The sequence below is a fragment of the Dryobates pubescens genome, chromosome 25 (assembly GCF_014839835.1).
Source record: "Dryobates pubescens isolate bDryPub1 chromosome 25, bDryPub1.pri, whole genome shotgun sequence".
Taxonomy (NCBI): domain Eukaryota; kingdom Metazoa; phylum Chordata; class Aves; order Piciformes; family Picidae; genus Dryobates; species Dryobates pubescens.
Window position 1 is genome coordinate 218,765 of NC_071636.1, and position 68,395 is coordinate 287,159.

The 68,395-nt window shown below is 52.8% G+C and overlaps 3 protein-coding genes across 9 annotated transcripts in view; all 3 read left to right on the forward strand.

The window, feature by feature from the left end:
- The first annotated feature begins 2,678 nt into the window (after positions 1-2,678).
- On the forward strand, positions 2,679-44,854 carry CABP1 (calcium binding protein 1). 7 transcript variants are annotated; one of them, XM_054173073.1, is made up of 8 exons: positions 2,679-2,744; positions 31,775-32,020; positions 36,230-36,406; positions 39,905-39,935; positions 40,602-40,745; positions 41,896-42,005; positions 42,405-42,552; positions 44,179-44,852. In XM_054173073.1, exons 2-8 carry the CDS (start codon positions 31,976-31,978, stop codon positions 44,202-44,204), a joined length of 681 nt encoding a protein of 226 aa, XP_054029048.1. In that variant the 5' UTR covers positions 2,679-2,744; positions 31,775-31,975; the 3' UTR covers positions 44,205-44,852. The 7 variants fall into 7 exon arrangements, with proteins under 7 accessions (XP_054029048.1, XP_054029045.1, XP_054029046.1 ...); XM_054173072.1 differs by lacking the exon at positions 2,679-2,744 and adding an exon at positions 20,003-20,116; XM_009910263.2 differs by lacking the exon at positions 2,679-2,744 and adding an exon at positions 31,012-31,151.
- A 5,076-nt stretch (positions 44,855-49,930) lies between these two features.
- MLEC (malectin) lies at positions 49,931-60,439 on the forward strand. Its single transcript, XM_054172895.1, has 5 exons — positions 49,931-50,135; positions 53,864-54,042; positions 55,376-55,552; positions 55,669-55,726; positions 56,678-60,439. Exons 1-5 carry the CDS (start codon positions 49,931-49,933, stop codon positions 56,905-56,907), a joined length of 849 nt encoding a protein of 282 aa, XP_054028870.1. The 3' UTR covers positions 56,908-60,439.
- Positions 60,440-63,856: 3,417 nt separating this feature from the next.
- ACADS (acyl-CoA dehydrogenase short chain) overlaps positions 63,857-68,395 on the forward strand; it is a 13,001-nt gene continuing 8,462 nt past the window's right edge. The window contains exons 1-4 of the mRNA XM_054172878.1: positions 63,857-64,077; positions 64,540-64,653; positions 65,112-65,223; positions 65,475-65,647. Coding sequence (XP_054028853.1) covers positions 63,876-64,077; positions 64,540-64,653; positions 65,112-65,223; positions 65,475-65,647 — 601 coding nt within the window. The 5' untranslated portion in view covers positions 63,857-63,875. The remainder of the gene's footprint in view (positions 64,078-64,539; positions 64,654-65,111; positions 65,224-65,474; positions 65,648-68,395) is intronic.

Here is a 68,395-nt window from a genome sequence, read left to right on the forward strand (position 1 = left end):
CGCAGCCCTGGCTTGCATAGCTCCTAGAGTGCAAGGCAGCTTGCTCTCCCTTCTGAAATCACTAATAAGCAGTAAGAATATTATATAAGCTGGCATCTTTTTTAAAACCATGATAATTTAAAATGCTGTTATAATGAGGATGAAGATGAGAGTTTGAGCTGGGGGAGGGAACAGACAAAGGTTTAAGCGGCTCTCCACCATGACGTTAGAGGGTCGCTTTGTCATACCCTAGTTTGGACAATAATGGATATGCTTTAGGCACATGAAGAGGCAAACAGAGAATTAATTCAAGCATACTAATCTTCTTCATCCTGAAATGTTATCTCTTGGCATAAATATGATCAGAGCTTTCCCACCCACTTATGTTGTGACCAGCAGGCCCTGTAGAAAAAGCCTGGAAAGCAACACACACTTGTGCTGTATCCTGGTGGCTACCAACTCCGTAGCAGGTTGGATACGGCTGGCAAGGATGTTCTGTTGCCGAGAATATCTCTGCGTGTGCCAGAGTGATGCTAGCTGAGTGCCGCTGCAGTGCTGTCCCACCACAGGAGATGTGGCCCCTTGGGTCATGGGTCCCAAGCCAAGTAGATCAGATGTGGTATTTTCCTGAGGAAAAGTTTGGTATCTGGATTGAGCAGCAGGGTCTGCTGGAGAGGAAAGCTGGGTGGAAGTGTGGTTTATAGATGTAACTAACAGGGCTGCTTTCTTTGGAACAGGCAAGATTTTAAAAGTCACTTGTCAAAATCGTTTTCCCTCTAAGGCTGCAGCAGCCCTCGGATGCGAGCGTGTTCCTGATGTTCCCCCTCACTCACATGCACGAACACGGGGAGGCAGGCAGGAGGAGGCAGCTGCTCTGACACGCTATGGGGTTTGCAGGAACACGATGGCAATTTAGCAGAATGATTAAAAGATTGCAAACATTTATTAATAGCTTTGCTGCTGCAGCAGCTCTGCTGCAGAAGCCTTGCTTCCTCAGGGATGCTCATACCTCCTGCCCGTTCCCTTCCAGAGCTAGAAACTGAGAAGTCAGGTTGACACTTGGCTTCAGTTTAAAGCCACAGCTATGCACGCTGCTGGAGACAGCTTAATCCCACTGCCAGGGGGCAAGCTGAGTGTGAGAAAGGAGCAAGGGAAGGCACACAGAGGAAAAAGGAAGCACGTTTTTCTTTTCAGCTATTTCTTGGCTTTGCTTATCTTCCCTGTGCTCCTCTGCCTCTCTCTCATTGCTCTTTACCTGTCCCTCCCTTGGGACAGAGCCACTTTTTGCTCAGTGAGTTTGCACTAGGCTCAGATGGGCATCCGCAGGGTTTTGATACTGTAGAACACAACCAGTGAAAGACAGGTATAAAGGCAGTAGTGGAGAGGATCTGCTGAAAGGTCTGCAAAGCAACTGATTCTCCTAACAAGCACAAGCAGCTCTCACGACTGTATTGTTGTCTCTTCAGATTTTTGGATCTTTAACACTGGGAAAAGTTGAAGGTTTGGTACCCAAAGAAAAAAAAAAAGGAATAAATCACCTTAAATTTCACTGCTGACCCTGATGAACAGGATGTAAGCACTGTGAATGAGAGGAGCAGTTCTGATGCCTGAGTGCACAGCATCTGAGGCATTTTTATCCCACAGACCAGATGATGGTGACTGACTGATAGAAGTTCTGAACAGGAGTGTTTATCCTTCACGTGGTGACCCCTTCCATATTCCTGTCTATAGTGCAATGATCAGTTTCAAGGGCTTATTTTGAGCTTGATCCTAAGAAAAACTGAAATGTCTGGACAGCCTAAAAGGAAGGAATTTTTTTCTGCTCAGCAATGCTGACAGCTATGAATGTTGTGTTCCTGCCCCCATCTGAAATCCTGCTTGTGACTGGGTGGGATGATAGTGCACCTCCACTGTGGCTCTTGCTGTACAGTGTGGCCAAGTCACTGGGTGTGCCACTGGGCATCAGCAGCTGACTGCCTGTGCTTGACTTGTTCCTTTCACCAGGAGAATTCTTCTTCTACTGATACACAATTTAATCATGCCACTTGGCAATTTAAGAACAATCCTATTGCATAATCACTGCATCTCTGCTTAATGCAGTAGAACAGGCAGAAGGGAAAGCAAAGTGGATCCAGTGTATCAGAATGGAGAGGAAAAAAAATGATGGTGGAAAAATGCAAGAAAGAAAATAGAGTTTCATTATGAGCCCTTCATTGTTCTTACCTGAACCTGCTTTGGGCTGCTCTGGCTTTTTTTGAGCTGCTTCCCCTATTCCTTGAAGTTTTCAGTTAAAATATTTCCTTTATCAGTTTTTGAGTGCAGTGTCCAATTTGGAGCTCAACTAGCATGAACTTTTGTCTGTTGCAAGGGGGTGATCCTGATGATAAATCTCTGATGACCTCTGCTCCTTTCTGTACACCGTGCTCTTCATGGGCTGACCTGAGAAACTGCACAGCCTGAGCCCACTGAAAGCTTCCTCTCCTGGGAAAATTAAAGAAAGCCTGCATAGATCTCTAGAGAGCTTGGCAGTCAGCCCCTAGGGCCCTGGAAAGGTCAGCTTCTCTGGGGAATCTCATTATGCTTCCAGTAATCCTGGTCTGAGACAACCCACCTGCAATTGCAAAGGATACCATGGGCGCCTTTGGGCTAACTGCTTCCTCGCTTGTTGTCTTTAGGAGCTGGTATTCCCTCTGCTCAGAGTAGCTGAAGAGTGCCAGAGATGAGCATGGAACAGACCTGGCTGTTGGAGAGGCACCTGGTCTCAGGTGAGAATGGATCTAGACAGGATCCTGAACTACTTCCAGAGAGACTTGCTGCCTCTCGTTTGGTGTTGCAAAGGGCAGGCCACGCCAGGCCCTAGCAGCTATGTGACTTCAGCAGCCCTGTTGAAGTTCTCCTCCTTTCCTGGCAGTAGCTATTTAATTTTCATTGGCTTCAGTGTGTTTAATTTCCATGCTTGCTGTGTGCCGTACCAAGAGGGTGCCTTACAGTCTCGAGGCAATTAGGACACCCCTCGGTGGAATTGTTTTCGTGCTGGGGGTTTTGTCATGTCCTGAAAGGCTGGTTTGGGATGTGTTGGTCTGTACAGACATTTAAAGCAAGGGATTGTATTTCCTCTGCTCCCATCAGATCCTCAGTCCTCACTACGGCTCTTGCCTCCAATGTACCTCTCTTTCTTTTTGCTAATTATTGTCTTCCTCAGCAGTATAAATACATGTTGTACTTCAGTGTGGGAGCCACCATCCTCTGTTGTGGAGCAGTCAGAATGCAGCCTTTGCGTCTGTGCTCCTTCCCCTCCTCAGGACACACACTCCCTCTGGTTATGCTGGCTGTGTCTCAGGGAAATATTGGAACTGTATCTTTGCAAATGAGCAGAGATTTTGCTTTCCTGTGTCTGGGGATATTTCTGTGTTCTGTATCTTGTACTGGCTACTGTGTCTGCATCCAAGCGGCAAGTAACAGGACTACAGCTGTGTTTAAAATAACCTGCACTGAGATTCAAGTACAGCAAAGGAGCGAAGTGTTAGGTTTGTCAATTGTTAAATACATTTATTAGTGAGACTAAAGATCCTACAGAGCTAAGAAATTAGTCAAGTCCCAGGAGTTGACCTATTCTATCCTTGTCCCACCATTAAAGGAAGATAAGGGTATGGTGTTGTTACCAAGGGACTGTCTTTTGCAACTTTCTTAGCCATGGAACAACACAGGAGCAAGGACAGTACTCAGATACAGCCCAGGTACTTCCCTGAGACACAGATAATCTGCAGCCGTGCAGCCATTGTAAAGCTGGGTTCCACACCTGGCCTAATAGCAGACAACAGGAATCTAGAATGCTGAGGCAGCACACAATGAGCTGACAGCATTCTGAAGCAGGCTGGGTTTAGAACTCTGTCAGAACAAAGTCGTTATCTTGTAACAGAGTGTACTTTGTTGATTTGATGTGAAATGAGACCCAGGGGGAAAATGACAAGGCAGCTCACGTAAAGCTCTGCCTCTGCCGAGACAGCCCCACGTCGCCTCTGCCACTAGCAACAGGCGTGCCAGGCCCTGCCGCCGCCCGGCCTCGCCACAGGGCCTGGAAGCCAGCAGCACACAGTGTGGAGCCAGGGCTCACCTGCAGAGCTGCAGTGGACACACAGCTGGGGAGCACTGCTCCTGTCTGCCCTGCTCCTGTCTGCCCTGCTCCTGTCTGCCCTGCTCCTGTCTGCACTGCTGAATGCTGGTAGACCGAGGGAGCAGTGCTCTGTTTGTGTGGATCTGCATAAATTAATCAAGTTTTCCAGGTCCTGCACACAAAGGTTTAGCTTCACCTGAACCATAAGCCAGCCTTGATTGCCTGTCCTATTGCCCACAGCTTGCTTTCTCACACATGCTTGGGCACAGCAACTGAGCTGAGTGTATGGAGAACGCATCAGAATCACTTTGATCACATTGTCATAAACTCTCCACTTGAGAGAAATGTACCTCTGGAAGATTTCTGCAATTCCTGTCTCCAGATCTTGCCTTTGTTGTTTGGGTTTGGTTTTTTTTGTAGCAGTAATACTGCCTTACAGACCTTGCTTGTGCTCTGTGGCATTGACTTTGTGTGTTCCTCCATACCTGATATTCTTTTCTCTCCTTTTAAGCCAGTGTTGGTTTAAGTTATTTCCCCCACTGTAAGTATTTAGTCCCAACCCCTCAAATCTCTGCCAGTCACAGCAGACTGTTGTGGTTATCTTGGCTAGGACTTGTGCTTTACTTACTTATATAGCTCCTAAAGTTCATTAAACATCTATCTTTTGTGTCTCAGTTTTCAGAAAGGACATGTTCCAGGAGAGCTCCATTTGCCTCTGAATAAAGGGCCACATGAACAGTGCAAATAATCACTTGAATTCCTTTACTTTGGGCACCTGAATTCCTATGCAAGTTCAGGAAATCACAAGAGGGAACACTCTGCCTCCCTGCAATAGAACTAAACAAGGTGCAGCTGACTGTCAGCTCTGTGCATTGTCTTGTTTAGAAGAGGACATGGGTCCTGGGTGAATTTCCTTCACAATGGAGTAAGCAAATCCAAGTCCAGCTGTTCTTGTTAAAATTCTCATCTTCCCTCACAGAAAATACAGAGGTGTGCCTGGTACCCCAGCTCACCTACTTGTTGCTGCGCCCATTCACTGCACAGGGCCACCAAATCTTGGTAAGAAGTTCTTGAGCACTGCAAGAGGCTCACTTTCAGAGAGCTGCTCCATCAGTTCCATACCAAACCAGTGAGGGGGTTTGGAGGCTCCAGTTGGGAATCTGGGTGTGGCATGGGTACTGCTGGGAACAGAAGGGGCCACTGTCAGTTCCTAAGCAGTCCTGGTGGGTTATCCGTCATTCTTCCTCACCAAGTGATGAAGCAGTGAGCAGAGCTAGTTTGTTTAGTGTCCCTGTCCCCCAAGGCCACTGCCCTTTGAGAGGGAACAGTGTGTGTCACCACTGCTGGCAGCCATGCTCCCACCCTGACGCAGTCAGTTTAGGGGGGCCATGGAGCTGGCAGAGATGACTCATTCCGCCTCAGTGGCTCATTGAGGAGCTGCAGGGAGAAGCTATTTATAACCAGACCTTTCAGGTTCAGTGCAGCAGCATCTTCAGCAGGAGGAGGGAGACAGGAGTGGGGATGGCACATCAAACTTCTGAGATACAGATTAACCCCCACCCCAGTGTTGTCCCTGGAGCCACAGAGCCACCAGCTGACTGCAGCCAGCCCTTTCTCCCAAGCCTTTTGCTCAGCTTTCTGAGTGCTCTGGTCCTGGAGTAAGACTGCTGCTAACTCATCAACTGCTCAAAGAGGAGAGAGACAACTGTGAATATCATCAGTGTAAGCAGAACAGCCTTGCTGCTGTGGCTGCTAAGCTGACTTGCTGATTCCTTCCGACCCATGGCCCTAGAATTATCACTCTATCTTTTCTTTGTCTCTCCCCATGTTTATCCCTGCCTTGCCTTTAAGATGAGCTCTTTTCCTGGGTATTTTCAAACAGTCTTTGTGCTGCCAGCAAATCCTGTTTAAACCTCCTGGGATTTCTCTTATATGTAAGCTAACACTATCATTTCTAAAACTGGAGCTGGTTTGCTGCTCTTGCTGGGGACTCATTTCATCCTGAGGTACTCTGTGTGTGAAACTGAGATAATGACACCCCCTGGGTTAAGCGCAGTGTGATCTGGGGCTGTGGAACACCACCGCCGAGAGTCTCTGAACGATAGGAGAGCTTATTACAGCACAAGAGAGGACAGCATGCCTCAAAGGAAATATTTACTATGAACACAGACCTCTTTGTGCCTGGGGAACTGGGGCCTTTCCCTGGAACATGGCAGCATATATGAAAATGACTTCACTTCTTCAGGTTGTCTGTTCTCTTCACTGGCTTTTGACTTCAAAGCCACATGGCACCAGGGATCCTGCTGCACGAATACCTTGGTCTTGTTCTACCCCTGCTCTGCTTTCAAACCAATTTGTGTGTGTGGAACTGGCAGCAGTTAGCTGGCTCCTTGCCTCCTGTCATTCTATTGCCTCTTCCCATAGATAAATGCTGGATAGTTGGATCTTCATCTTCTATTTTGCTTCTCTCTCCTTTCTCCCTACCCCTTTTTCACTAAGCAGATAGCTGGCTCTGCAGTAGAGGACTGTTGAAGAGCTTGCTGAGCATATTGCTAAGGCCTTTAGGTAGGTCTGTTGGTTTCTTGGGGTTTGGGCTGTGCCACAGAGCTGCACTGGCCTTTCTTACACTGGGATGTATGTATTATCTTCATAGAGAAGCTGCACTATAAATATTTCTTGCCTCCAGTTTTGGCAGCCAGCTAAAGGGGAGGTCTACCCTGCACAGACCAAACAGTGCTGTGATAATTTTGTATCCAAACCCAGTTATAAAACTGCAGAGATTTGTGAGTGTGAGTCTTACCTTAGACACTTCAGTTTATAATCTGGGCTGGAGGTGGCCTCTGCACAGCAGCCCTGGCTCTCCCTAGCTGCCAAAGGATTTTCCTGAATCTCTTTCCTTTTGGACAAACTAGAGCTCTGGTTCTTATGGCTGCAAATAAGCCTCTGAAACATTAACAAAATGTAGCTGGTGCAGACATATTTGTGTTGGTACTGAGAAAAAGAGACCACATTTCAGAGACTGGAGTGTCATACTTAGGTTTTGAGTGGTAAAGTAGGATGTGCAGGGATTAAAACTCTAATGTCAGCTTTGCTCCTTGGCTCCTTCTTCAGCAATTTTACACAGTGAATAAAATGTTCTTGGACCTGTTGGCTTATCCTTTCAGCAGCTGCCTTGCCTTGCCTTTGGCACCTCGAGCACCCCTGAGTACAGCTGGCTCCCCTGCATGCCTCACCATCTTCCCCTTGGCCCAGGCTTGTGGTATTCTTGAGCAGACCCCTAGAAGGGGATCCTGGAGATGGGCATTGCAGCCAGAGAGCACAGAGCCAGGTTTGGTTCCATCAACCCAGAACTGAGAGGGCCATGAGGAGAAACCAAGAGTATTAATACGTATCAGAGAGTGAAAGGATTTACCTCCCTGCATTTCCAATTGCTTGTTTTCTATCTGGGGAAAATCCCTTTTGACAGCCCAGGCAGTGAGCTTCTAATTCCTGTCTCCGGCTCATTTTTCACTTCAATCCCCCCGCGAAGGGATTTTAATGCTTGATGGATCCAAACAAAATTATTTCCGTTCCTGTGGCTTTGCAAAAGCCTCCAGGGTGTGTGTGTGCACAGGGAGGAGGGATGGGGCTTGCTTTCCTTACACTCCAGTAAGCCTCCTCTCCAAGGGAAATGTGCTTAATTTCTTCATTTAGGGCTTTCTTGCTGATGATTTCTTCCTATTCTGTCCTCCTGGCTCTTGGGTCACAGGAGGCCCAGAAGAGATTTGCTGTTCTGAGGGATACAGGATGCAGTGTTCCAGATCATTGTGCAAGTGGGAATTCTCAAATTATGACCAGACTGTGCTCCAGGAATAGCACTGGGTTATGGGTAACAACTGGGAGAAAACTTTCCTATTCCACACCTCTAGCTGGGAGTGAGACAACACCACAGGCTGAGAGCTGAGGTTGTCTGGGTAATCAGCAGACTTCAGCACTGATGTCTTGTTTGAACAAGTAGGGTGTACCGTTCACCCTACTGCTATTGTAATGGACAAGGATTGCTTCTTATTACCATCTGCAGGCTCCCCTGCCAGCAGACATCACTGCAGGGAGCTGTGCAAAGACTCTGCTTGCATAACGTTCAGTGATCAGTCAGGGTTTCAGCTGCTCAGCCACCATGTTTCTGCTGGGCTTCTTCCACACAGCTCCTGGGGCTGGGAGGCTGAACTGTTAAATGCTCAGTATCTCACACTTTTATCCAAGCCAAATTGTCACCCCAATTAGCAAAGGGATCGTTCCATGATGCCTGCCTCAAATATTTATAACCAGCCTGCCCAGGATCCTCAGAGCTCTCTGAAGTGTATGAAACCACTGCTGTTGGGGTGTGCTGAGCTCACTTGGCGATGCCATATCTAGACTAAGTTGTTAAAACGTACCATAACTACGACCAAGCAAGTTACTTGCTCAGGTGTGGAAAAAGTCCTGTCCCTGGAGCTGGAAATGTGCTGTGTGTTCCTGCACAAATGCCTGTCTTCTGGAACAGCCTCCTGTGTCCACGGGCTCCTGCGAGTGCTTGTTGAAAGCTGCTGATGGTAATCATAAATGTGTATTGTGTCATGCTTGTGATGACAGTGGACCCAGAGACTACAAGGTGTAGCTTTAGAGTTTGCTCTGTCTTATCTCTGTGTTATTTCAAACCCTCACTGCCTCTAACATCAGGTTTTCCCAGTAAAAGGAGTCTAACTGTCATGTTTTGTTTGTTACACATTGTCTGCAGGTGAGAAGCTCTGGTTTATTCATGTGGGATTCTAGTGTGTGGCATCAGAGTCTCTCAGCTTGCAGTATCAGTACTGGGAATGCATGAAGCAGGTGTAAGTTTTAGCTGTAAGTACAGGCATAGCACTGCAGGGATTTTTAGTTAATGTATTCTTGCTTGTAGGTGTCTGAGTTTTGCAACCTTCAGGTGTTCAAGAGGGGATTGGATGTGGCACTTGGTGCCATGGTCTAGTCATGAGGTCTGTGGTGACAGGTTGGATGATCTTTGAGGTCTCTCCCAAACTTGGTGATACTGTGACACTGTGAACCTTGTCAATAATCCTCCAGCTCTGGAGTCAGGGACAGTAAATGGAAGTGTTAGTGAACCTTGGAATGGCATTAAGAAAATCACACTAAGTCTGCTAGGTAGAAGAGGACACAGACTTATGACCCAGTGGCCACTGACTAGCCTGGAAGCTTCAGATAACTGTTAGAGCAAAGTATAGGCAAGTTTCCTTTCACACATCTTTTGACTGTAAAAAATAAGTAACTCTAATTGACATTTTCTGGAGGATCAATAAGAAACTGAACTAAATGTGACTGAAAAGGCACTTCTTAAATGTTTATCTTGTCTTTTTGCTGGGAAATGTGGGGATTTCACTGCAGAAGTAACCCATTCATTACCCTTGTGCTTTGTTAACACAAAAGAGAAGCTGTGAAATATTTGGAGAATCTGGTTTTTAAATACTCTGTTGTTTCAGTCAGTGCTCTGGGCTCCTTACCTGCTATTAATAATGGTTATTAATATTTTGGTTCAGTGTTTTCCTAAGTCACCAGTGCTCCTTTTGCCCAAGGCCTGAGTTGTGGATCCAGCTGGGTGGATGTTCTTGCAGCAGATCAAATTGTCTAATGTTTAATACATATTAGCATCTGGCTGAACAGTTTTAGAAACAGCATTGGCCATTGACTGATCACTTATTTTCATATTGGTTTCTACTGCATTGTTGGAGTGAGGATAATGGAGGCTGGAAGTGATCTATAGTGACAGAATAATGTCAGTAGCACCGAGAAAGCATCGTGTTGGGGTTTTTTCTTTCATTTGTTGTCTCTTCTACTTATCTGGGGACTCTGAGCCAGTAAGTCTGTCCTCAATGGCAAAGTCTTTGAGATGTGGCTGGTGTCTTTGAGGTGGAAAATCAGCATCAAGCTTCCCTTTGTACCAACCTTGCACCGTGTGCCGCTGTTTGCTCACACCTGCGGCTCGCCGTGCTGTTGGCATAGGGAGCAGCTCTCCTAGCCACCAGCTGGAGAGGTGCTTTAGTCTCCTATTTCCTCAGTCTCTATGTGGTAGTTTTCAACCCACCACACTCCAGAAGCCTTCAGTGGTGACAGACTTAGCAATGTCATCTCACTGTTTTACCCAGGTGTACCTTGCTCCCCGTTGTGCTTTGGGGTTTTTCACTGCAGATGAGGCTGCTTCTAGCACCATGCTCACTGCCCAGCTGAATGAAAGTTTCACTGCCTGTCAGGCTGGTAGCTGTTCACTTACCACTGAGCAGTGTGCAGAGATCCTGTCTGTATCATGCAAGCTCCCTTGCTGCTTCCAAAGTTTGTGAGGATAATCCATGACCTTTCTTGTGTCTTCTGTCATATGCCAAGTATGTCCTCAGTGCGCCCTGGCTGTCACAGTGTGTCTGTGATTCTAGGTAAATTCACCTTTGAGCTCAGCACGCTTTTATCCCAGATCTCTTGCATGCTGTATTTTGTGGGTTTGTTGTGGTTAGATCCGACTTGCACTTAATTCTGGACTGGATGCCTGCCCTAGGTTGGTTCTTTGACCTTTTGTGAGTCCTGGAAATTCTGAAGGGAAACCAATTCTCTAACAGAGGGACAGACCATAATTTGAATTTTCAGCAAAAATCTCAGGAGAGACTCTCCTTAGTAACCTTTGAAAAGGTAAGAACGGGCCAGGCACAGCCACTCTCCTCTTTTCATATTTGCTAAGCCCTCATCTTTACATCTCGTTAAGTGAAGTGCACTCTCTCAGCATGTCTATGGATTTCTAAAGGGTTTTCACTGCCACAATTGCCTGGAACCTCTTAAACGTTTCACATGCATCAAAATAGAGTGTTAGGGAAAATAAAGCTTCTGATTGTCTTCCTTTTTTTACTGGCACACATGGCTTTTAGATAAACATGGATTTCCAGCATGTACACACACAATTGAGTGTTTTCCCAATTGCCTTCTGTATTTCCAGACTTTCAGCTCCTGGTAGCCTCTTGGTAGCTGCTTCTTTTACATTCAAGTTACACTCGTTGGCATCTTTTTACTCCTGATACCATATGGCATTCCTTAATCCCTTTGCACCCAAACTGCTTAAAAAGTTATTCCTTATTAATGACACATTTCCAGCTGTCTCTGCTTAACAGACTGAATGCTTTTGCCACGTCGCTGTTCTGAGCCTGGGCAACCGAACTGCTCACAGTTACAGCTGCCAGGGGCATGGCTTGGGAGGGAACAGGCTCCAGGCAGGGTCCCTGCAGCAGAAGGCACACAGAATGGCACACTGGCAGAGGGGGGCAGTCCCCAGGTCTGTCCGAAAGGAGGCTGCCTCATAAGAGGGCTATTCAAAATGAGGTCAGTGCTACTTCCCTGATGACAGTGTACTACAAAATGCTGTTCTGTAGAGCAGAGTGAAACTCTCAGAGTAATTGTTCCCTTGGGAGTCACAGGGAAGTGGCCTGGGCTCTCAAAGGAAATACCCTTAGGGCACTTGCTTGAAGAGAGTGGTTTTGAACAAAAGAATCAATCACCAGAAAATAAATCTAATACTCCCCGGGTCGTTTACGTATCGCTGAGCCCTGTGAGCCTTCCTGCTATGTCCTCTTGGCCAGCGCTCGGGCGTAAGGAGCTGAGGTCGCCACTGAATGGCAAATGCACCGAGCCCGAGTGCTGTTCCCGCAGCTCTTCCCGGGAAAGCCGGCACCGCCGCAGGGCTGTAAGCGAGCAGGCGTTTTCCCCTTACAGGACACTCTGCTGACAAGCAGAAACTCTGCTGCACCTCGAGTGTCTTGTCTTCTGCCGCTGGGCATTGCAGTCTCTGCACGAGTAGGTGCTGCTGTTATTGTCAGTATAATTCATTGTTATTATTATGTGACACTGCGGATTTATTCCCCTCCCTCTGAGATGCTGTTTCTGCCAGAGCCTTCTCTGTCTTTGATCACCGCCAAAAGGATGGCTCTGACACTGTGTATTCCCCCAGCCCACTGCAAAGTCCTAATCCTTCTAATAGCTGGAGGGTTTCGGTTTAAGTCTTTTATTAATATTCCATCTTAATGGTAAAGCACTTCAGTGATATCCAAAAGCCTCTCTTACATAACAGCCTTATCCACACTTGAGTCCTTCAGAGCTGAGGTGTCAGGAAAAACCTCTGCTTGATCTGGCCGCTCTGCCATTCGTCCTCATGTTGTTGGTGCACAAACCCACTGCTGCCAGTGTCTGAGCTCAGGCACTCCACATTCTTAAACACTGGGTATTATTAGGAAGAGTGTGACCTGTACAGCCTGAAGTGATGAAGTTAGCAGAATCTCCAGAAGATATTCCAGGAGCCTTGCTTGTAGCTCTAAATCACCTGGGAAGTGAAAGCAGCAGCAGGAAATGTAGAGAAGGACCACATTTCATGGGACCCCAGTGTGCAGTAAGTAAAGAGCTGAGAGCACCTGGGAATGGGAACTAGTTCCCTCAGTGTGGTTATCCCAGAAAAGGAATAAAGGAGAGGCACTTTGGCTAATTAGTAATAAGCTTTTTTGAAGTATGTTATTAAAATTGTAATTAATTGCAAATTATCAATGCTCTCCCCCCTCCCTCTCCTCCCTCTGATCTGCTTCAGCTGTTCCAGCAAATTGCAGGCTTTAGTATACTGCAACTAACTTATTTGTGGACTTGCCAAATGACTTTATCCTTTATTGAAGGGTAATTTAGGTGGAATGTAACTACCAGAGAAGGATGAGCAGAGGGCTGGAGGTCCTCTGCTATGGGGACAGGCTGAGAGAGTTGGGGTTGTTCAGTCTGGAGAGGAGAAGGCTCTGAGGAGACCTTCTTGTGGCCTTCCAGTATTTGAAGGGGGCTACAGGAAAGCTGGGGAGGGACTTTTGAGGATGTCATGGAGGGATGGGACTGGGGGGTATGGAGCAAAACTAGAAGTGGATAGGTTCAGGTTGGATGTTAGGAAGAAGTTCTTCCACATGAGGGTGGTGAGAGCCTGGCACAGGTTGCCCAGGGAGGTGGTGGAAGTCTCACCCCTGGAGGTGTTTGCAGCCAGGCTGGAGGTGGCTGTGAGCAACCTGCTGTAGTGTGAGGTGTCCCTGCCCATGGCAGGGGGGTTGGAAGTGGCTGATCCTTGAGGTCCCTTCCAACCCTGACAGTTCTGTGATTCTCCCTAAAATGTATTTCTTGGGGAAAAAAAAAAACCACCACCAACCCCTCAGTGCCTTTGCCTAGTTTCCTGTGCCCTGACACTGGTAGCAGCATCTTGCCCCCTCTCCCTCTGCTGGCCTGCCAACTCTGCATGCTGGCCCAGGAGTTGTGGGCAGCTCTGCTACTGAAACAAGGTGTTCTTCCAACCAGCACCAGAACAAGAGCACACAGCCTCAAGCTGTGCCAGGGGAAGATTAGGCTGGAGGTGAGGAGAAAGTTCTTCACAGAGTTGTTAGCCATTGGAATGTGCTGCACAGGGAGGTGGTGGAGTTACCACTCCTGGAGGTGTTCAAGAGGGGATTGGATGTGGCACTTGGTGCCATGGTTTAGTAGTCATGAGGTCTTGGGTGACAGGTTGATGATCTTTGAGGTCTTTTCCAACCTCATTGATTCTATGATTCTATGATTCATCCACTGGCCACATCTTCCTCACCCTCTTCTCTTGTGTCATTACTAGGGCTATAATTTTTCATCTGAAGGGACTCATGGCTGCTAAAAGGAGCCTGGGCAGATTTTGCAGCTCATCCTGCATCCTTTCTGGTTACAAGCCAGATGTGCCAAACCCTGTATCTCCCTGGAGCTGTCTTCTACCAGAACTCTGATGGTTATCTCCCAGTATCACTGCTCATTAAACACAGTATTGAGAGAGAGCAGCTCTGTGGAGATAGAACAGCTGCCCTGGAGATAATAAGTGATTCACTCCAGCCCATCCCAAATGAGTCTCAGCTGCCTGAGGTTGTTCCACACTCTGCCCTGTTTGTTGTATAACCCAGTTTATGTTGTGTAACCGAGTTGTTTCGTGAGGGAAGCTCCTGTTAGAGTTGCTGGTGGTGAAAGGGTCAAAGGATAGAAAGCAGCAGCTACCTTTACTCTGATTTCCCAAGGGCACTAATAGTGGCAGAAAAAAATACCAGGGCTGATGTATCATAATTTTGATACACCTTAACACTTGTCCCGTTGGAAAGTGACCTTCTCCCCAAATAAACCCAAGAGGTTTTCTTTGCCAGGATACTGGCCTGAGATCAGGCTGCCAAGCAGTGAGCAAGCAATAGCAACTTGTGCAGCCTTGTCCCCAAACTACTTCCAACCCAGACTGAAAACATCTGGCCTTTGATGCTGCTCTCTTTCCCTCCCATCCCCTGAACTAATTCTGTAGGCAGTTGATATTTTTTTGTTCTTAATTTAACTTGCAAGTATCAAATGTTCCTAGTCAGGGGGGAGAAGGAAAAAAAAAAAAAAAACCAAACCAAAAAAGAAGGCTTTTCACCCCAAAAAGCAGGCTTTTCACCTGATAACCAAGGAGCCTCTTAAATGTAGTTGAAGAGTCCACCTGTCTGTGGAAGCAGCCATAATCCTGCAGTGCAGCTCATGCTGCAGAAACAGATCCACTCCATAATGCCTTTACTGCAGAACATCTGCACAGGCTGCTGAAGGGCTTTGCTCTTCTCTAGGAGAGCTCAGGCCATCTGAAAGGTGAAACTTATGAAATGATTTGATTTTCTTCTTCCAATATTCATTGCTGCTCTCGATGGAAGGTGGAGGCAGGCCAACCAAATGGGCATCCCTTTGCCATTTACTCTTTGGCACATTATCACTTTTATGCCTTGAGACTGTGTCAAGCAGAAAGAGGAGCCACTGCCACTGCTAGAACCACAGCAGCTTTGCTTCAGTGATTTTCAGAGTACTTTTTTCCTAGAACTCAGATCTCCACTTTAATGTGCTTCCTGCCTTGTGGTTCACCTCCAGCTGCACAGTGCCCTCTACACAGATGTGCCTGTGAAGTCGATTGCAGTTTGGCAACAGAGATGTCTGATACAGAAGAGGTGACATTTGCCAGCCCTGGGCACCAAAGCTGCAAAGCTGAGCCAGCCATATCAGCTTAATTAATTGCATCCCTCCTGTGTGAACTGGAGAGCTGGGACTCAAAAGGGGGGTCAGGTGAGGAGGCATTCCAGGAAAATGGCTTCTGTTTCATGTCTGGAGTAAGGAAGGCTGAGTCTCTTCTCAGGGCTCTGGCTGAAGCCAGGCCATGCAGGCTAGCTCAGTTTGCTCAGCCATACTTGTCCCATTGAGGAGCAGTTTCCCTCACAGCTTCTCTCATATTATTTGGTTTAATGAGCTAAGAAAGTGTTGGGGCATCATCCTGTGCCAAGTGTGGTCTCCTGTTCTGATATGCCAACAACATGGAGCTGTAGAGTCAAGCTGAGATCCCTGTCCTCACAGAGCATCACTCTGAAGAGATTTGTTGCTTCCCTTTGGAGACACCTTCCCTCTCCACTGCCAGCTCCATGGACACAGCCTGGCCCTCTGGCAAGCCCTGCATGTTTACATTCTGTTGTACAGGGAGCTTCACCTTTTCCCTGCACATTTGTTCTCCCTCTTACCACTCTGTCATCTTGCTTTTCTCCAGCTGTGTTTTCCCCACAGCTCATCTGTTTCTCTCGTGGACTGTTGGTTTTGTTCCACTACCCCTTATCCTCCTTTCCCACTCCTGCAGGCTCATGGCAGGCTGTCACTGCGGCCTTTCCCCCAGCAGTGCTATCTGACCATGGAAAGCACTGGCTTCAACCCATCTGCCAGTCTCATCCTGACAAATACAAAGGGAAGATCTCCCTTTGCAATCAGGATGCAAGCAGCCAGGGTGGATTTGAGCAGGGGGATTACAGCCAGAACAATAATGCCTTTGTAATGCTGTCGGGATTATTCCTCTCCCAGGGAGAAAAACTTGAAGAGCAGTACCAAGTCTTCAAGCAAACCAAAACTCCAGCTGTCAGTGCTTTTGCTTCCTCTGCAGGCAGACACATGCCTGTCCAAATACAATATGTCAGAAGACCAATCCTTGCATCTTTATGACTCCTGAAGCATGGCATGTTTCTGAAACCCTTTAAAAGCCACAGAAGATGGTAAGGAGAAAGGTCAGAAATGAGAGCCAGAAAGTTCATTTGCTTTTATGGGACAGATTCCTGATTAGTGTTCTGATTCTCAGCCCAGTCCAGCTTAGGTTCTACTGTGCTTTGGCAAATTGTTTGTGTGATGCCATACTTACCCTAGAAGCCTATGTTCTTGCAAAGCAGGTGAGAGAAATAATAAAGACTAAGAAATTAGTACCAAGAGAAAGGTTGCAAAGCATCATGGACACTCTGTGCTTTCCCATCAACAGCTTGCTGCAGGTGTGTTTTTTCTCATGGGCAGTGTTCATCCATTTCACTCTCAAAATCCTTTTCTAGGCCATGGTCTTTAACTGAGACTGAAATACAGGCTTTGGAGTTCAGGCTGGGCAGCCTCTGTTTGTCTGGGCAGTGTTCTCGGTTTGGTGATTTTTCTATACAAGTGAAAGCCACAAAGAATTGACTGAACCCTTCCCCCCAAATGCTCATGCTCTTTGACAGCACTTTTAAGGAAAGACAGGATTTTACACTTGCAGGCAGTGCTGCATTTGTGACTGCATGCTGGATTTGGATCCACCTCCCCCGCTGACCCCAGGCTCCTGGCTTGTTCCAGAATCCCCCTGCTCTAGGGAGGGAAGTGCAGCTCCCCTCCGGCTCGGCCTCTGGCTCCTGCACATGGCTGCTGTTAGCTGTGCTCTGCCTCTGGAAGCAGCAGATATGCACATTACATAACATAATCTTCATGTCTTGAGGATTCAGGCCTGGCCTCCTTTGTGCTGCCAGATGGAAGAGGAGCCAGGCTCCCTCTGGAGAGAGGTCCCTGCACATCTCACTGCTCAGCCCTGTTGGAATTACTGAGAGCTGTGTTGGCTCTCTCTGGAGCCAGGCACGGTGCTTCCTGGCACTTGGCTCCAGAATAGCTGCCTCTTTAGTATGCAGTGGATGCTGCAGAGCCACTGTGATCTAAGATTAATTTGTCTAGAAAAGGATATACACGAAGAACCTCCAGAATTACTTGTGAGGAGGATGTGCTCCAGATCCTGTGAGCAGCCGAGGCTTTTTCCCAGCTGAAACCCAAACAGGGCTGTTGCAGACAGTCAGGTTTCTGGTTTGTGCTCTTGCTCTGTCCCATTTCATAGTTTTTCCTGCTGCTGTTTTGTTGCTCAGTTCTGTAGCATGGCCCCTGCCTGCATTGTTACTGCCTCTGTTAGTCAAGCCGTTTCACACCCTGATCCCTGAAGTGCTCTTCAAAGCAATGAATCACACCTGCACTAGTGAGTTCCCTCCTCACTAATGAGGCATCTGCTCCAAATTCTGCAGCACTTGGCTGATGGTGGCAAGGAGCTACCTGTAGACAACAGTGTCACCACGGCCCTCAGGAACAGCTCAGAAGACCCTAAGGAAGGCAAGGGTAGCATTAGTCAGGCTAAGGAGGAATCTTATCTGTGAGCTTCCTCACAGCAATGCCTCCTCAGCACCAGCTGCAGCTCCATAAATGGCAGCTTCTCTAGAAGCAGTGTTCCATGCTGAGAGAAAGCACTTCCCCAGCACACACAGGGACTCAGAAATGGTCATTTCAGCCTGCGGCTACTTCTGAGCTTCCTGGTAAAGGACCCTGTGAAGCCACAGCTCCAGCAATGCAGCTGCAGCAGGGCAAGCCAGGGCTTGTGTTCATCCAGCACTGCTGATACCAGACAGGAGCAGCCTGTTCTGAAAACAGAAAAGAAAACCAAAAGGTACCTTGAAATGACACTGCAGGTGTGAGTGGGAAATTGTTGCTCAACAAACATCCCCACCACAAACCCCTTCAACAGCCTCTTTGTCACCATGACAGCTGTTGCCAGGCATGCAAAGCAAGGGGCAGGGGGACCAGCCTCTCCTCTCTGTCACCATGAGGAGGGACAAGGGGCACCTTGTGCAGGAGTTGCTCAGGGATGATGTACATCTGGTGCTGACAGCACAGCTGAGGGGACAGAGCACACCGAGCTGGGGCTGCAGTCTAATTGTCTTTCCACTCACCCCGTGTGGGTCCAGTGGTGGGGCAGAGCAGCACAGGCTGCCAGGGGCCCCAGGCTGCAGAGGAGCTGCACTGGGTTGTTGCAGAAGAGGCTATGTCATCACGTAGTAACTGCTGTGCATGTGCCAGCAAGAGCAGAGCTAGCATGAGTAAGCTTATTATGCGATAATCACACCTTCATCTTCTGGGTACATAAACTGCTGAGGTATCCAAGTCTGGCAGTGAGGCACAATCACTGTCTGAAGATGAGCAAGAAGGAGTCAGGTCCTTTCCTCATTGGGAACATATGTCTGATTTGACACCATTATCTTTTACTGTTTTGAAACAGAACATCATTATTGAACCACCTGTTGCCACTTAATTACCTGTGCTTGATTACAAAGACATAAAGCAATCTGCTTTTGAGGTACAAATTCCCTCATTTTAATGTCCCTAAGTGATGTGCCCTGGCAAAGCCTCTGTGACCATTTCAGAGGCTGGATCAAAGCTTCCTCTGGGGGCTGCATCCGGCAGCGCCCGAGCACCCAGCCTCCTTTCCTGAACTTTGGGAAACCTGGTATTGGGATCGATCCTTTCGGTTCTAACGACCAGCGTGATCGGTGCTGACCTACGGGGCTGGCATCTGCCGTGATCCCATTGCGGCGGGCTGAGCAGCCCAGGCGCTCGGTGCGCGCCCGTGGGCCCCGGCCCCCGCGGCGTGTTTGCTGCCGCTGCCGGGACGGAAGGGACAGGCGCGGGGCAGGGGGTCGTCCCGCGGAACAGGGACCTCCCCCTCCCGCCTCTGCCCGCGGAGGTACTAAGTTCCTGCCCTGGGGGTTGCGGAAGCCTCGGGGATCGCTCTTTCACACCCCCACACCCCACACCCCCCCTTTCAACGCGCCGCCGGGGTCCACGCTCCCGCGGTTCCGGTCCGCCGGCAGGGCTACGGCCCTGCGGTCCCGCTTCCCGCCGCGCCCGGGGCCGCCGGGCCCTGCTTGCCGCCCGCCGCGCTGCGGGAGCGCCGCCCGCCGCCGCCCGCACCCCGTCGGCGGTGCCTCTTCGCCCGGCGGCGCGCCCCGGCCTGAGGCGGCGCGGGGAGGCCCCTGCTCACCTGGAGAGGCGGGGGGGGGGAGCCCCGGCGCGGGGCCGGTGCCTGTCAGCCCCCGCCGGAGCGCGCCTTCCGCGGCCTTTGTCTGCGCTGTCACATGGGCCGCGGTGCGGGATTTAAGCGGGTCTCCGCAGGACATGCCGTGAGCGGCGCGCCGCAGCTCTGCCCGCAGCGGCAGCGCTCCGCCCGGCCGGGGATGCGGCTCTAGCAGCCCCGCGATGAGCGGTTCCTCCATGGCGAAGAGCGAGTCCCGCACTTCGCTGCTAAAGGCGGCGGGGAGCCGGAGGGCGGCGGGCGCCCAGCCCCAGCCCCGCGGCAGCCGCGCCCGGGACGGCAAAGGACAGGGCGGGCAGGCGGGGTGGGACCAGAATCAGGAGTCGCTCCCCGGGGAGCCCAGTGCCCGCAGGCCGCTCTGCCACCCGGGCACCCGGGAGGACGGAGCGAGGGGCGCGTGGAAACTGTCACATGGACGAGCGGAGAGCCAGCCGGAGTCGGCGGAAGGAGGTCCAAGGAGAGGCAGCGGCAAGGAACCGGTGCGGACATCCAGGCATCACCACCACCTCCCACCGCACGCCAGCCACGGTCACCCCCAGGACCAGCATCAGCTGTCAGACAGGGATGGGGAGGAGGCAGAGGAGGACTTTTTCTTCGGTCACAGGCAGGGGTCCAGCAGAGAGTCCCTGAAGCTCTCGGAGGGCGCTTCACCGCTATCCAAATCCAGCAGCAAGTATTCTACCAAATCCAGCGGCAGCGACCGGTCGGTTGAAGCGGACCCCCTCTTCCAGCAGCTGCACCCCATGCTCAGCTCTGTCTTTGGACAGGTAAGGGGCCAAGGGCCCCTCGCCCTCTCCCTTCTTCCCTCCGCCCCTGCCTGCCCTCTCCCCTACCCGCTCACGGAGCCCGGGCTCCTCGATCCGGAGGCCCCGGGCGCAGCCCGCAGCTGTTAATGCACTGCTTCCTGCCCAAACTTCTCCCGGCGCCGCCGCACTGCCGGGGCGCTGCGGGGCCGGCACCGAGGAGGGCTAGGCGCCGCGGAGGGGGCGCGGGTCGGGGCCAGCCGCAGCCCGCGGCTGTCCTCCCGCCCGCCCCGCCGGGCTCCGCGGAGGCGCTTTCGGAGGTGCTGACGCGGGAAGGGCCGGTGCTTTCCCTGCTGCCGGGGGAAGTTGTGGCTCTGCTGTGGGCGAGAGTCAGCGGAGCGGATTTTTTAAATCTATTTACTTATTAGATTCCATCTCTCTGGCTCCTTGCCTTGCTTTGCTGTATTTGTTTACATCTCCTTATGGTACATTTGTTACATTTCTGTACAATCAGCATATGAATCATTTCTGATGGCAGAAGCTGTCGGGAGAAGGTAGTGGGGGGAACGACAAAAAAAATCCTGACCCAATTCCGAAGCCTTCCCAGTCACTATGTTAGGATGGAACAGATGCTTTCGGTGTTTGCAGGCTCTTTCGGTGCAAAGCTGTCGCTTTTAGCTGCTTCTGGTAGTGAAATTACCCAACAGGGCCACCCTCTAAAAATGAAAAGGCAGAGGGAGGCTGGTTTGGAATTCTCTTTTAAAGCCATTTAGGGATGTTACTGGGAGATGTAATCTCCTGGAAGATTAATGTAACTGCAGTCTCCCAGAAGCACAATTATAGGTGTAAGCCAGTAGCCTGGGTGGCTAAGTTCCAGCCCTGGAAGTGATCAGTTAAACTAGAATTATAATTTGTTGGCTTTGTTGTCCTTGGCTCCTTTTCTGGTTTGTTCTTTGGTTTGGTTTGGCTTTTCTCTCTTTTTTTTTTTCCTCCTTTGTTTTTTCCCAGGTGGACTTGGGGGGCTTTGCAGGGTGACCGTTGAAATCAAGAGTATGAAGAGGAGAGGGACTTTTGTAACTGGGTGGAAGGAGGTGATACTACTGTATCTGTTTAATTTGGGGTCGGGAGGCATTGTCTACTTGCATTCATCTGGACTTCTCCAGAGAACACACAAACCACTTCTGTTCTCCTTAGCAGTTTGCATCCCTGCTGACAGCCTGTTCTTCATGAGTGGTATGGTTGTGTTTAACTCAGACCAAGTATGGCTCGGTGCCAATGGGGCACCAGAAGTTTAGGTTAAAAATCTGTAGCTGCAGTAAGGCAGGGCCTGGTATGTGACTTGGTGCTCCAACCACATTACAAAAAGCAATATTCCAGCAGCAGGGTTTGAAATCCATGGGCTCAGCTCTGACTCCTGTTGTCCCTCTACTTCTGATGAAGTGAAGAGGTATCTGCAAACCGGTTTTAAGTCTATGGAGCTCTATGTCCTCAAAGCATCAGAAATACCAACAAATCCATACCAGGGCTCCCACTCCCAGAAACCTCTCTAGTTTTGAACTCCATCCTTACCTGAGCAGCAGCATTGTTATTGTACTGCTCCACTGCTTGCCTTCCAGTGTCACAGGACACTTCTGAGAGCTCTAAACGTAGCAAAATCTGATTGCACTGCTGAACAATGCCCCTTACGGGAAAGGGACAGATACAACTCTGACTGCCATGTTTTGAGTGGGAGCATTGCACCAGTGCTTACAAACAAAGACCAGCATCTTGCTTTCAGAGCATAAGATCCTTTATTCCCATTTCTCTCTATTCAGCTCTTGCTTTGCTGGGAGAACGACTGTGGTGGAGGTTTTAGAACTGGCTCTTAGGAGTGGGCTGTGGCAGGGCTGTTGAGGGGAACTATAGTGCAGGATACTGAAAAAGCTGCTTACAGGAAGAGGTACCTGAAGATTTTTTGTAGCTGTATCAAAATTCTGGGATGAATAAAAGCCCAAGGATAAGAACTATGGAAATTCTATCATGGAACAGAATGATGAAAATGTTGTTTCTATGAGTGAAGAAACAAATGCTAAGTCTTGTGTGAAAATGCGAGTGTTGCTTTGAAACAGGCAAGGACTCAAACCTGCAGGAGCCCCAGTTGCAGCCTGAGCTGAGGCAGGGTCATAGGTTTGCAGTGTAAGGCTGGAGGTGCTGTGACACCAGACTGCTCTGTGTTGTAATGAGAAGAGAGCAGCAGCTCAGCAGACAGTTTAATACCAGAACTTGTCTCCATCCCACACTGCCCACTGTGAAACCGTTAAAACAGTAATTTTGCAGTACACAGAAGGAGAGGAGCACAGTGATGCAAAGCACCGTGGTCTAGCAGTACCGGTGTACCTTGTCCCAGCTCCACAGATGTGGAACATCACCACGCTGATGTTCCACAGTGGTGCAGTTACGTGGTCACAGATGCAGACACGACAGCTCTGCAATGGGATAGGCAGAGAAGATGTCAGGGATCGCTCCACAGAGGATGTCATGATTGCAGTAACAGCAAAAAAGGAGCAGCCCAGAACTACTGGGTTGTGTCTGAGGGAGACAGATTTGTAGCTGTGCAGGAAAAAGAGTGAAAGCAGGAGTGCTGTGTTTATATAACCAGCACGGGGAGAGAGTGCACTGTGGGTGTGTACTCCAGGAGAATGCTAAGATCCTGCCAGGATACACGGATAGTTCATTAATTAGCTTTATGCTACATTGTTGCAGCGACATTCTAGTGTACCAAAGCAGTAGTGCCCTTCTAGGGCATGTCACCATTTTGCACCAGCATGGTCCAGGTATTAAGAACTGTAGGGCAAAGTAAGGATGCATGAGCTGGGATGTCACTTCAGCCCAGTGACTTGTTTGCACACTGGGGCGGCAAGATAGCTGCAGCACAGCCTTCTGCTGTGCAGCCTAACAGGGTGAGCATGCAGTGCTGCACACCAGCCTGGAGAGCACTGCCAATGCGGTGGTGTGGTAAGGCAATCCCGTGGCAGAGACATGACACTGGTGCCATGAGGTAGGAGTTTGGCAGTGCATGGGTGTGATAATTGTGTAGCGTTGTAGCCTGACAGAAGAGTTTAGCAGTCTAATGATGCAGTAACACAATATTCCAGGCGGGAGCTATTCTCTACAGCAGTGCTTACTTGTGGTGTGACATTAGCTGTGATCTGTCAGCCCCATCCCGTTGCAGCCGGAGGTGTTACCACCACGCCGCAGCTTTGGAGGCACAGCGGTGAGGTAGTACCAGGGCGACGCCGCAGGCTGACCTGGTGACAGAGTGCAGTGTGAGTATGGGCTGGTGACACCATGCATGTGAGAGTGGGACAGCAGCCTTGCAAAAGGGCCCTGCAGTGATGGGAGCTCAGGGCAGTGCGGTGACTCACGTGTGTGTGATAATGCAACAAAGGGGGAACAGGGTGAGAAAAGGGTGTGCAAGGAGGATGTTTGGTGTAATTTTGTCCTGGCAGCAGGGTAGTGTTGGAGTGGCCAAACGGTAAAGGAGCATCACGGAGCATAAAGGAGCATGCTGCCACTGCTTCGGAAGGGAACGGTGATGGTCCTGCAGTGCCCAAAGTGTGGCCACAGGGCACAGTTCAGCGACAGCGTGGTATTGAGCAGTCACCCGTCCGTAAGAGCAGAGGAGCAGTGACCCCTCGGCAGCCGGGGTGCTGGCAGCAGGACAGTTATTAATGTGACAGCAGCAGCAGCAGCACAGAGACTGGGACGGCAGTGTGGTGGCAACAGTTTTGTGGCAGTGGGATTCTCAGGGCAGCAGCACTTTGGTGCAATGTCAGCTTGGCACTGAGCTGGTGGCCTGGAGCTCTGCAGTACGGAACCCCCACCGGTTCTCATCGCTGTGCCACAGTGCTGGCCTAGCTGGCACCTTTAAGAAGAGATTTTTCCGGGCCTTGCATTTACTATGCAATATTAATTTGCAAGTGATCCTGCCATGTTAGACCCGACCATTTGCAGAGCAGTTTAGCTTTCACACCCTGCCTGCCTGTTAAATTTTTCAGTGAAGTGATTCCTCAACAGTTTTCTGTCAATTGCCTCTGGTAGCATGGGGATCAGAGGGGTCAAACAATGCTGTAGGGCATCATTAAATATTTACAGGCTTCTGCTGTTAGCACTGTGGCCAAAGGGGCTTTTGTATTTCTATTTGTACAGGGAGTTAAAAGCCTCTCCCATTCTTGCTTTAATGTCAGCATCCACATTATCATTAAAATATGGAAGGAATTCCTGCATTTCCTGCATCGTTTTTCTTTTCTTGTCCTGCTCCATCTTCCTCTGCTCATGGGCTTTAGTTCTTCTTAACAGCTCTTAATGGACCTCACAGCAAACCGAAGTGACAGAAGTGGCCCTGGTTTAGGGTAGGATGTGTCCTGGGCTGCCTGTGTGGGAAGCAGGTGTCAAGAACATTCTCCTCTAAATCTGTCGGGAGTGGGTAAAGTGCCTTGTCCAGTCTCTCTCTCTCCTGGTTTCTTCATCTGCAGGATGACCTTGTTCCCTCTGGTGGCTTCGTCTTTGGCTGAGTCGCGCTGAAGAGCAGTCACAGCTCAGGACCACTCTCAGTGTGCTGCCCGCTGAAGGCCATGTTGCCCTGGCCAGGCCAGCCGAGGGACAGCGGTTGGTTGATGGTTCAGTGAAGGAAGTTTTCGGTTGCTCCGTGCCTTAGCAAGGGAGGCTGCAGCGCCTTGGGCTGTGCTGCAGAGGCCACGCCAGCGATGGAAACTTTCCGTATGGCGCTGTGGGATGAGAGAGGTGAAGGTGGAAAGTCTGGGTGTGCAGGTGCTGCGCTGGACCTGCTGTACGGCAGCTGAAGCAGCGGCGTGTCAGGGCTCACGGCAAATCGAGGGCAGTCGCGAACAGCTACTCAGTTACCGTGTTAATCGGCGCGGGAATCGGGGGTGAGCAGCCTTGTTCTGAGCTAAGTGACCGACCGCCGTGGCGATGCTAATGCCGGCGCGCAGCCTTAGCTCGCTGCTCTGCGGCAGCACTGCTTAGGAGGCAAATAATCCACGAAGGAAAGCCGTGTCGTCCCTCGACTTTCCCTCCTCTTTTTATGGCACCGTTGAAGGCTTCTTTCGGCCCTAAAAAGGGCCCTCAAGGGGCGCGGAGAGGGGAGTGTGTTCCCGGGGCCGCAGGGGACACTTCTACATCCCGCGGTGCGCCCCGACCCGCTCCCGGGCCCGGCCGAGTGTTCGATAAGCGGAGCCCGCCCGGGCTCCCGGGGCACGCCGCAGCTAGCGGCCGTTCATAGTTCTTGTTTCCGTCATGAGGACCCTCCGGCGGAGCTCCTCGGGACAGGGAGCGGTAGCGGCTTCTCCTGGTGCTTCGGTGGTCCCGGTCCGTCGCGCCGCGCTCAGCCGCGGCCCGGCGCGGCGCGGCCCCAGCGCGCCCCCTGCTGCGGGCGGCGCGGCGCGGCCGGCGGCCCCGGTTCAGCGCAGACCCCGCGAGCCCTGGGTACCATGGGCCTGTCCGTGCCGCCGGGGCTTGGCCTCTGGCCGTCCTCGGGGCCGCCCGGTAATTGTGTCAGGGACGGGGAGAGCCCTGTGGTTCCCGTGATGTAGGCGAGAGCCGGTGCGGGCGTCCTGCTGATGGCCAAATGTGTATTCACAGGGACCCGGCGAGGGGCTCGAGTGGCCTCCGTGCTTTCACCCCTGCGTGCGTCTCCGCAGCCCGTGTCGGTGCACGTAACCCGGCATGAGGAGCCTCTGCGTGCGCGTCCTGCGGCGTGCACACAGCCGTGCGCTGCAGCCCCTGTCCGTCCCTCTGTGGCTGCCCAAATACCTCTGTAGTGCTGTTCTTAAAACGCCCGGCGTCTGCCTGCATCCCTGCTTGCCCACACCTGCCTCTCCTCCAAGGGTATGTCTCATGTGTTCTTTCTCTGTAACAGACGTGGAAAAACGTTGTTGCACTTGGGCACTTCTATTCAACTCCCCCCTTGCTCAGCTTGGGGGAGAATTTGTCATGTTTATTGATTATAAAGAGCTTGAGGGATGGGAGCCAGACATACAGAATCACTGAGGGGCAATAGATAAGCTTCCTGCCTGCAGAGGGTCTGCCAGCAAACATTAATCTTTGTCAGTGATTTACTTTTTAAACAAATCTGCTTTAAAAGGGTATGGAAAGATATAAAAATAAAATCAAGCTAAAAGAACATTCATTAAATATTCTGCTCATGAAATATACAGCAGCGGGCTCTAATGCACAGAAATATAGAAACCTTCTGGTGCTTGGAGAGAAAGAAATCTTTCAATAATAAATTAATCATGGCTTAAATTAGGCCACCATCAAACTAGACCACCTTGAGTTTTGTTCCATACGATGCTGGCTTTGAACAAAGTGTCAGGGAAGGGTTTAGCTGTAGCTGTGGTGGCTGGGCTGCAGGTCTGCCAGCTGAAATAGCTGTGGTTCTTTGGGGCATGGCAGCTCCAGTAACTGTTTTTCCCTGACGAGCCCATGAACGGTATCGATTTCCAATAACAAGCAGCTCTATGGTGCACATCCAGTCAAAGACTCCTAGCCAACTTTGGGCTCCCTTTCAATAATCCTCTGACATTCCTGTGACCTCAGAGAGCAACAGCAGTGCCCAGGAACTTCAGTAATCCTCCAATTTCAATCAGCTGCCTCACTTTGAAATTAAGACAAAGAGACATTGTAGCTTCTATGGTTGTGTCTAGTTTTGTTAATAGCTCTCTGCACCAGCATCAGACCATGAACTCAATATTATCTATGAATGAAGTAATTAGAAATATTCCAATATTCCTTCCACCCATTCCTGCCCTGGAGTACTTTGCACCCAGCTTTGGAAAGAATACACAGCTCTGCTTCATCCCACACAGATGAAATACATTCTCTGCTCTTGGAAGGGAACAGGCAAGAGTGCAGCGTTGTGAGAGCGATTCGCAGTTCCGTATTCCTGAGCAGGGAGAGGACGGTGTAAGGGCTGCCTTCAGCAGTCGTTGTACTGCCTATGATGGCCAATTGTCACAGCAGCTTCTGAGCTGTCAGGCTTGTAGTTGTCTGTTTGTAGCTCTTGGATGATCTTGAAAGCAGAGAATGTCCACAGCACCTTGTGTGCTGGCCAACACATCTCCCACGCCGGGCTTTGGAAGCGGAGCTGGTGCTGGACCAGATCTAGGTGAAAGTAACAGGAGATGGCACATTCCCACCTCGTTTCAGCTCATGCGGAGCAAAGTTAGCTAATTACAACCAAAGCTATTCTAAACAGAAGTTGACAGTCCAGGCTTTGTTACCTTGAGAGGGATGGAAAATCTCCTTGGTCTTTTTAATAACCTTCCTGTTGTTCGTGATTGAATACGATCCAATTGCTCTAATGGTGGAGAATATTATGCACAGCATGAGTCAGCAACACTTTCTTCCTGGAACAGCTGACAGAAAAGAAAGTTCCCAAAGTCTCTGCAGAAATATTCCTCCCTGGATCAGGGTCTGGACTGCATCCACCAGTACCTGCTGGTGCCTTCTCTTGAGGTGGATCTGTACTTGTCTGACGTGGCACTTGGTGCCATGGTCTAGTTGTGAGGTCCGTGGTGACAGGTTGGACTCGATGATCTTTGAGGTCTCTTCCAACCTTGGTGATACTGTGATACTGATACTGTGATACTGTGAATATAGAGCCATCCAAAGTTCATTTGAGGTCAGAAGACACAACTGGATGTGCAGCAAAACCACTTGGGAGCATGATGAAGAAGAAGAGAGGGAAGCCAGCTGCAGAAGTTTGGAGTGCCAGTGCATGCGCCAGCAACTGAGAGCTTTGAAATGAGGCTCTCAACAGCAGTAGCAAAGGGAGGATGATAACAACTCCAAATGCTCATATGAGGTCATCTAGTGAACAAGACTGGGTTGTTTCTTGTAAAACACAGATCTGTAGCCACAAGCTAAAGGGTGGCCAGGAAAAAATAGACCCTTGCCCTGTTAGGATTAATTAAGGTGGGATATTTTAAAGTACTGAATTTCCAAAGCATGCACTATACTCTAAGGTGACATTATCCTGAACTTCAGTGAGAAGATGCTAGGAATGTGTCTTCCCTGCTTTACTATCTGCTCTTCTCAGAGATTAACCCCAGCTAGTGAGGCTGCCCTGTGGCAGTGTGTGTGTTGTGTTGGGAACCACCATCTGCTGTAATGTTGCAGCAAGTGAAAGGCCATGAACTGGCATCTCAACAGGCTCCCTCTATAAATCCCTACTGCCACTGGAAATTTTTGCCAAGCAAAGCCACAGTCTGGTAAGCAATCCCAAGTTTTGGATTTACTTTTGTTCTTTCTGTTGTGGCTGTTGGATATTTGCTGCCACTGGGTAAAGCTTCTGGCAGCTACCAAGTGATTACTCTGGTGGGAGCCAACATTTCCTATGAAGTGAGCATTTCTGCCAAAGGTGTCAGCCTGAAGCATGGCACGGCTGCCTTTTAAAGAATCCAGATATCTTAAAGCCCCCAAATGGCTCCCTGTTCAGTGCCAGCCCCCTCCCTGCTCTGTGCCCAGGTCGGTGTGTGTGCCAAGTGCTTCTTTCCTGTGAGCTGAGCCCTCGCGCCCTGCCAAACCGCATCCATGGAGGCACTGAGGTCTCTGCTCTCCACCTTGTTGCTCAGGGGAGAGAAAGGGATGTGAGCACCTGGGCAGGACTGGCAGTTCACAAAGTTCCCACAGATCTGTAGGAAGTTTATGAGAGAGCCCCAGACCTTGAAAGAACAGTGTGGGAAAAGCAGTCCCCGTGCATGTGCAGCCCTCCCACAGGCATACTGACTACCCCAGATATAGCCATGCCCACAGAGCAGCACCTACACACAAATGGTTTTGACACACTTATTCTCAGCATCCTGTTCTCTTACAACAGCCTCAGTTAGAGGAAGGGAGGAAATATGTTCCGTCTAACCCAATCTTCTGATGACCTTTCTGCCAACTCCATTTCCCTGCCTGTCTCTAAGCTGCCTGTGATGGTGATGGGAACACGATCCCAATGGAAAGAGTGATCTTCCTCCTCAGAGGTCAGCAGGTTCTGTCTGATGGATGGTGATGTGCTGCCCAATTGCTCTTAAGAGATGCAGGGTAATAAGGAGACAAGAAAAAATTGCTTATGATCACATTTCTTGGGCCTCCTGCAGCTCTGCTAGACTTTTTGCAGAGCTGAAGGACTGTGGCTGTGCTGCAAACCTGGTGCAACTGGGCTCCCATTGCCTCTTCCCTTCCTGCACTGGGTTCCCTGCCAAGCCTGGCAGCAGGTCTCAGCCCTCTCTGCCCTGCAGTTTTCTAACAGCAGCCTGCAGCTGCAGGGAAGAAAAGCAGGTAAGCAGGCAAAGGCAGCAGCATGCTGTGGTGGCTGGCTCCAAACGCTCTGGCACAAGGCACTCTTTAGAGGGTGGCTATCTCAATTTCAGCCTTCCAAAAGCTGTCCTGTGGAAGTCTACGGGCTGAGATGGATTCTCCTGGCAGGAGATGCCTGACCCCCTTGCTCTGCCCCCTCTCTGTGGGGGGGACGTCAACCAGGGGAGGTTTCAGGCCCCCAGGCTGCCTGTCAGGGAGCCATTACTAGCAGCAGGGGGTGACTCGCTCCTCTCTGCTCCGGAATTGGAGTCGTTTGTCCCGGGAAGGAGCCCAGGCTCTTGCTCACTGTGTGGCAGCTTCTGCTCAAGGGAGACAATCACTGAGTCAATAAACAAGGAGCCTGGGGAATGTCTCCAGCTGTCAGGGGACATATTAATGACCAGCACCGTGGCTGAGGGTCGATCAGCCTCCCATTAGCTGCTTTCAGAGGGGAAAGAGAAGTAGAGCTAAAGATGGCAGCCTTGAGAAGAGCTGGGGGTTTCATTCTCCTCCTGCAGAGTCCCCTGCTGCAAGGCCCTGGGCTGAGTCAGCCCCCAAGGAGTCACTCTGTATTTCCTTGTGCTCAAGGGTCTTCAAACTGTGACAACAGGAGACAGCCCAGCTCAGGAGCAGTTTTACTTCCCAACCCACCATGGGAGGGGTCTGCTAGGAGGTCTTTCAAACCCATCCCCTCTGACCCTCTCTGTCTGCCCTGGGTACAAGGGCTGTCTTCCAGCATCTGCTACTGCAGCTTCTTGCTTTGGAGGACCTGTGGACCTTTGTGCAACTTCTTCCCAGGCCATGCAACTAAGAAGGCATTGAGTGGATCCGAGAGGAGGCTGTTGCTCTGCCTTTGCCTTTGGGAAGTGGTTAGTACAAGGAAGAGCAAGAAACACCATCCTGCATGGCCATGCAATTCTGGCTGCAACTGGTCCTGGAGAGGCTGTTGACTCTTGTCATGGTAGGATTCCCAAAGTCATCTCCTAAGGTGGAAGAGGCCTCTGGGTGCTAAACCAACTGTTGATTCACCACAGTACCATCAGGGTGGAAGCAGAGAAATTCCTGCTTTGTTGTAGCATTGATAGTTCATCTGTCTCTGTCCTGCAGCCCTGGAACTGCTAGGACAGTGAGTCCTTGGCTCCTGCACAAAAAAGCCTGTGGTGCAAGTACTCAGCCCATGGCCTGGGTCTTTGTAGGGCCTTTGGTTTGGAACCATGAAAGTTGTGAATACCTGAATGTCCAACCAGTGTGCTGCCTAGGCAGGGTGCAGGGTCAGTGTCATCTTGGCCCTCACAGCTCTGAAAGGAGGTAGCTTAACATGCTGTGTTTTTCTGTCACTGTGGAGCTGCAGCTGTCCTGGCTTCATGGCTAAGGGTTCATTCACTGTCCTCTTCAGGTCCTGCTGCCTGGCTGTGATGGTGCAATTTTTTATGGTATTTAAATCTTTTTTTCAGTCTGAATGCTCTTGTGCCCAGCCTGAGATCAGAGGAGGATGTACTGGGGACTCATCCCTCTTCTTTCAGGGATGATTCTGTTACCACAGCAGGCCTAAAGCCCAGAGTTCAGAGCTGGCTTTAGTTATAGAAGCCTCTTATTTATTGCAGGACTTGGGTGCTGGGAAATGGAATGGATGGAGCTGACATCTAGATTCTTTGCTTCATCCTGTTTAGATGAAGGATTCAGGTGTGAGCCCAACTTTGGCAGCCTTGTGCAGGTAAACCACCAGCTGAGTTGCTTCCTGCTCACAGAAAGCTGCAAAAACTTTGCTGCAAGACTGGCTCCAGGACTCTGCCCCCCAGGCCTGTGACTGAGAGTGGTGCAGGGGCCCTGGGCTGATACTGCCAGGCTTGCTTTGACTGCTGCAGGGAGAGGATGAGTGACTTTTAGGTCTGCTGCTGTTTATAAGCTGAAACAGGTCCCACCCAGAGAAATCGTCCATATCTGCTCCAAAATGAACTCTGGAGTCTGCTCCAAGCCCCTAAGTGGATTGCCTTCTGCCAGCCCAGCTCTCTGCTGATTGAAAGGCTGAAAGGAGTTAAAAGGGGGGTGGGTAGGGAGGTGATGTTCAGAGGCTGCATGGTCCCAAACTAGCTGGATTGACTGAACTCATCACTGAAATCACTCCTTGCCATGCCTCTCTGTTTTAATTCTCCTTGAATCAGCCCTCTCCCCTGAGTGAAACAATCTTGCCTGCAGATTGAGGGGGGTGGGAGGGATTTGAACATTAATCTGATGTAGATTATACATCCGCCTCCCTCTCCCCCCTTCTCACTCTCTCTCCCTCTCTTTCTGTCTGTTTCTCTCCCCTCCCTCTCCTTCCTGCTTCATCTCTTCAAGAAAGTGAACATAAAGTAAAAACACGGAGAGAGAGAGGCAGAGAGAAAAAGCTCCCTGAAGAGGGAAGCCCCAGCAGCCAGTAGCTGTTTGGATTTCCTGGTACTGCCTTTCTTGCTTTGCTCCCAAGGAATACCTTTAATGGGATCAATTGCTTCAGTTCCTTTATAACCAAGTGCACCGGAAGGGCAGACTCAGCATATTATGGGCAACTGTGTGAAGTCTCCACTGAGAAACCTCTCAAAAAAGGTATGTTCCCCGAGCCAGAGTGCTGTGCCCTCCCAGCCCTGCCTCCTGGGATGGGGCACGTCGTGCACAGGTGGGAATGGGAGGTGGGAGAGAGACAGGGACAGTATGAAGGCTCCGGTGCCCTTCGCCAGGATGCTGCAAGAGCTGCTGCTGCAGCTGCAGCCATTGGAGCCCAGGATGCTGAGAGCCCTAAAGTGTCAATGGTTGCCAGCCTGTGCCTGCGCCTGAGCAGGCTGTGCCTGCTCCCGGTCTGTGGCTGCCCTCCCCTGGCCCTGTGCACGCTGCGCTGGCACACACCCTCTGCGTGGGCATCTTAGTGTGTGCCAGTCTGTGTGAGCTGCTGCCTGTGTGCATGTGCTTCTGCTGGGAGGTGCCTGCATGGGCCTAACCTGTGGCCTTCCTGCAGGGACACAGTCCTGAGGCTGTGTCTGTGCACCCCAAGCAACCCACCTGAAGCCTGCTGCTGGCCTGGGCACTCGACATCTCTCTGTACGTGTCCTGAGGTGCAGGAGCAGGCCTGAAGTGTGTACTGTGAGTCTGGGGGGGTCTGTGCATGTCACACACCTGTGTCCCTGCCTGAGTGAGACTGTGTGCACACCTGCCAGTGCCTGTGCTCACAGGAGCCTGAGTGCTGGCACGGAGCTGTCCTTGCCCGTGCACATATCGAGTTTGTTGGGATGTGCCTGGGCACAGAAGCATTTTCTTTCTCTGTGATCTGTCTCTGTTTGTGAGTGGATACTCTGAGCCCTGTCTGGGTGTTTGTGCCTCATGTGGCACGCCAGCATGGCCCATGTGTCTATGTGCCTGGGCGCAGCTGGACTTCATCTGTGAGCTGCCACCTGTACTGGTTCAGTTTCAACCTGCGGTCTGCTCTGTGCTGGGGCTTTATGCTGATCCCAGGATGAATTAGATTCGGGAACAATTCTGCTGTTAGGGACTAGACTGAAGTGGGAATGATGTGCCCTAGAAATACTCCTTGTTTGAAGGTCTTGCAGCACTGTGTACCTGTCAGCTGCACAGTTCTCCCTTAGCATTGCTGCATATCTCATAACTCATCAGAAAGCTGACGAAGTTGTGCTAAGCATCTGAAGTATTGCAGTGAGGAGGTAGCTCTGTGAAGACCTTGCCAACAGTGACATGCCACTGCCATCAGGATACTGTACCCTGGGAAGGCTCACCTAGGAGGGAGCTGTTGGGGTGAGGACCTCCCTAGCAAGGAGTCTCTTCTGTCTGGAGATTTGCCTCTTCTGTGCACAGCTTGCTTCTTATCTTGGCTGCTGTGAACAAAGCCAGGAATGGCACAGTGCTGCTGCGGTGGAGCTGGGACACAGAGGAGGGAATTCATAACCAAGCAGTTAGACAGTGCTGAGACCTGTCCCTAGGTCAGGATGACCTTCAGGGTGAGGCAGAAGTAGCTGAGGTTCACCCAAGTGTTGCACACATATAAACCCAACGGGGTTGCCTGTAGGTCACCTCCAACTTGCAATAAAAGGAGTTGGCTGCAGCTGTGCTCAACATGATCAAAGTGATTGCAATTACAGTCTGATGTGTGGCCAGGCTGCTTGATTCAAAATGGATTCAAGAATTTATAAGCCCCATGACATCAGTCTTTTAGGTAATTTATGCTTTCATTCCTAAAAGCTGCTTCAGATGATGCACTTTGTAGCTAGTTAGGAGGCCTGGGCTGGCAGGACTGAGGAGAGAAGGTTGCAAAGCTGAAGCAGAGAATTTCTCAGGCCTTGTTCCAGCTAGCCATGATTTAAGGACCTTGGGCACTCATCCTGACAGGTCCTGGGGCTCTGCCACTCACAACACACATGGTGCTAGTGGAGACTGCAGATCAGTCTCAACTCTGCACAGCTTCACTCTGTCTGTTCTGTGATCCTGGTCTTTTTTCTCAGCTGTTACCCTGGGCGAGGTCCTTTTGCTGAAATGGTACAGAGGAGGGGCTATAAGCCACGGATGTAGGAGCAGCCCTTGGGTGACAGCCTGGGCTCATGATATGGAGTTTCACCCTCAGGTTTGGGACACACTCCCAGGCACTGCTGTGCTTCTACTGTGCAGGAAGGAGAAGCTTTGGCATGGAGGTACCTCGATTTGCCAGCCTTCACCATCCCTGTGGCCATGTCTAAGTCACTCTGGTCTTTTCCCTCTCCACAATCTGCTGGCCCAACATAGCCAAGGGCCAGACTGAAGCAGGGAGGGTAGTTGTTTGGGGAAGGGACAGGGAAAGCCGGAGCTCCCCAGTCCTGTCCTTGCATTTTCCTTGTCGTGCACACTGCTGTTTCCTCTGCAATGGGCAGCTGACGCTGCTTTGCCCCTATCACAGCTCCCTTCCTGGCTCTGCTGCGATGTAGGGGAAAGATGGTAGAGGGAACTTATGGGCATACTTGCAGGAGAAACCTGGGGGGCTGCTGGCAGAGGGAACCCCAAATGCCGTAAGTCTTGCCCGCAGTGGGGGAGAGGGGCCGGGAACCCCTCTGTTGTCCTGGTGCTGCAGTGGGTTGTCTGGTCAAGATCCTTGGGGGCTCCTGGCAGCTGGGCCATCGAACTGGCAATCTCTATCTGCACAGGAAAGTAGTGGGATGACCACTCTGTGGTACTGCTCTGTGGCTTGGCAATTCACTCTGCTGACTAAAAGGGTCAGCAAATCGGGATTAGGGGCTGCAGGGCCTTCACGCTTTCCACTGGCTTCACTGGAATGAAACACAGAAGTGAAGTGAGTTATTTTAAGGGATTCATATTATTTGGGGCATTAAACTGAAAAATGTGCCAGGAAATCAAGCTGATAGTTTAGAAAATACATTGCACTCACATCACGAAGCTGTGCAGCTCAGCACAGATGCCTCTGACATTTAGCTGAGCTAGGAATGTGCCATGTGCAGACGGATGCTCATCCTTCAGGTTTCTAAGGACAAGTGTCATATGTGTCAGATTTAATCAGAGACAGATCCCTTCCTCATCCATGCCTGCCATGAAAATGCTTTTCTGCTTCGTGGTTCCCTTGGGGGTTGAGTTGTTTTTGTTTTGGTTCCTGATATTCACATGCCATTATCCCTGAGCAGATTGGTGTCAAGGCTGCAGGACAGGGCGAGCTGCAAACCGTGTGTGTGGTGCAGAGGCACACGGCAGGCACGGCACGTGGGGACAAGGCTCACACCAGCATGGCACTAATGTGTGGCTGGTCTCTTAGCCTGGCAAAGCACCCCAGACTTGAGGAAAAGGGTTAATGGAGACAGTGGCAACTGTCAGGGCTTCTCTGATCACCCCTGCTCACACTATCTGTAAAACACAGTGATTTCTCAAGAGGAATCTGATGTTTGATTAATGTTTGTTCTACAAAGCTGAGGGTCCTGTGGGTTGTGGTGGCTTTTTATAGCTGCATGGGAATATCAGGACAAGAGTTTTCTTGCAGAGCCAGGGCAGTGCATTTCTATAAAAGGAAAGCAGTGTCTGCTGATAAAACCCAGCACTGGATGCTGCTCTGGAGCCCTATCCCAGCAGGATGTGTGCATGTAGGAAGAGGTGCAAATGCAAGCAGAGACCTGCGCCTCTGCCTGATCCCCACGGTGGGACGGTCAGTGATTAGAACAGGCGCAGAGCAGTCATTGCCTGAGACCCTGAGGCTGTAACTGAGTAAGAGGGGCGGGGGGAGGGTCAGCCTGCGGCTGGCAGAGCCACCTGAGGCTGATAACAGCCTTCTGGTAATGCTACAAAGCGTGCGGTGCTGTGCTGCTGAAAGGTAAGGTGGAACCCGGTGCAGTGCTCTTGTGCGGGCTCTGCCCGGCCTCCTGGGGACGTAGCTGTGCCGGCAGCTGTGCCCTGGGTGCAGGCTGGCACACGTCCTGCTGCGCTGTCCTTTGCAGCTCGTTCAAGGGATGGCTAACGCTGGGGCTGGGTGTGGGAGCTTGGACCCTAGAGCTGTGCCTGGGCAGATGTGAGCAGCGCTGAGGGTTTGATGTCCTTTCAAAGCGAAATTCTGCTGCTCGGTTGTACTTCTCTCAGCTTTTGAAAGCGAACTCCGGGGCTGGCTGCCTCTGCTCGAGCCCTGGCAGAGCCGCGGTGGGGACGCAGTGCGGAGCAGATGAAGGAAATGTAGCAGCAGTGTCTGTGCGAGGCGATTCGGTAAGCTTCAGAGCAAGGGCTGGGCGCGGCAGCGAGGTAACAGCCTGTGTTGTGTCGTTTGCTTGCTGCTGGCCGGCTGGGAAGATCCGGCATGAGGAGAAGACCAGCTATAAGGCTGTCCAGACGAGCGAGGAGGGGCCGTCGGCTTGCGAGTACCAGGGTCCGCTCATGGTGCTGGCCCAGAACTGCGCCGTCATGCACAACCTGCTGGGGCCGGCATGCATCTTCCTGAGGAAGGGCTTCGCAGAAAACAGGCAGCCTGTACGTAAGTTGCACCCAGCCGGGCGAGACACACACGCAGCCAGGACGTGAGCCAGACGCACAGTGCCGGATGCCTGCTCCAGCCCTGGGGAGCTCTGGCACCCGTGGCCCCGGGCCTTGAGTGCTCCAGCTCCCAGTGCAGACACAATCACAGGCAAATGTGATAATGAGAGCTGGAGGATGTGCAGAGGTGTCCCTGTGCCTAAACAACAGGAAAGGAGGATCCTAAACAGGCAGCTGTGGAAGATAGATCCAGGCCTGCACTCAAGTAGGCATAGTCGTGAGGACACAGGAGAGGGACTTAGGGCTTCAGGACCTACAGAACCATGTGGAGTCAGGAGGAATCCACTGTTCAAAGCTGCTACTCCAGCAAGATCTCCACTTCTTATTCCCAGTGGCTCAGATTAGCGATTAAGGCCTAAATAGACACTTAGATGCAAACTAGGGCATCCGCCTGGGGAACAAGCTGCTCCACAGGGATGTCCATATCTGACACCAGCTCATGGGGAGCACGCTGGCACGAGGGGACATGAGCATGCATCTGCCCCCCTCACAGCCAGCCAGTCTCTTGCACACTGTCTTGCCCAGCCTGGCACTGCAGTAATGCCAGCCAGATAACCCAGAGCACAGCAGCCCTGTCCTTGCCTTTGCAGAGTGCCAGACTCCCCCTGTGCTGTTCCCCACATGCTGATGAGCAGCAGCTGAAGCACAGACATCCACTCAGTCACACCTAGCTGTAAGTGTACTTTGAAGAGCATCTGATGTATGCATTTATACACAGACACCAGAGGGGTGTTTGTGAATTCAGACTGTGCACCTGGACAGGTTCAAGATACAGCCCAGCTTTATGTCTTTGCAGGAAACAAACCTTGCTTGTGCACGAATTCAGAGACCTACCCAAGGACACGTTCAGCACTCTGTTGGCTATGTGTGAGTGACTATGGGCAGTCAGACATTCACCCAGTGTATTCCATAGTCTTGTGGTGAAGCAAAGCTCACCCCAGCTACCTGAGGGTCAGCCTCACTGGTGCACTGATGTAGTTACCTGCAGCGGTGAGACACTAAGGCTTTAATTTCTGAAACCTCTTCTTCAGCCAACAGCCCCAACAAAGAGTAATTGCTCATCAAAGGGCTTTTATTATTCCTAACCTGCAGCCACTAAGTGACCAGAGGTTCCTTGTGCCAGCTCACTTAAGCCCCAAACATGCTGTTGTCACACAGCACAGCTGCTGGCATGCACGGAGCTACCTGTCACGGGAGATGGGTCCAGCTCCCTAGTGGAAGGCTCGCAGCTGGGCAGGTGTCCATCCTGCTTAGGCTGTGGCAACTCCCAGTAAGTACCCTAAGAAGTCTCCAAGATAGGATTAGTGATATCACCAGCTGCTCTCGTGTAGAATGAGTGCATCTGATAAAGTCCTTTGTTTTTACTGACTCTAACCCAGCAGGATTTGTTGTGCATAGCACAGAAATAAGTGAGGGTAAGGCCATTAGGTGTAATGGACTCTGAAGGTCACTGTGTACAGCCAGGATCCCAACTCTTGGAACAGTTTTGTTCCTCTTTCCATATGTTCTTCAAAAAGCTTTAGAGTGCTTCAGCCCATTTCTTCCCAAGCAGTTCTCCTCCCTTACCATGTTAGGGGATCTTCTTTCATATTTAAACCAGAAAACCTCTTCATGATGTTGGTTACTGCTCGAGTCAGAGTTTCAGGGGGGGATGTGAGCCCTCCCCCTCCTCTGCCACTCTGTGGCTCTCCAGTGGTGCAATCTGCATAGACATGCTCAGAGGCAGCTGCCAGGGCTGTGTGGAAGCCCCTGTGTCTGACATGCCAGTTGTGTTGAGTGGGGCAAGTGAGGAGGAAGATGGTCTTGTGCAGCGGCGCTGGAGGAGGGCCTGGGTGCTACCCCAGCCACTCTCACAAGACGGGGGTGCTGTGGATGAGTCATGGCAGCCTTTGCACCATGTGGTGGTGGTAACCACAGCCCTGCCCCCGAGCTGATGTTGGCACACAGGGAAAACTGTTTGTGACCTCTGGAATGAGCGGCAGGAGGTGTGGTGCTGGCCAGGAGCGGTTCTCTTCTGCTCTTTTATCTGCGGCGGGGGGGCAATGATGCCTCCTGCCCCCGCTCTGAGGAGGATGGATTGGTTTATTGCTGGGTGCTGATGAAAGCAGAACAAATGGGATGACATGTTTGCAAATACCAGGGCTGTGAGGGGTGGAACAGCAGAGCCAGCATGCTCCAGCAGCCCCAGCCAGCACAGAGATGCCTCTGGGAAGGTTACCAGTGGCAGGCTGGTGACTTCCCTGGCACAGCCCCCTGTGCACAGACGTAAACCAGCCTGTGTCCTACTTTGCCATGCACTCTGAGCAGCTGCCATTAGAGCTTCCAGAAGAGCCTGTGGTTAAATAGCAAAGGATCATTCTCCTCACACTGGTCAAGGGCACCATTTCCAGGGGCGTGCGGTGAGACTGGAGGACACCTGGAAGGCAAGGAGAACCTCCCCACAGTTCCGGGGAAAAGCCGAGAGGGAGACGGCAAAAGAGAGCTCTTTCTCTGCTCCCAAACTGCCAGCTGGTTTGAATTTGCCTGGGAGCCATGAGAGGAATTAGGAAGGGCACTTGAAGCAGAAAGCAGTGCATTTCCATGCTCATCTCTTCTTCCTGGTGCAGTGGTGGAACTTTCCTTTACTCCTTTGTATCCTCCCCCTTCTTCCAGGAAATTCAGATTGGATGTTTGCGGTTGCAGTGTTTCCTGAACATGGTGAATCCTTATCCTCTTGTGTTTGTGGATGACCTTGGTGATGTCTGTGTTGTGTGTCTGCCTTCATGCCTGGTTTCAAAATGCCTATAAATGGAGTTGAGGCTGGGGGGAAGAGGGAAGTTCCTACCTTCTTGTGGGGACTGACTGCAGGAGACAGCACTGAGATGTTTGCTCTAAGAGAGCTTGTGGCTGTCTCTGTCCTGCCAGAAGGACAGGGATCAAGCAGTGATCCAAGGAAATGATGGTATAGACCTGCTGGTTATGGAACTGCTTCCAGCTGTTTTGATCTGGCTGTGTCAGCAGGGGCTGCTGTGGGAGGCATGATCAGAGCTTGAGAGCAGATCAGGACTTCTGCAGTGACAGTCTCTGCTCCAGCACTTGCTGCTGGGGAATGATGTAGGAGTTTCAGGAGGGTACTTGTACCATCAGGTGGGGAGGCCACATGTATGGCTGTGCTGGCCTAGGTCTCTTCTATTTTAAAGGACCATCCATCATCCCCTGCCCAGCAGCTGAGAGGGAGAGGGGCTGCCACAGGAAAGTGTGCAGGCTAACACCCACACACTGGGGAGGAGAGCTGGGAAGCCTTGCTCAGTCGATGGTATTAAACATGTCATCACCTTCTTGGTTCTTCTCTCACCTTCTGGCTTGGTCCAGAACTGTTTGCACCAACAAGTGCTATTCTGAAGCTCTGCTTGTGGCAAGCAGAAGGCTTTAACATTGCATGTTCTGTTTTTGCAGGACAGAGAACTGCGGCCAGAAGAAATTGAAGGTAAGCTTCATTGCTCCTCCTGTGCCACCTTTCTCCCTGCTCTGGGAAAACCTACTGGCTGGTCCTGCCAGGGTGGGCCCGTGGGGTAAAATAATTTGGTGCAAACAGAAGGAGATGATTGATTACTAATTCCTAGGAAAACCAGCAAAGAGAAATAGTATATAAAAGTGCAGGAGTGCTGACTGCAAAGGAGTCCATTCCAGGTTCTGCAGGGCAGGAGGACAAGTAAAGCAGTGGGATGTTGTCTGTCAGGGATCTGCTGTCCACCCCAGCTCCCACAGAGAGCACCATACAACAGGGTAGCTCCAGGGAAGCTGCCTTGCCTGCCAGTCACTACAATGAGGGCTACAGAATATAGTGCCAGGGCAAAACTTGGGAAAACTTGACTGATTTAATCTTCTTTTGGCAAGTGCAGGCTAGCGGTGATGAGTTTGTGACACCTGCAGTCCAAGCCAGCTTTCCTGTAAAGAATGGTTCAGCAGTGCTGCTGTGAGGAGAGCTAACACTGCTCCAGTCATTGCCTCTTTGCAGGGAGACCTGCTGGGAGAACATGGAGTATCTTAAGGAGTCTGACCTCATAAAGTGCTCCTGATTCTGGGCTGGTTTCTTGCAACAAGGCATTTCAAGCTGTCACTGACAATGTTCTTTTTGGATCCACTCCCACAGAATTAAGAGAAGCCTTTAAGGAGTTTGATAAAGACAAGGATGGGTTTATTAACTGCAGGGACCTGGGCAACTGCATGCGAACCATGGGCTACATGCCCACGGAGATGGAGCTGATAGAGCTCTCCCAGCAGATCAACATGAACTGTGAGTAGCATCTGCCTTGAGTAGCATCCACCTGGTGTACCTCCCTGCTGCTGCTGTGCCCTGCCTCAGGCACTCTCATCTCCTGCTGCCTCTTTCCCTTTGCGTTTCCCCCACCCTATTTTTGGTTCTCATTTTCATTCCCTATCATCTCTTCTGGTTAGTTGTGGTCTCTAGAGGTTGATGCCTTTGTTTCTTGCTTATCAAAAGGACTGTGTGGACTGTGCTTTAAGGGAACAGTGGGTGCAAGGATTGTCCTTTGTGCCTGTGCTGTTGGGTATAAACCTGCCCTTGCTGCAGGCAGACAGCAGAGCACAGGCTGTGGCTGTTTTTACATTGAAGCTCTTGTCTGATGGTGTCAGACTGAAGGAGGAGCCTGGGAAGATGCTTTGGTCTGGCAGGTGATGGATGGCCTGACTCTGCTGTGGTTGGTTGTGGATCTGGCCTCAGCCTGGGGACAGACTGTGCCCAGGTCACTGTGTTTGTGCCCCTTGTCTTGCACTCTCATTCTGTGTCACCTCTTGTCTGGCAGTGCATGGCATTACCTTCAGCCAGGTGGGAAAAAGAATATTCAGTGCATGTTATTTCTACACAAGATGATGCAGAAGGGACAAGTTACTCGATCAGTGGAAGGAAAACAGTTGTGCCACAGAAAGGCAGCTGATGACCCTGGCACCTGAGTCTTTAGTGATCTGAGAGTGCTGCTTCCAGAGAGGGGACAATGAAGAAAGAGGACAAATACAGTGACTGAACAGCTGGACATACATTGGCCGCTGCTAATGGAGCAAGACTCCACCACTGCTGCAGGGCACTGCCCAGGCCGTGTATGGGTATCACGCTCTGCCCTTGCCATGCCCTGTGCACAGGCACAGCAGGGGCTTGCTATAAGTATTAGAAAGATCTTGGTATGTGATGCCATAGGGGTGCCACAGTGCATGGCAGCCTGGGATGGAGTGGTTTGGGCTCATTCTGCCTTGCCCACCATCCACAAAACACTGAGTGTAAAACTACCTCAGCTTTTCCTTCCACTGTCCTGCACCTGCTGTGCTTTGCTTGCTGGAGGCAAAGCCCTGTGTGGGCACACAGGTGCACAGTGGGTGCTGAGCTGGCCTGACCCATGCAGCTCTCACACACTCTTCCCTCTTGTCCTAAGTGGGTGGCCATGTGGATTTTGAAGATTTTGTGGAGCTGATGGGACCAAAGCTGCTAGCTGAAACTGCAGACATGATTGGTGTCAAAGAGCTCCGAGATGCCTTCAGAGAGGTGAGTGCTCCCTACAGCACACCCCCTAGAGAGCAACAGGAGACAGGAAAGAGAGAAGATCCACTGGGGAAGAGGAGAGGAGGAGGAAGGAGCACAGTGGAAGACAGAGTGAGTCAAAGCAGGCATGAAACAAGGGAGGAGCAGAGAAAGTCACTATGAGAAGGAAACCCTTGAGGCAAGGAAGAAGAAAGCTGCTGCAGACACAGCAGTTACAAGGAGTTTCTGAGGAGAAAAGCCAGACAGGATCCAAAAGGGCCCCAAAGGAGGAAAAGGAGGGACACCAAAGGAATGCAGGGAAGCCAGGGCACTCGGGAACAGCACGGCACACAGTCCAACCCAAAGCAAGATCCCTTGCCATTCACTGCATTTCCCCTGCTGGTGCTTTTCACCTCCCTGCAGTTTGACACCAATGGTGATGGGGAGATCAGCACCAGCGAGCTGCGGGAGGCCATGAAGAAGCTTCTGGGGCAGCAGGTAGGCCACAGGGACATCGAGGAGATCATCCGCGACGTGGATCTGAATGGCGACGGCCGCGTGGACTTTGAAGGTGAGAGGTCCTTTGCTCTGCTCACAGCTGGAGGCAGAAGGGAACATTTGCATGCTCAGGGCCCAGGTATCTAAAGTATGGAGTGAAAATCCAACAAGGTTTTTTTGCCTAGCCATTTGAGGGCAAAGGTGCCCACTGGCCTGCACAGGGCATTGCTCAGCTGGAGTGTCCATCTGTGTGTCATCTCTTCCTGCAGCTCACTGCCAGCTGGGTGTCTGTGACTCTAGCCTGGGAAGAGATATGCCCTGGCACAGAACAGCATCCCAGTGCAGACCTGCTGTGCCAGCCTTCTATCTATGAGGCATTTTCTTTTCTGTTAGCTCCGTTGCAGGAGCTGTGAGGATTGCTCTGCAGAGAGCATTGCACCTTCCACCTCCTCACCTCCTTGCCTGGGTTTATCAGGAATTATTTTCCATGCCTTCATGCCAGGAGATGGTCACGTGCCAGGTGTGCTCACTGGGACTGCAGATACCTGACCTAGAGGTGTGGTGTTAAATCCTAGAGACAATTCCTTTCTCCTTCCACTTTTCCTGCTAGAAGGACTTTGGAAGATGAGAGTGGTTAGGCTACTATCTGAGCTGTGGGCCACGGCAGGAGCAGTATCAATAGAGCTCAGGGTTTCTGGGAAGGGGAGCAGTTAATAGCAGACAGCTAAGAGGATAAAAGAGCTGCAAGGCATGGGAGCATGGCAGGCTGCTGCTTCTCCTGGTGCAAACCCAGATGTCCCTTTGCAGTAAGGGTGAAGCACAGGAGCTGCTGCGTTAAAATAAAATGGAGGTAATAATTTTTGGCTCACAGGTAGTGCTGGGTCTCCATCACAACAAGGAGTCTCAGTGCTCAGGATTACTGAAGCTTCTGAGGGCTTTGAAAATGCTCAGAAACTCCAAGTGTCTCCCAGAAAGTGGTAGCTGTGATTGTTGGGTGCACTGGCTGACTGCACCCCAGCAGTTCCCCTTGCACCCCACAGCCAAAGTACAACGAAACACTGTCCCAGGAGCATTTTCTCTGGGAGTCACTGCTTTAGCTGTCAAAGGACAGCTGGATCAATGGAGAGGCAGAAGTCAAGGGGGAGATTCCACTGCCCTCCTCTTGGCAGTCTCACCATCTGCTGGGTGATTGAACTGCAGAACCAGAACCCATTTACACTTGGTGGCATTGACGCCCAGTCCCAGCAGCTGCCGGTGGCTTCACGAGCTGCAGGCTGTCCTTACACTTAGCCTCTCTCTGGAAATCAAGAAGGCCATCAGAGCAAACCAGTGCTTTCCCACACTGGTGCCTGCAAGCTTGCTCAGCCAGCAGAGTGTGTTCCCAGGACTGTAACTGGAGGTTCCCCAAAGCTGCAGCAAAGGGAGGAAGTGGTTGCTGCAGTGCCTCCCGAGGAGCTGCTGGTGCAAACAGGACTGCAGGGGCTGGGAAGGAGTCTGCAGCAAAGAACTGACCTGCCAGTGGGATCCCACCGCCATAGAGCAAGGATGAAAGCCTGCTTTGTGTGAGCTCTCCAGAGCAAGCTGTGGAGTGGCATGGAGCTGGGGGCCATGGTTTCCCTCTGGCTGCATGCAGTCTCCAGAGAGTGAGAGCTGCATGGCTGCCTTCTGCTTCAGGGTTGTCTTTTGCTGTTGGTTGCAGAGTTTGTTCGCATGATGTCCCGCTGAAGAGTGACCTCAGCTCAAGAAGAATCAGCACCTTAGAGAGGGCAGAAGAGGACCAGATGGAGCATCCAGCCCTGGTGTTCCCACGGGAGGGGTTATCGACTGGCTGCAGCTGGGCTGTGCAAGATGACCTGCTGCTCCTCCCTGGTGGTGGTCCCCATGCCCCTCCACCCTTTCACACTGTGAAAGACTTGCAACTTCCTACAACTGGAACCATTCCTTGGAGATGATTGCAGGGAACTGCAGAGCCAGGACTTGCCATGATGCTTTCATGGGTTACTTGCAACTTTAGACGACTCCTCCCTGGCTTTATTCTCCCACCAGCTGCTGCAAAGCAAAAGCTAGGAGACGTCCTCTTGGCTTGGTGGAGGAGAGCAAAGCTGTTGCAACTGGTGGCAGCCTCAGGGCGTGCTCTGCACTTGTCAGTTTCCCTTGGTGCCCCATGTCTGTGTTTGTTGTCTGTGTGTGTCTCTATGTGGAGTTAGTTATGCTTCCCTGGCACATATTCGCATCTCCTGTGGTTATGTTTACCAAGAGTAACTTCAAATACCTGTCCTGTTGAGGGGAAGGTGATAAACCTGCACGCTGAAACGATCTGGAGCCTGGATGTCCCTGTCAGAGCTGGGGGCTGGGGGAGAAGGGCTTCAGGAGGTGCACCCCCTGTGGACCAGGTCCAGAGGCAAGTCCTTGCCCCAGGAAGGGAGTCACTGGTGGCCACTAAGCCTGCAGCAGGGCTCCATCTGCCCTCCCTCCTGCTGTCCCCATGGCCAAGGGGCCTGAAGGTGCCTCACTGGCAGGGTTTCCAGCCCAGCATCCTCCCCACTTGCAAGTGGGGGATGAAAGCCCATATGGCCTTGCAGCAAGGAGCAGTGGGAGACAGAGCAGAGAGGGGAGCTGGGTGGGAGGAGGATAGGCAGCAGCAAGCACCCTCCCCTTTGCAGACCGTTGCAACCACAGCTGTGAGCCTGCTGTGGGACCTGAGCTGCAACACCTCTGATGCTGGGGATTGGCCAGGAGCCTCCTTGTGTAGTACTGCCCTGGTCTCCAGCTCAAAAATGCTGCATGTTTGTGCAGCAGTGACCACAACGGCAGCCTCCAGGCCCTACCAGCTGCTTCCAGATACATCAGATGCTCTTCCTCCCATCCCAGAGATGCTCCAAACCTCCTGCTCCCTTCCCCTACTCTGCTGGACCCAACGTTTTCTCCTTTCTCTATGCAGAGACTCATTCCCAAACTGCCAGGACTGATTTCTTCTTGGCTTCAAAGAGCAGCATCCTCAGTGTAACTGGGAGGTGTTTTCCTCTCAGTCATCATCCTTGCTGTGCCTGGAGGTTAAGGACTCATATCCCCTGCTTTGTCCATCTCAAACCTTTCACTTCCCAGGTTCCCTTTCACATGTGCAGGGTCCCTAGCTCTGTATCCCAAAGCAGGATTTTCTCGTCTGCTTTCCTGTTGCTGTGCCAACCAGCACAGCTGCAGTGAAGGCTGATCCCCCAGCAATGGAGGCACTGCTGCTCCTTCCTCTCCTGTGTGAGTACTGTCTGCACGCTCCTGTGTGCCGGGGACGTGTGTGTGTGTGCCCCAAGCAGGCAGGGTGGAGTGCAGCAGCAGAGAATTTGTGTGCAAGCTGTCTATGGAGGGGGTCCAGCCTCACTGCGGTGGGTGTGAGCCAAGGGGTTTGAAGAGGGCTGCCTGCAGATCCCCATATTGATTACTGGTGCAGCAGCTGCACTGTGCTTAGCACCGGGGGGTGGCAAAGAGAGCAAAGGCCAGAGCCCTGCTAAGCTACCTCTGCACCTAGGGTAACGCAGACAGGGTGGTGAGTGCTGCAGGGAGCACTGCAGCTGTCAAGCTGTGTGCAGGAGAGTGGCTGTGCCCCTGCCCTGTGCTGCAATCAGCACACACAAGCCCTGTGACAGTTGGTGGCAACCAATGTGGTGGCTGCCCCTGCCCACTGCCTCTCTGCCTGACACATCCCAGGCCCTGCTCTGAGCGGGCACAGGCAGTGGGCAGGGCACAAACTGTGAGCCATGGCCAGAGGTGCCCCCAGCCAGCACCAGGAAACCACAGCCCCTCTCACTTGGGTGCTCCCTGTGTTTGTGCCATGGCACAGACGAGTTTGTCTTCCCAAGGAGCACCAGGGCCAGCAGTGGTAGGGCACAGCTGGCTGCAGGACATCTATCTTGTTGCAGAGGCAGTCTGGAGCCACAGCTACTTCTGAGGAAAGCTCAGATGGTCTCTACCTGCCAGGTTTTACCAGGATACCATGAGCAGGTTGGACAGGGCAGGTCTCCAGAGCATTCATTCCCCCCACCCAGGAGAAGCACTTGCTGCAAGCCTGGTTCTACTTGCACAACAAACCCTAAATAATCCCAGGGCATTTTACTGTTTTCTTGTGCAAACAGGGTCAGAGATTAAAGCTCCAGTCTAAATAATCTAATTCCAGAGATAATCTCTTTGCTGTCATCTCCAATCCAGTACCAGAGAGGCTTCCAAATAGCTCCACATGGCAGGGCAGAGCTGAGCCCCTCTGGGCACCTGAGCCCCATGGCCCTGTGTGAGTCAGCAGCTGGCCTGGGCAGTGGGGCTGGCTCATGCAGACTCCTTAGATGTCTTGGTAGCCATGAGGTCTGCCTCTGACCCATGTCTCCATTGCTCTTTTTGTATATCCCAACCTCCCATACCTCTTCCCTGCAGGAAATGACTAATGCTGAACACTGCTTGTGAATGGTCAGGGCTGTGAGCAGAGCAGGCAGGGCAGGCAGGGCTGATTCAAGACTGAAAGTTGCTTTGGCACAGCTGCCAGGGGAGAGGCAGACATCAAGGGATCGAGAAGACAACCTTAGGCCTTTCACTTGTAGGTTACTGGTTTAATCCAGCCTGTGTCAAGGGACTGATGGTTCAGTGGATTAGTAACAGAACAGAGAGCCTCTGACATCTGAGGCACAAACTGGCATCAAATTGCTGGGGACCGACAGTAACAGTTTAGGAGGCAGCAGTGTAGGGCACGGTAGGCACAGGCTGCTGGGGCAGGTCCACTGTCCTCTGCCAGCAGCCACGGCCAGAACATGAGCCAAGGCAAGAGCTCCTCTTGCAGTGGGATGGCACAGCATCTGCCATCCTCACGGGCTGCTGCTCAGTTCATCCCTCTTGCTTCACAGTGGGCTGCTGATTCTTGGGAAGTAATCACCCTGCTGGATACTAAAGATGCTCTGACTGGGGTGGCAGAGGAGCTATTGCCATGCTCAGTGCCTTGCCTTCTGAAAAAGCTGAGTCCTCAGAGGCAAAACAGGAATCTCTCTCTGTTCAAGGAGAACTCTTCCTTCTCAAGGAAAGGTTGCAGATATTTTGCTGTGAGATGTGCAGGAGCCCTGGGCACAGCCATGCAAGGCCCTGGTGACACTTCCAAGGCAGAGGGTGAACTGGGTTAGCTTCCAGCTGCCCCTGTACACAAGGGGCCAAAGAGGCCCCTTCAGCTGAGAGACTTGGCCACACCTAAACGTTAGCTCATAGATCACGTCTGAATTCCAGCTCACAGGTACCTTTGGGCTGGGCTGAGCTGCTTGGTGCTGGGTTTGTCACGAAGCCCCAGTCCCCAGCTGCCTGGCCCCTGTGTGCGAAGGCATCCCCATAGGCCTCCTGCTGCCCAGCTCACCAAGAGGCACAGCAGGTTTCAGCCAGGCTGTGCCCAGCCAACACCTGTGCCCCTGCTGCCAGTTGGTGTGCGAGACCCAAGAGAGCCCTGTGGGTCAGGACCAGCTGCCATTGTGGATGGAGCTTCCTAAGCCACCCTGCAGCTTCAGGAACCCCACCCTGGAGCAGCACTGTGGAGAGCACAGCAGTGCCACATCTGCCCCGTGCCACATCTGTCCTGGTGCAGTTATGTCACAAGTCTGAAAGCCAATGTGACAGCAGCAGGAAAGCACTTTGGGGCCCACTCCGACCTGGGCAGGGCAAGTTAGGGAGCAGGGGTGGGTAGTTACCCCTGCAAACCCAGCTCTTCTCCAAGGCTGTGCCTCGTTAACAGGTCTCGCTAATGCATTACAACAGGACAAACCCCTTAAATTCTCAACCTGCCGTGCCAAGTCTTTATTTCTAATGCTTGGTGGAAGACTCAAATGAGTAGAACCTCACCGGGGCTTGGGAGTAGCTGCTGCTAACGTAGGCGGTGACCGGAGCCCAGGCGTGAGCCGGGCTGGCATCTGCAGCTCTGCAGAGCACCAAGATCAGACAGAAGGGCAAACGCTGAGGCAGACGTCAAGTTACGTTCCCTCCCGCTGCCTGGTGAGTTTTGGGCAATCTCCATCTGCCATCTCTCACTGCAGCCTGCCCGAGACCTTGCCGAGGTCCTCGACAAGAGCCCAGGATCGTGCACTGCGCAGTGCAACGCAGGCTAGGGGGAGCTCCCTGCGCTGTCCCGGGCCGCTCGCGTGGACGCATTCACTGCTCGAACAGATTGCCGAGGCCCGCAGCCGGCAGCTGCCCTCGCACACACTCCGTGGTAGGGACGAATCTTGCTGACACGCAGACTCGGTACCGGGAGGCGCTGCTCAGCCTCCAGCTGACACCCAAGTACCGGCATGTAACGAGGAGCCGCCCCTGCTCCCCCGAATTCACTCCCACCCACTTCCGCGAGAGCGACCACCGGGGCCCGGGCCAATCCCAGGGGCCGCCCTCTCCGTTCCGCCCCGCCGCGGCGCCGGCCGTTTGCGCGCTGACGCCGCGGCCCGCGCTCTTCGCGCCGCCTCCCACAGTGCCTTGCGTCCCGGCCGCGCGGGAGCCGCCCCCCGCGGAGGGCGGAGCGGGTGGCGTCCGGCGCCGAGAGCGGCTCGAAGTTCAAGCTGGCGCAGACTCTTGGCAGCGTCGCGGCCAACCGGCAACCCGGCCCTACCGAGCGGCTCAGCGCCTTTAAATACATCCGGGGTGGTGATTGAACCACCTCCCTGGGCAGCCTGTGCCAGTGCCTGACCACTCTTGCAGTGAAAACATTGTTCCAAACACCTAGGCTAACCCTGCCCTGCTGCAGCATGAGGCCGCTCCCTCTTGTTCTGCCACTAATGACCTGCGAGACCAGCAACTGCCTCTCTGTGCCGTCCTTTCAGGTTGTAAAGGGCGATAAGGTGTGCCCCCAGCCTTCTCTTCCTCAAACTAAACAGTCCCAGCTTCCTCAGCTGCTCTAGGCTCTCCACCAACTTAGTTGGTCCGCTTTGCATCCGCTGCAGCGCCTTGTCTCTCTTGTACTGAGGTACCCCAAACTGAGCACAGCACTCGGGGGGTGGGCTCCCCAATGCCGAGTACAGAGCGACAATTTCTTTCTTGCCGGACTGCGTCGCCCTTCCGGAGAAGCTGCTGTGAAACCTCATCCCTCCCTGCCGCTCCTTCCTGGGAGGGATGATTCTACCCTCGCCCGCTACCCCGAGCGGGCCATACCGGCCTCGAGCACCCCCCGCTCGCAGGGACCGACCGCCACTCCGCGCGTGGCGTGGCGCGGCGCGGCGCCGCCCCCTGGCCTCTCAACCGAGCCTGCTCGCCCGCTGCCGCTGCCTATTGGCCCGGCGCCTTATGAATATGCAAAGGAGGCAGCGCGGCAGCCTAATGGCAGGCAGGCGCAAAATTAATATTGGTGTTGTGCCGCGCGGATTGGCCTGTGCGCGCTCCGCCCCGACGGGGGGGGTAGGCTGCCCCCTGGCGGCGGCAGGAAGGGGCGGGCGCGGCGCCGGGAGCCCGAGATGGTGGGCGCCGGGGCGCGCGGGGCGCCGCGGCTGTCGCCCTTGCTGCCGCCCTTGCTGCTGCTGCTGCTGCTGCTGCTGCGGGGCGCGGCGGGCGGGCTCGCCGATAGCGTCGTCTGGGCCGTCAATGCTGGCGGCGATGCCCATGTGGATGTGAACGGCATCCACTTCCGCAAGGACCCCCTGGAGGGCCGCGTGGGCCGAGGTGAGGGCGGGGAGGACGCCGGTGCCCCGCGCGCGGCGCGCCGCGGTGTGTCGGAGGGGCTGCCCTCGAGGCCTGCTCCGCTCCGCTCCTCCGGGGACGGCGAGGCCCATCCGTGTCGGCGGGGTCCTGGACTCGCGATCCCCTGGCGCCGTCCCGAGTTCTCTGGCCCCGCCGCGGAGGGTCGGTGGTCTTCCCGCAGGGCTGCGGGGCCTGGGCCCGGCGCCGCAGCGCGGACGGCCGCGGGACTGCGGAGGCCCGCGAGGAGCGCCAGCCCGGTCCCTGCATGGCGCTTGTCACCTACCGGCACCGCCGCCACCCCTGTCTTCGCGCTGGGCTTGGCTGGGGTCTGCAGTGCCCCCATCCCCGCGCTGGAGCGGGCCCTGGGCCGCGGTGTCGGCGGGATGAGCCCCGCGGGCTTCGGGCAGGTTTTCCTGGCCTCGGGCTGCGGGGTTGTGGAATGCCCGAGGGGAAGTCGCTCCCCGCGGGCTGGGGTGGAATGTCGGCTGCCAAGCTGGCCGCATGCAGCCGGCCGGCTCCTTTTTTCCTATTTTCCAGTGAAACACCTCAGCGTCCACAGCGAGCTGCCAGCCCGCAGCGCTCGTAGTGGGCTGAGAGCACTGCCTGCTCTGCACGGTGCGGTGCCGGCTCGGTGGAGCCGCGGTGCTGGGCCCGGACGCGGGCAGGTGCTGGTCTGTTTCACTGCTCCAGCCCGGGCAGCGTGGCCAACAGCAGGGCAGGGGCAGAAGTGGAGGCGGATGGGAAATGATCAGCAGCTCTAACTACTGAGTCAGTCAAATCTTTTACCTCCCGGTAAGAACGTGGTGGAGAACTAATGCTGCTCTTGGGTTACTTTTGCCTACTTCTGCTGAAACCTCTCTGGTTGTGTGCATTCTGTGTTTCTGACAACTGCTGCACCAGACTTGGCTGATGCACAAACGTGTTGAAAAACTAGCTGGGCTGCTGCTGTCAGTTACAGGTTAGCAGTGGACTGCAGAGAAGATAAACTGTCATGACTTTGACCTGATCTTCACATGTTTTGTGTAGGATGGTGAGGATTGGTCTGTGCTGTACAGCTGCCATCCTGAATGGAGAGCTCTTTGGGCACAGTCGATACAGGGAGGTCACAGTTAAAGACCAGTGCTGCTTAGTAGGGTTTTTTCACCAGTGGAAGCTGATGCCCTGAGTGCTGTAGGTCACCATGCTTTCACAGACCTCTTGCATGTGTGACTTGCAGGACACTATCCTTCTGGATTTGAACAATTCATTTTTGAGCTGAGGAGAAAAAAAGGCCTCTCCCAAGCATACTCTTCTGACGGGAAAGGCTGTGGTGTAATCCTGCTTCAGCTAGTGGTGCCAGGCACAACGGAAAAGGACTTTACCCCGTTGAGCTCTCAGCTGCTTTTCCCTCAATGGCTTTTTATTGCACCATTGTTCGCCTTGCTCTGGGCTGCTCTCTATGTTGGTAGCCATGTAATGGCTACAGCAGGAATAAGTGGCTGGCTGGGACCAAGCCTAGGGATAGTGTTTTTGGACCAAGCCTAGGGATAGTGTTTTTGGACCAAGCCTAGGGATAGTGTTTTTGGACCAAGCCTAGGGATAGTGTTTTTGGGCTGTTCTGCCTCTGGGCAAATTGTTTTGTTATTTTTTTCCCCCAAGTCTCTGCAGATTCTGTGCCCTAAAGGACCAAATATGCTGATGGCAATTAGAGAATATCCAGGTGCTAAGCATAGCTGAGTTGCAGCTTAATGGGTACAGCTTGGCTCTTGGTGAGCTGCAAGATCAAGCTCTCTTCCAGAGCTATGTCAACAGACCTCTGATGTGCAGGCGACAGATCTTCCTCTCCAGTTGCCTTCTTGTCTGCTGAAGGCTTTCTTCCTATGCAGGCTTTCCTCTCACAGGAGCTGACTTCTGTGGAGTCCTTGGGTTGCTATCACTGTGATCTGTAGCTGGCCGAAAGTACCTGTGTGGGAGGACAGGTTAAACTTTTCACCCTCTCTATTTCTGGTGATTAAAATCTTCAGCTTTTGCACCTGGGTTAGGGCAGCAAAGAGAAGCAGAAGGTGGCCTGAGTGGAAAACATAGAATACATAGAATAAACCAGGTTGGAAGAGACCTTCAAGATCACCGCGTCCAACCCATCACCCAATCCAACACCACCTAAACAACTAACCCACGGCACCAAGCACCCCATCAAGTCTCCTCCCGAACACCTCCAGTGATGGTGACTCCACCACCTCCCCAGGCAGCCCATTCCAATGTGCAATCACTCTCTCTGTATGGAACTTTTTCCTAACATCCAGCCTGAACCTCCCCTGGTGCAGCCTGAGACTGTGTCCTCTTGTTCTGGTACTGGCTGCCTGGGAGAAGAGACCAACATCCGTCTGTCTACAACCTCCCTTCAGGGAGTTGGAGAGAGCAATAAGGTCTCCCCTGAGTCTCCTCTTCTCCAGGCTAAGCAACCCCAGCTCCCTCAGCCTCTCCTCACAGGGCTGTGTTCCAAACCCCTCACCAACCTTGTTGCTCTTCTCTGGACTCGCTCCAGCAAGTCAACCTCCTTCCTAAACTGAGGGGCCCAGAACTGGGCACAGGACTCGAGGTGCGGCCTAAGCAGTAGCTCTGAGAAACCAGAGACTGAGGAGCGGCATTAATTTCCTCTCGTTTGCATTGGCTCCATCTTCCACAGCGTGTGCTGGGATAGCTCTTGCTTTGTCTGGGCTGGTGTGGTGTCTGTTCCCATGGAAATGGGGGTGGAAATGGCAAGTGTCATCAGAGAACTTCTGGGTCAGCGTCTGCCTGAAGTGCCAGTGGGCAGCTGGTATCCAGAGTCTTCCCTCCTGCTTCGATGGTGAATTACTTGATTTGGAGCTGGAGGCATGGATCTGTTTGCATCTGCACAGCAGTCCTGACGCAGTGAAGCGTTGAGTGGGGTTAAGGTCTTTTGAGGGCTGCTCTAGCAGTGATGAAGTAATGCCTGAAAGCAGATGCTATGATTTCCATTGTTTTCTCAGTTCTTGCCCCATGTGGGAATGGTGCTTGAGCCTTCCTGAGGGGATTAGATGCCTGCAGACAGTGGGTAGATGCCTGTTCAGCCGAGAGGACTGCAGGAGCTGCTGGTGCTCTTGAAACTCTTCTCTGTCTTTCTTGCTTTTTGCTTGCTGTCCTCGAGCTGGCAGGAGTTGCATGGCTGTGGTAAGAAGAAAGGGATTTGTGAGGTGTCTGATGCTTTTGACCCTCTTGCCATTGCCCAGGTTGCCACTTGAGGAGAGCGAGCCTCTAACAGCTGGTACCATGGAGTGCTGACTTCATAGCCACTGAGGGGACGGGGGAGTCCAGCCCGTCCGGCAGGGCTGTGGCTTTGTTCTCACCTTCTGGAACTGGAAATTGTTAGAAAAGATTCTAGGTGGTTTTCCTCTTTGAAGCAGGAGTCAATGGCCAAGTCCCTTGGCTCTGTGCCCCGTTTGTGGAACAGACTCTTCTTTCTGAAGGGACAGGAGTGAATTTGCTGTGTCTGAGACTGCAGCAGGGCCAGTCCTGGCTTTCTACAGGACCTGGCTGCTGGGGCTTTGTCTCTCTGCTTTGGCCCTGGTGGTGCTGCCTCCTGGGCCCAGCAATCAGAGAGACAGGTCTGGTGAGGGGGGAAGTGCTAATGCCACTGGGGAAGTATCTGAAGTGCCACTTCCAGGTGCCTCAGGAAGTAACCCTTTCTCTGCTTTGTGCTGGAAACCCAGCGTCTGACTACGGCATGAAGCTGCCGATCCTGCGCTCCAACGCGGAGGATCAGATTCTGTACCAGACCGAGCGCTACAACGAGGAGACCTTTGGCTACGAGGTTCCCATCAAAGAGGAAGGTGACTATGTGCTGGTGTTGAAGTTTGCAGAGGTCTATTTTGCGCAGTCGCAGCAGAAGGTAAGCAGCAGCTCCTCGCTCAGCTCTGGGATGTGAGTTCTTGGCTAGGGCTGTGTGTCCAGCTTGCCTGGGCTGCTTTGCATGCTGGAGGAAGAAGTGAAGCAAGGCACCAATGGTTCCCGTAGTGCCCAGAGCCTCTCGTGGGCTCTGAAACTTTGATCTCTCTTCCACATTCCAGATAAACAGTTTCCAGTTGGCCTGGCAAGCTGCGCCACAGGCGGTTCAGAGAACGTGCAGCTGAACATAACCAGCGCTGGAGCTTCCCCAGCTGCTCAGGCCCTGCTGCCTTTGAGCAGAAGTGGGTTTGCCTTTGCCCTGAACGCTGGCTCCTGACCTGACAGGCACGCTTGTGCTGCAAGGAGGCATTGCACAGACTGGAGCAGGGAGGTGATCAAACCAAGTTGTATAAATGTGATACTGCTTCAGGCTGGTCCTGAAAGCACGGAGTTGAATTCAGCCATCTTTTGGCTCTTCAGGAGTGGACAGGGATCATTCTCTAAAATCCCTCACACACACATGTGGAAGCAGAAGCACAAGGAACTCAGAGCTCTGTGATCAGATGGGAGAGCAGTGGTGGTCTGTGCTTTAGGCTGCTTTCCTCCAACTCCATCAGCTTCTTTAGAGCCCTGCTCCTCAAGCACTGTGCAGTCTTTGTGCCAGAGAAGTATTTCAGGGAACAGAACTGGTGGGGCTGGCTTACAGAGTGGATGCAAAGAGCAGCCTCAGATGAAAGTGGAGGGCTGGGGCATCCTTGATTTCTCTTCCTTCATGTGGTTCGGCTGGGATTCCCCAGGTGCCTTTTGAGTCACGACTGCCCTGGGGAGGACTCTGAATCCACAGATGTGGCTAGCAGTTCAGGGCTTTGCCTCCTACAAACCCAGTGCCCTTCATCAGCTCGTTTCCTCTGCTCTGCTGCAGGCTGTTAGTTAGAAACGGCTTAGTTCCCTAGGGTGTGGCGTGCCACAGCCACCCTGGGGTGATGGGAGCAGATCCTCATCCAGTAGGTGGAAAGTAAGTAGTGAAAGGGGAGTATGACTAAGCCAGAACAAAACTGTGCTGTCCTCAGTTCTGAACAGCAGGTGTAAGCATTGTTCTAAGAGGAGGCAGATGTCAGGGTATTTGAAAGCAATGTTAATGCTTCAGTGTCTTTCCTGGATTGCTTTTGTGCTCTGCATCCTTCCCAGGGGAATGGAGCTTGCATGGTGGGACAGTGCATGCTGCAATGCTGTCTTGTGCTGGGTGCAGAACAAGCAGAGGCCTTTCCTCTCTGTTCTCCTTTCAGTTGTTGTGGGCCTGAATGCATTCTGACACTGTCATTTCTTCCACCCTGAAGGTATTTGATGTCCGCTTGAATGGCCACGTGGTGGTGAAGGACTTGGACATTTTTGACAGAGTTGGACACAGCACAGCTCACGATGAGATCATTCCCATGAGTATCAGAAAGGGGAAGCTGAGTGTCCAGGGGGAGGTTTCCACATTCACAGGAAAGCTCCACATTGAGTTTGTAAAGGTAACAAGCTTTTCTGGGCAGAGCTCTGCTCTTCTTTTTCCCTTTCTTTCCTCAGCTGGGAAGAATATTTCTTGCCTCTTAGGCTGCATCACTAACCCCTCCTTTGCTTTCTCTAGGGCTACTATGACAATCCCAAAATCTGTGCCCTATACATCCTGCAAGGAACAGTGGAAGGTAAGCACAGTTTCTGAGCCAGAAGGCTCTTCCTTCTTGGAGAGCAGCCTGTGCTTCTCAGACCATGAGATCATAGCTCTTACTGATCCACCTCTGCCAAAAGTGCTTCTTTCAGTTTCCCACAGCGTGCAGTTGCAGTGTGAAGTAGCTGCACAGTGCCCTGGTCCCTGAGATGCACAAAGCTGTGTCATCTGTGTAATGAGAAAATCCCCTTTGCTGTGGGGGAGAGGAACATGTCTGGTCACTCTTAGCTTATAGCCACAGATAACTTCTCTGTGGCCTTGGATGTCAGCAGCAGCCCCACAGACAGTAATCTGCAGAATGCTGCTGTTACCTGGAGCTGTGTTTTGCACTCCCAGCTCAAGGAGGCAGCAGTGGCTTTTCACAGGGGAGGTTTAGGGCCCCTCCCTGACTAAAGCATCAGTTTGCTTTGCTGATGAGGGACTGCCAAGTGCTTCTGGGGATTTGCTGTGTGGGGAGCCTGCAGTTCAGGCTCTAGGCACAGATCACCGAGCTTGAGTGGGGCTGGGTCATGCTGCTCCAACAGGTCTGGGTGGTGGGGCAGCGGTGTGAGGTAGGACCATTTGTGGTTCCCCTTCCTGTTTGCACCTGTATCTGCTGGTCCTGCAGGCAGCAAGTGCTTGTTCTTGACTAGATCTCACTGAGCAGCTGTGTTGCCTGACTGTATGTTCTCAGCATGCTTCTGAGCTGTCACTTCTCCTGTGTGACATGTAGAGGGATGTCATTGCCTTTGCAGACTCTTGCCTCACAGAGGGAGGAAACAGTGCTGTGAGCTCTGAGGGAGGATGCTTGGTGGCTGTGGTGTTGATGTGTTGTCTGATGCTCTGCTGCCCATCTTCAGGCTGGACTGGGGAGAAGGGGGAGGAAGTGCCTGGAGTGATTTCCCAGGTTACATCCTGCCTCCTTGTAACTTTTTGTCTTGTCCAACAGATGTTCCAAAGCTGCAGCCGCACCCAGGTCTGGAGAAAAAAGAGGAAGATGATGATGAAGATGAGTATGATGATGGCTCCAGCATTAAAAAACAGGCAAATAAGAACCGGGTCCAGTCAGGCCCACGCACACCAAACCCCTATGCCTCAGACAACAGCAGCCTCATGTTTCCTATATTGGTGGCCTTTGGTGTCTTCATCCCTACCCTCTTCTGCCTCTGCCGATTGTGAGAGCAAGCCCTGCAGAGCATCAGCCGAGGGGCTGGGAGGGAAGGAGTTGGACCAAACACAGTTGCTTTCAATTTCTCCATATTGTTCATAATTTAAGGGAAAAACAAAACAACGACAAAAAAGAACACAAAAAGAAAAAAAAAAGAGGGAAAAAAGGTGATTGATTTGGAATGCAAAGCAGGTCCAGGTGAGAGGGAGCTTCCCCTCCCCCTGCCAGCAAGCAGCACAGCCCTCGCCTTCCCCTCCGCACCTCTCCAGGGCATCCAAGAGCCCTGGCAGTCTGTGTATGGAGCTGCTGAAGGCCGATGCTGCCAGTCCCGGGCCGTGCCCCACACCGAGAGGAAGCCATGTGCTGCAGGATCTCTGCCTGTGCTGGGTGGAATGTGGTTCCTTAAGGAGGGGAGCAGCTGGTAAGAGCAGGCCTGGGCACACGTTCTGCCTGGGAGCGCTGTGGTGCTGTTGGGTGTCCAGCACCTCTGGAACACAGAGCCTGGCTCAGCATCCCCCACACTGTGAGCAACCTGACATGGTAGTGGCCTGCAGCCCCTGTGGAGATGTTCTCCTCCCAACACTGCAAGCTGTGCCAGGAGCAGAGGGGTTTGTCTGGCCTGATTTGCTGCACTGGTTGGGAGGGACTTTGCTAGGCTGGCACTTGTTAGCCCCATTGCAGAGGGAGTCTGCTGTAGCCCAGGAGAGCCTGATGTTGGTAGCATCTGAGCAGATGCTCTTGCTTTCTGCATTGGTTTTGGCTTTTGTTTCCTTTCTTAGCTTTTTCAAATGTTTCATTTTAAGCCTAGTTCCTTGGTTTGCCCTTTCTAGCAAGTAACTTCTCTGGGAGAAGCTGAGATTTAGATGACCTAGAGAGGAAGATTTCTCGCCCTTCCTGACAGTTAGCTCCCTGCCCCATGACTGAACAGCCTGTGCTGTAGGACAGAGTGGAGCAACCTCCTGGATACTCTCTGGGGATGTTCCTTGCCACAGGGACCAGCGCTGCCTGCCTGCAGTGGTGAGAAGTGCAGTGGAGTTCGTCCATGTCCAGTCAGCTGGGCCTCTTGTGTGTCTGAGGCCCTGTAGTGAAGGGACAGATGTCCAACATTCAGTGCTGTAGAGCAAGGTGGTTTGCTGCCCTCTAGAAATCTGTAAGTGAGCAAACACTGGAGACAGGGTCACCTGCTGTTCCCAGGGATGTTTGCTTGCACATGTAGAGCCTGTGCCTGCCTGGCAGGGGCTGAGCTCCACGAGAGCCCTGGCTGTGCCTGCTGCCTTCTCTTGGGCTTGGCCTCTCACATGCTGAGCAGTCATGGCTAGCAGGACGGTGATCTGTGCGCTGGAGATCTGTCCCAGGCAGGCTTGGGTCCTTGTGGGTCAGCCTGGGTGCTGGTGAGCTCTGGGCTCACAGAACACTTCACCTCATGCTGTCTCTTGTCCTCAGAAGTGTTTTCTCTTTACCTGGTGCAGTGGCACTGAGCAGTGTCCTCGCCGCTGCTTCTCCCTGTGCCTGAGGTGTCATGGATTTGACCCCGTGCAGCGGCTCAGCCTTCACTTGAGTTTCTGCAGGAGAAGCCTTTCTGCTCTCCTGTGCCCAGGCAGCTGAAGCCTTCACTTCCTCCCAGCCCTGCAGCTGTGACCTGAGCTGTCAGCTCCAGCTCCGGAGGGGAGCTGGGGAGGTGCCAAGCAGGGCTCTGCACAGCAGTGGCACTGAACCCTGCCTGTCTGGTTGCATGCAGCACTGCTGCAGGCCTGACCCTCATCTGTGTGAGCTAAAAAGCAAGCAGTAGGACCTTAACTGCCTTCTTTCCAATTGCACAAGTGGTAATAGCCAGTCTGGGAGAAGCAAAGGGGTCTGTGCTGCAGTGCAAGGAGAAGAGAGGCTTTAGAGAGAGCAGATCCTAACAGATGAAAAGGTGGCAAGCTTGAAGGTGTCTGCTTTGTCTTCTAGCTGCTGTGAAAATCTTAGTGCTGATAAAACTCCTAAAACACAAGCTCTGGGTTGTGGTGGTTCCTGCAGAGTGCTCCAGTGTTTTGGGGACTGCTCTAACTGGAGCACCGAGACATTTAGATCTCTATCAGCTTTGGGAAGCATGAACTGTGCTGATTTGTTAAGCAAAGAATCTGGACTTGAAAAGCAAGCTTGCCTGTGAGGAGCTGCTCCCCTCAGGGCTTCTGGGCTGCATTTTATTTGAGTATCCTTAAGGAATCATTCAGCTTCTCCTGGTTCACCCAGTGATCTGCACCTTGCCTAGCAGCAGGAGAGGGGTGTGCAGAAGTCGGAAACTTCCAGGGTAGTTTATCCCTGCCTTCCCTGGCAGCCAGGGCACCCATTTTGTGCCATTAGCCACCCTTGGGCAATGCTGTATAGGGTGAGCTGTTGTGTTCTGGTTGCTCAGCTGGGATGGATTTGTCTTACTTGAATAAGAACAGGGAGGAGGAAGAGTTCATCCTTCACGACTCCAATTTAGTCGTTCTGGCTCTGGTTTTATTCATCTTTGTCACTACAGAGCTGGTGGCTGGGTGGCTGTGGGGTTCCTGACCTGGTTATGGAGCCATGAGCCATTTTCCTTGCTGGGCCAGCCCTTGACAGCTTTGCCTGGGAAGGAGCCTTCAAATAAGGGGTGTGGGAGCACAGGAGGATAGTAGGTGACAACCAGTCAGCACCTCACTGGGAATGGCACACTTGGGCTGGCTCCTCATGGCATCTCTGCGTGGCACCTGCAGGCCAGAGAGATGGGTGTAATGAGGTACCTGGTCCTGGGCAAGAGAAAATGTGGGTTGGCTGCAGCCTTCCAGAATGGAAAGCTGTTGAACTGAGATGGGTTAGAGACAAACCTGTTTGTGCTTCGCTGCCTCTCCCCAGCAGCAGGCAGGTGGAGCCTGTGTCCCTGTGCAGCAGTGTGGGTGCTGGGTCAGGCTAGGCCTTGACTTGGTGTGCAGAGCAGTGGTGTACAGAGGGACCCATAAGGCAGTTGAATAAAGTTTCCGCTTGTTGGTCATGTTTTGGGCCAGGATTCCAGAGCCTGTTTTAATTATGCCCTCCTCAGTACCTCTGAGCCAGGCCATTTTCCCCTTGTGTGTGACTGGAACAGCTCTGACCCTTTTGAGTATGCCAGGTGGCAGTGAGCAGAAAGCCAAATGACTTCCCTTCTCTTTTGTGCCTTTGTCTCAGGCTTTGAATAGAAGTCTACCTGGAGAAAGTTGTGTTGGTTTTTCTTTTTTCTTTCTTTTTTTAAGGGCTTCCTGAGTTGTTTTTCCTTTTCCCCCAGGGGTCAGGCCTTCCCTGCCCCTGTGATCAGACGGGGACTGTCTCACTGTCCCTGGATGCCAGCTCCAGAGGTCACAGCTGAAGCAGAGAACTGTGAACAAGTAGCTTTGGTTCCAGCCCTTGAGGTCACTGGAAAAAACACCTAGCAGGGGCAGAAGAACTGGAAGAGCTCCTTCAGGTCTGGCCTCCTGCAGAAATCTCCTGAAGGCAGAACAGAGAACTTCCAGATGGTCTGGTGCCTGTGTGCCCGTGTCTGTGCAGTTCAGAGCTGAATGAGTCTGACCAGGGAGCAGAGCCCTGTGCTTCTGTGCTTCATCTTCTTAGCCTTTATGTTGGAATGGGATTGCAGCATGCAGGGAAGTGTTTTGGTGTGGGAAGCTGGGCTGAACAGGCCTGGTTGTGATGGAAAACAGCAGGAGAAGAGGGCCAGCAGAGCAGCTTCATCCCTTGGTGTGAGACAGGTTCTGAGCAGCTGTGAAGGACGAAGTGTTTCAGGCTCTGTTCAGTGCTCCAGTGTGGAAGAAATTTGTCTGCTTCTTGCACTTAGGTGATGGGGAGGGAAACAGCCTTGCAGAGAGGCCAAGGGGTCTGGGAGCTGGGCCAGCACTGAACCAGCTTACCTGCTGGTGCTCCTGCAGCTCCAAATGCCAAAGCCTCATACAATTCAGGAATGCTTTTTCTAGCATCAGCCTGGTTCCACCAGTCTGTCCTCACTGCCGCTTCCAGCGTGGCTCAGCTGTTCTCGGCGGCACAAACACAGCAGCAGGCTGGAGCTGTGAGGGCTCAGGAATGTGATGACAGGATCCAGCCTCCTGTGCTGCCCAGGGGGGCTGGGGCACCTCTGTTTCATCTTGGGTCCAGATGTATTTGTCCCAGGAGCGTGGTGGCAGCTGCATTGCAGTGGTGTGGGGCTGGATGGGAGGGGAGAAGCAGGTCCATGTCTTCCGGGACTCTGGTGTGTTCAGAGTTTATTGTGAATATTAAATACTATTTTTGGAGATTGGGGGAAGATGTGGGAGGGGGAGGGATGTGGCAAGGCTGTCCCCAGTCTGATCAGTGGGATGCTGCTGCAGATTATTGATAGGCTTTGATTTGAATTTTTTTTCAAGAAAGTGCTTACTAAAAAAAAAAAAGGAAAAATACTGGACAAAGAGAAGTGCTTCCCTCCCTCCCTCCCTCCCTCCCTCCCAAGGAGCAGTGCTGGCTGGTCAGAAAATGTCAATATCCATTTGCAAACGTGAGGAGTCTCTGCTGAAGGATTTGTGATGGAGATCTCTAGGCAGGGGGGAAGGTACATCTTGAACCAGTTTAACTGGGGAGAACGAAGCTAGGGAGCCTGGGATCTCTGCCCTAGGGAAGCTCCCCATCAGCACAGCGGGGATGTGCCTGTGTCCCCCTGGCTCTGTCACCCCCTGACAGCTGTGGGCAAGGACACTGCACTGAAGCAGAGGCTGGAGAGCTGCCGGTGAGCGCTGGCTTCAGTTTCTCCTGGTTTCAGCAAAGGCTTCGTGTGTGCAGGGCAGTGCTCAGGAAGTAGCCAGGTTGGTAAAGCAGCCCTGGCGACCACAAAAGCAGAGGCAGGATTTGTGCTTCATGCCAGGGGACAGCAGCCAGGACTGTGAGGAGCTGTGCAGGTGACAGTGATGCTCAGGTCCCATTGATGTGGCAGCTTTCAGTGCTGGCAGGTGGTCCCACTGCTCTGTGGTGCCCAGCTGCACAGGCTGGGACACGTGGAAGGGACTCCTGCTGTTGGCTCTGAGGTCACATCACAAACTGCTTGCAGCTGCAGGTCCAAGTTGTCTGTAAAGGCCAAAGCAGCGTGGGGAGAGATCTCTGTGTGTCTGTCAGCAGTACAGAGGGGGTGATTTTGCTGCCTATTGCTTTGTGTCACAGCAACCCACAGTGACCTCGCTTCAGTTTGTTTTGCAGTGAGCCTGGGCCCTGGGTGGGAAGCACAGAGGTCTGTTCCTGACTGCACTGGCTTTGCAGAGGCTGGGGGGGAGAAGGGGGGCTGGGGGGATTTTATTTTTGGTACATGGTAACGGTTTTATTTTTTCATTTCCCCAGAATGTTTGGTTGAGGGAAGCGTTCTGAAATCTGCTGTCTGGCAGTTTTAACCAGCAGTGTGCTAAAGGAAAATAAACAAGATTATATTGTCACTTGGCCGCGGCAGTGCCTTTTCTCTGGGCGTGGGGGCAGAGCAGCCCCTCGGGGTAAGGCAGGGTGTGGGAGGCCGAGGCTGCCGGCGGGGCAGAGGGGACTGCGGGAGGTGCGGTTTAACCTCGCACCGCTGCCGCCGCCCGGAGCTCTGCCTGCTCCGCGGCCTCTGCTGTTCTTTGCCGGCTCTTCTGGGTGGCTGGGTGCAAGCTGAACGGTGCTGCATCCTCCCACAAGAGCTGCCGTGGCCCTCCTAGCTTCCTGATCCGGTCAGGAGCACCGAGCTCTAACCGGCTGCCTGGGGTTTTGCAAACTGCTCCCATTGCAGCTTGAAACCGTGTCAAGGGCAGTCGGAGGAGGCTGGGGCTGGAGCAGAAAGCAAGCAGCAGCTTCTTCCTCTCAAGTGCCTGCTCTCAGGGCACAAAGGACCCTGGTCCTGTGCAGAGCGGCTGCTCTTCCAGACAGCCTGAGTCTTTGCTCATCCCTGCAGGCTGGAGGGACCCAGCCCCGGTGCTGTGAGGAGGAAGTGGGAGCACTGCCTGGCTTGTTGGAAACAGCAGGCAGCTGGCCGTAGCAGCCGTGCGTTCCTTGCAGGCAGCAGCCGACGTCACTAACCACAGTTCTAGATCTGTTTCCAGTCATCTTGAGCGCATTGAGCCTTGGCTGGAGTCCGAGAAGAGGACGTGGATGTTTCTTGTTCTTGTCCTGCTTCCCCAAAGGGCTGGAGGTGACTCTGAGCAGCTCTTAAGTGCCTACTGCAGGCTGGTGGGCAACCCTTGTTTGGGGAAGACATCCCAGTCCTCTCCTCGACGTGATGCTCCCGTGTGACCTCCCCAGTGCAGGAGGTCAGGCTCAGGAGGCTTACCCAGCGTCTGCCACTGTCCCTCCAACGTGTGCTTGTGGGGGGCCTGAGCTGGCAGTGGCTGGGCTGGCCTGGCCTGGCAACAGCTCTCCCTCCTGTCACTGTCCTCACCCAGATCTGGGTCCCGGCTCCCAGGGGACCCCAGGTGGGGTGGCCCAGGGCTGTAATGAGCTGTGCGCCCGTGGGGAGTGCGCCCGTGGCATCCCCTGCTTCAGCTCGTGGCTGCTGCCTGAGCGGTGCCACCGTTCCCTACACGGGCCAGGGCTCGCTGGGAAACAGCCGCGCTGTAATTACAGGCCGTCAGTTAATTAGCAGCAGACCCAGGTGGCCGCAGTGCCGGCTCCGGGGGTGTCCTGGGGGGTGTCCCCCGGGGGGGCAGCGAGAGGGCGCTGCAAGGGTCGGGGCTGGTTTGGTTTGGGTTTCGCGTCCCTTCTCCTCGGGTATGCCCCGGCCGGGCCCGCTGCCGTCCAGCCGCTCCGCGCAGCCCCGGGCCGACGCTGCGTGCCGGGTGGCGTTCTGCGGCGGGCGGGTCCCCCCTCCGGCCGCGCCCGCGGCGGGCCCTGCTTAGCTTCGCGGGCCCCTCTGGTTGCTAGGCAGCGCCCGGCCCGCACCCTCTGACCCGCCGCCGCCCCGCCCCGCGCTCCCATAGCTACCGAGGGCGGCGGCGGCCATCTTGGCGGCGCCGGGGCGATGAGCGGCTCGAAGGCGAGGGCGGCGGCGGCGGCGCCGGAGAAGAAGCCGCCGCCAGCGGCTGGGGGGCCGCTTAGCCGCCTGCGGGGGCGGCGCGGCTCGGCCGATGCGGCGCCGCGGCCACCGTGGACCGAGTCCGAGTTGCTGGCGCTGGACACGGTCCGGCCCGAGCACGTCCTGGGGCTGTGCCGGGTGACGGAGAGTGAGTGCGGGCCGGGGCCGGGAGGGAGCCAGCAGCGCTCGGCCGCCCTCCGCCTGGCCCCGCCGTCGCGCGTACGCCGTGCTGCTTCGGCAGCGGCGGAGTCTGGGCTGGAAGCGGCCGAGCAGTGCGCGCTGCCCGGCGCTGGCTGGAGCGGGGGGAGCGCTGTAGCCTTCAGCTTTGTTACAACTGCCGGGAAGTTCGGGGCGGGGGGGGCGTTGTTTTCTCTCTGGGCTGCTAATTTCTGCTTTGCTCTCCCACTCCCTTCTCTCTCCTGCTCTGTTACCTGGCACCTAGTGTGCCTTTGTTTATTCTAGCCTCAATTTCCTCCCGTTTTCATGAAGCTGCTGCAAAACAGCTTGCTGCACGTATCTTAACGGGCTGGGGCTAACAGCAGAATAACATCCCTTGGTAACTGCTCGGGGAGTTTTTGAAATGCTGCTAGCTGTCTTCTCTGTCTTCTAGATTATTTATGCAAACCCGAGGACAACATTTACAACATTGACTTCACCAGGTTTAAGATCCGGGACCTTGAAACTGGCACCGTGCTGTTTGAAATTGCAAAGCCTTCTGCCCCAGGTATGTTGTGCTACCCTTGCGGGGAGCCTGGGGAGACTCGAGAGCAGTTGTGAGGTAGAACCCATGCAAACCAAGCAGGAAGGTCCTTCGGTATGTCCTGGTGGTTAAACTCCTCTCCTTGCAGCGTAGGACTGAGTTTAGCTTTGTTGGCAAGCTTGTGAATGCAAAGTGAGCATCATGAGATGGGGGGAGTGCTCTCCACTGCCAGCGTCCCTTCTTGGCTGGTTATGGTACAGGGCCTTGTGCTGTGGCCATTGCAATGGCAGAGAACTCCTGCCAGCCCAAGGGTGATTTCAGCTCCAGAGCCACCAAGGCTGCAGCAGCTGTTGTGATTCATCTCTTACTGTGCCTGTACAAGCCTCTGACCAGTGGCTGAACGCCTAAGTCATAGCCTGCTTGTCCTGGTGTCACCTGCAGTGCCCTGCCGGCAGAGTGACTTCCAGTGCTGTGTTTTCCAGAGCAAGAGGAAGAGGCTGAGGATGACAGCGGTGAGCTGGACGCTAGTGCAGGCCGCTTCGTTCGCTACCAGTTCACCCCAGCCTTCCTCCGCCTGCGGACCGTGGGTGCAACGTGAGTACCAGGGGTGCGGCGCGAGTACCGGTGCCTGGCAGGGGGAGTGAGGCCTGCACAGAGTGGCACTTGGCAGCTGGTGATGGAACTGAACCGGAGAGCAGGGAGCCTGGCTCAGGCCACAGACACCCAGGCCCCTCTCTGGGGTGATGCGTGTGGTTCTCGCGTGGCCTCGGGCGCCAGGCTCTGCCCTTGCCCTCAGCAGCACAGGTAGGTTGTCTGAGGCGGCGTTTGCTGCTCCTTGCACGCAGGGTGGAGTTCACAGTGGGAGAAAAGCCAGTGTCAAACTTCCGAATGATTGAGAGGCATTACTTCCGAGATCGCCTGCTGAAGAACTTTGACTTTGACTTTGGCTTCTGCATCCCCAGCAGCAGGAACACCTGTGAGCACATTTATGAATTCCCTCAGCTCTCAGAAGACCTCAGTGAGTATCTCCTGTCCCACACTGAGCTTGTGTGTGTGCACATGCTCCTTTCCTGGCTCTCTCTGCTTGGGGAAGAAGCTGTGACTGGGGTGAGGGGGACAGAAAAAGCAAGGTGCAGGTTCCTGGTTTAAGTTGGATGTAATCTTGACTGAGTTACAGATTTGTGCTGCAAATTCTCCTCCTTTAAAAATGAAAGCCTAATGCAACCTGTCAAGTCACAGGCTGCAGGAACTGATCAGAATCACAGGGCTGACGTGGCTGATGCCTAGCAGTGTAGCTCAGAAGAGAACAAACCCTGAAAGAAGATTCTCTTGGTAGCCACATACCTGTTTTCAGCACTTGCTTGTCAGGCTTTGAGCTTCGGGGCAGGAGTGGCCCTTCTCAGAGAGGTGCTTTTAAGCCTACCTAGACCTCCACAGACAGGTGTTGTGCAGGATATCTTGATCTTGGGCTGGATGGAGCAGCAGCACATGGCCCATCTGTGGCTGCCCAGGGGCAGGAGGAGGCACAGTTTGTATCCACCCTGCTGCTGTTTGGTTTGTGGATGGCCCCCACTGCCTGCCGCCCTGATTGCTGCTCTGCTCCAGTGCTGCCTCAGTCGGTTTCTAAGGCCATGTGTGAGGTTCCTCCACCCCCCCTTTGTTTGCTTTTGACAGCACTTCTGACAGTCCTGGGGGTGGGAAGAGTAGGGAGGGGCAGGCCTGAGCTTCTCAAGCTGGTCAGCAGAGCAGTTTGCTTCCCTTCCTCGGGCAGGGCAGGGCATCAGCCTGGTGACTGCAGCAGTGGCAGCAGGGCTGGGGTGCCCGAGTGTAACAGCCCTCTTCCCCCACAGTCCGCCTGATGGTCGCCAACCCCTACGAGACACGCTCAGACAGCTTCTACTTCGTGGACAACAAGCTGATCATGCACAACAAGGCCGACTATGCTTACAATGGAGGGCAGTAACCATTCCAGAGCCGAGGGATGCTGTGGTGCCCTCAGCTGCCCTGGCTGTCAGGATGGACTTCAGATGCTGTCTCATGCACCAAGGCCTCTCACCCAAACCATTTCTCCTTGCGTGAGGCTGAAAACACGAAGCAAAGACAACAGCTCGTGAAAGGAAAGGAAACCTCCCTGCCACGCTTCTCTGTCCTACACTCAGCATATCCTGCCTCTCATTCTCTACTTCTGGTCACTTTCTGGTACCTTAATTTGGTGGTGGATCAAGAGGCATTGTTAGAAGGCTCTTGCTGTTACAATCTTTATAGTTAGGCTGCACCTTTAGTGCTTCTGGTGTTCCATCCACTGGGTGCCTGCCCCCTCTCAAGAGGTCAGATTCTTGGGTAAGATGTTTCTTAGCAGGAAAATGTTACCCCTTCAAGCAGGCAGCAACACCTGAACAGCAGATCTCTACTTCAGCTGGGTAGCTCATCTCTTCAGTGCACAGTGGTTTAGTTTGTAGCATGGCTGACATTACTCAGAGCACACTGCAGTTTTACCAGTGAGAAAGATCAGAGACTAATTCAGTTTGTAAGTGGCACAGCTGTCTTCCTTCTGCTCGAGGGGCTTCTGCTGCCCCTGAGGACAGTTTCATCTCTGTTTTACCAGAGTTAAGGGATTGGGGAAGAAAGGGGTTTATCCAGCCTGGTCATCAAGTCAGTCTGATAGCATTTCTGTTTGAGGTCTTGTGGGCAAATTGTTGCATTTTGGAGCTCAGGGGTTGACCTTAGAAGTTAATCTCACTGTTCACCATTTCTCCTGCTTCTCTTTGTAGAGGGCTTTGGGCCCCTGCTACAGAATGTATTGCTCTGTGCATTGACAGCACATTGTCAGTCTAGCTTGGATGGAGGGGAGATGCCAGTCTCGTGGGACCTTGAGGAAAAAGGGAGAATGTGGAAAATCACTTGAAAAAATGTGTGGGAAGCAGAGCTTCCTAGGCTTCAGTCTTTCTGTACTTGCAAACTTGAACGATCTGTCAGAGGTTCTGGAGGGAGGGATGATGCTGGGGCTGGCTCAGTGGCTGTGTTTCAGCTGAGGTGTTAGTAGCTGAAAGCATCCTGGGGCAGATCACTCAGTGGTCCGGAATGGGATTCTTGCTGAGGGAGAAGTCCCAGGCTTCTCTCCTTGTTTGAGCTCCCATCATTCCTGTACCTACTTAAATGCTTTTATTTATGGTTTAGGAAGTTCTCCTGCCAAGGTGTTCACCACCAGACCAGAGGGTGCATTCCACAGCTGCCCTTGGATCTGGCAGCTACAGTAGCATCATGCAGTGGCAGGAGGAGATCTGTATCTTCCCAGCAGCCATACTGGGGTCCAGCTCCTGGATGTGCAAAATATGAGCAAACAAATCCCTTTTCTGCCTATTTTGCTGCCTCTCAAGACTGCTATTTTTCTTGCCCTCTTGCCAGGCTGGTCAGTTATGTTCCTTCCACATGGGAGTTAGGTTGTATCTAGTCTAGAGGGATTTGCTACTATTGGTTCAATTTGTTCCTCGGGACAGTTGAAACCTGACTCCTTGTGGATACAGTTGGTTACCTGTTTCCCGCAGCAAGATTCTGCGTAGTTTGGATTTTTGCAGGATGGAGTGGGGTGGGTCCCACAGCCTGGAGCCTGCTGATGCATGATGGCAGTAGGAAACCACTGCCTTGGAGATTGGTGGTGTTAACTTTGGTGTAGAAGAACAGCTGGCATCAAAGCAAGCAGTGAGAGTATGTGTGGTGGCAGCCATGGAAGAATCTCCAGCTCTTGGGAATATACTTAGGATTAGCC

Excerpts from the sequence above, each read along its gene's own strand:
- CABP1 (XM_054173070.1), top strand. The coding sequence starts at position 19,514 with ATGAGCGGTTCCTCCATGGCGAAGAGCGAGTCCCGCACTTCGCTGCTA. Across the intron at positions 36,407-39,904 it reads TCGCAGAAAACAGGCAGCCT|GACAGAGAACTGCGGCCAGA; the intron begins GTACGTAAGTTG and ends CTGTTTTTGCAG. Across the intron at positions 42,553-44,178 it reads CGGCCGCGTGGACTTTGAAG|AGTTTGTTCGCATGATGTCC; the intron begins GTGAGAGGTCCT and ends TGTTGGTTGCAG.
- MLEC (XM_054172895.1), top strand. The coding sequence starts at position 49,931 with ATGGTGGGCGCCGGGGCGCGCGGGGCGCCGCGGCTGTCGCCCTTGCTG. Across the intron at positions 55,553-55,668 it reads TCCACATTGAGTTTGTAAAG|GGCTACTATGACAATCCCAA; the intron begins GTAACAAGCTTT and ends TGCTTTCTCTAG. Across the intron at positions 55,727-56,677 it reads CCTGCAAGGAACAGTGGAAG|ATGTTCCAAAGCTGCAGCCG; the intron begins GTAAGCACAGTT and ends CTTGTCCAACAG.